Genomic DNA, 72089 nt, shown 5'->3' with positions numbered 1-72089 from the left:
TACAGGGAAGGCATGCTACATGCCACATGGGCAAATCAATTGACATCACTAAAATGGCCTTAATTGACATTAACAGTGTCATGAAGTCGTGCTTAAAAAAAAAAAAGAGAAAGCCACACAACTGAGTCCTAATTTCTAATACTCTTTTGAGTGCCTTCAATCCAATACAGTCTGTGTAGAAAATAAAGTCTTGGACTTCCTGCCAATACCTTCACACCATGTGCTGAAAAGACATATTTCAATGGGCCCCACTCAATTTTAATTTCCAACTTGAGTGCATTTCCTGTGTTATTGCATGATGTTTAGTAAGCATAATACTGAGAAGACAGACATTTAGGAGCACCTTCTTTTATTTTTATGGTGACTCCCTTCCTCGATGCCTACTTAGCTTGTGTTCCATGTACCTGGCCACGACACACATTTTCCAATCCTCACCATGACTCACAAAATAATTGTTAACTAAAATAAACACCTCTTCTCCTGTACTATAGTTTCCAACAGAAAAATGTCACTGGCCTCTTCTTCCCTGAGTACGTCACTCATATTTCAAGAGTGAGTTCAACTGTTGGTACATCGGTGGTTTAATCCAACCACTGAACCAAAAACAAACACAAGCCTTACTACCACTCCTCATGACATTGTTCTTTCATACCAATACGCTGTTGATACCCTGCTTCACTCAAGTTGTGTCTACTGATTTAAGAATTCTAGCACTATGTATCACTCAAGATGGGCTAAGTTATGCTGCAGTGATAAATGAACCCCAAATCTCACCCAGCGAAGTTCACGTCTGGAGCAGGTCAGTTGAAGGCTGTGCTGCATGTCTTCCTCACTCCCTGGGGTCCAGGCTGGTGGAACAGCCACTTCTGGAACCTGGACAAGATATCATGGCAGTAGAGGGAGAGAGAACATGGCGAGTTGTACACTGGCTTTTAAAGTTGTTTTGCCACTCTCATTTCTCTGAGTAAAATGGGTCATACAGCCATGCTTAACTTCAAAGGCAGCAGAGAGAGGCAGTGCTGTCATGCACATAGAAGGCAAAGAACTGGAAATAGGTAGTGAATGGTACTAATGACTTCCACATGCTTATTTGGCTTCCTTGCCAAGCATAAATGTGTCAAAAGCTATGAAATTGGTTTTCCAAACTTCGGGAAAATATTTTGACTTAAACCCTGTTTATGCTTTGAAGAAGACTTTGAATGTTGGCTTTGAAGTTTTAAACTCTTTAGATAAAAAAATATTCAATTTATAACTGGAAAGCAGTATCTTTGTGCTTATTCTAGAAAAAAAATTCTCAACAGGTTTGTGAAAAAGGTCATCATTCGAAAATGATACAGAATCTTTGTCCCCCATTTGACAAAATTTCTAAACAGACAAATCTTTGCAGAGTAGAATCAAGTAAGTTCCTTGGTCTAGTGAAATTCAATTTTAATTTATTGTTTTATATTTCTAAGTAATATCTACACTTGATGTGGGCTTGAGATCACAATCTGGAGATTGAAAGTTGCATGTTCTACTGAGCCAGCTAGGTGCCCCTAGTGAAATCTAATTTTAAAATTTATTGTCAGTTGGGGGTTGTTTGTGAGAGATCTACTTGCCCATCACTTGTTCTAGCACATGCAGATTCACAATCTATATTTGAATTAGGCTGGAATCCTCTTTCCTGTTTATATTTATAATTTTATTTTGAGCTGTAGTATTTATATTACTATTTTCATTACACTCTTATTTAACAAACCACTTTTGAGTCATTGCTTCTTTTTTGTGAACTGTGGATTTAAAACAGAAGAGAGGCAATAACAACAACAACAAGATTAAAAAAACAAAGGGTAATGTGTAAAGAAAATAAAACAAAGTGCTTACATGAATTAGGTAGACTTCATTGATTAGGATGGACATATTTTGTACAAGTTGACTTTAAAGTATATCTCATTTTCTACAGTCTTTAGCAGGAAATGTTTTCCCATTGGGTGTGTGAGTCGGGAAGATAATTTACAAGCAAATTAAGTTTAGAGCCTTTCTCCCCACCCCCTTTAAAAAAAAAAGATTCTATTTATTTATTCATGAGAGGCACAGAGAGAGAGGCAGAGACATAGACAGAGGGAGAAGTAGGCTCCATGTGGGGAGCTCGATGGGGGTTTGAAATCAGAACTCTGGATCACGCCCTGAGCCAAAGGCAGACACTCAACCACTGAGCCACCAGGCATCCCAAGTTTAGAGTATTTTGAGTAAGGTATTTGGATGATGGGTAACTCGTGCTCTAGAAAGCCTGTATTTAGATGACTTGTGAAAACGATATAGGCAGAATTCTGTATCCCCAAAGACAGATAAAAGTAGAAAATCCTACCTCTTTGATTTTCAGAAAGTGGTAAAATCTGAAAAATTCAAAGCTTGTGATCTCAGAGAATGTGATTCCCCCTCTCCATTCTACCTGACAATGTCCTTCCAAATACCCTCAAATGGTTTTGAGGTGTTGTTTTGTCTTTATTTTAAGAGACATATCAATTATTTAATTGATCCCCCCTCTTTTAACTTTAAAATTAATAACATGATGAATCTCAATGAATCAGTGGTCATCATCCCTCCCTGAGGAAGGACCCTGGAAGGGGGTAGAGAAGGGTCAGCTGTGTTCTCTTCAACACTCTTCCATAGGGAAGAGAAAGTGAAGTCCATCTTCTATGAACCAAAATAAGAAAAAAGTAGAGAAGAATGTCCCTCTGTCTGGCACTTATGTTTATTATCTGCTCTGGTTTGAATGTTTATGTCCCCCAAAATTCATATGTTGAAACCTAATCTACAAGGTGGTGGTATTAGGAGATGGGGACTTTGGGAGGTGGACCCCTCCTAAGTGGGATCAGTGTCTTTATAAAAGGGGCCCTAGAGAGCTCCCTTGTCCTTTCCAGCATATGAGGACACAGCAAGAAGGTGGTGGTCTATGAACCAGAAAGCAGGTTGTTACCAGACACTGAATTTGCTGGCACCTTGATCTTGGACTTCTCACCTCTAGAACTTGAGAAATAAATTTCAGTTGTTCCTTAGCTACCAGTCTATGATATTTTATATAAGACATTGTCTCAGATAATAGCAGTAGCAGCAAAGAACATGAGCATGCTGCTAGGGCTCACATAGAAGGAGCAGCAACTCTATGCAATTGAACTTGTATTGGATCCTTATGGGCCAGGTCATGTAGCAGCCACTTTATAGTGATGGGAAGAGGAAACAGGGCTGACCTCATGCTCAAGGGATCATGGAGGTAGTTCCTACGAAGGTAACCTGTGACACAGGCTAAGTGCAATTCAAGAGAGACAAAGTAAGTGGTGTGTGGAGGTAAGGGTGGAAATAGAGGAGCTCTTATGTTTTGGATCAGGAAAAGCTTGATACAGGAGGTGGGATTTAAAGATGGAGACAGATTAATAGGATAAATTGTGACAGACAGAGTGTCAAGGGGATAGAATGAATGAAGGTATAGAAAAAGAATGTGCTTTCTGGTTGGCTGGAACAGTACTCTGTGAGGGGAGTAGTGGAGGACATGCCCAGGAAGATATATTGTGGCCCTTTGGGAGAGTAATTTGAACTTTATTGACTAGTCCATGAGGAGACATTAGGGTTTGAGCTGTGCTTTGGGAAGATGCATTGCCCATAGTCGTTGGGTCTGTGGAAGAAGGAAGGGCTGGGCAATGGTAGAGTTAGTGGTGAGTGGGATAAGGTTTGGCCAAAAGTGAGTTTGGTTAAGAGATGGACTGCAAAGGAATATAATTTTCACTGATTGAAAGGAAGAAAGAAACCCAGAAACTCTAAGCCTGTTCTGGAAGGGGAATCTTTTTTGGAGGAGGGGGTGAATGGACTTGAAGCTGCTATTCTCTTCTCTCAAATTTATTTTCCCTTTGGAAATCCCTCAATAATTGCCAAGGCCCCACCACACTGTTCTGTGTAAAGATGTGATGTGGGCTGAACTGTGATCTCCCTAAAATTCATGGGTCCAAGTCCTAAATCCCAGTACCTCAGAATGTGACATATTTGGAGAAAGAGGCAATTAGGTTAAGATGTGGTCATGAGGGCAGGCCCTCACTCAATATGACTGGTGTTCTTATAAAAGGAAGAAATTTAGGTGCAGACATGCACAGAAGGAAGACCATATGAGGACATGGGAAGAGGATGGTCATCCACAAGCCCAATGAGAGGCCTCAGAAGAGGCACCTTGATTTTAGACTTTTAGTCTCCAGAACCTTGAGAAAATTAATTCCTGTTGTTCAAGCCAACCAGCTTGTGCTACTTTGTCCTGGCAGCCCTAGCAAACCAGTGCAGTGTGTAAGGGAAGTGACTTCACTTGATGTTTTAGAGCACAGCCGAGAGAAGACATTTAACATAGGCTTTTGTAAAGTTTGGGAGACAGCAAAGATGAGCCAAATCCACAAACCAAGATAAAACTAGGCAATCAAACTTGTTTGAAATGGCTGGCTTTTTAAGACTTTAGCAACCCATCCCATTCATAAAAGGATGTATCCAGGGATAGATGCCTTTGGATTCTGTTGCTGCTTCTTGCATTCATAGGAGGAGCCGCCACAGTATTGCTCTGCCATTTTGTCATGGAGCCATGTGCTGAAAGAGGGGTTAAGGCTCAGAGCACAGGTGGCCTGTGGTGGGGCATGTGGTCAAGAAAAGAGCAACAGAATCCGACATCACAGCCTCCAGGTTTGTCCACAAACCAGTCTGGACATTCTGGGGATCGATATGGCCTATGGTGTCCCCATGCACTTGCTGGGAGGGCTCTACCATGAACAAAGTGTTTTTAAGCTTTGATGAAAACTGGGTGTTCCTACTCCTCACCCCTGCCCCACCACAAACCTGCCTGAGAGGGCAGTAGTACCGGCAGCTGCTGTCCTTGCACGTACAGAGGAGGGGTGGTGATTCCCTCTGACTGGAGAGAAACATTATAGGAACATTCCCTGGCAAAGACTCAGTCCTCTAGAGTGCTCCAGGAAAATAGTTCTGAACACAGGAATTGCCAGGTCTGGATAAACATAGTTCAGCCCCTCAGATGTTTTGAGCATGACTGAATGTTCTCAGCGAACAGCCTTTCATCAGAGGTCTTCAAATAGTTCACATAAAATCCTGATCCTATTCCAAGCTGTGGCTTGGTTAAGAGTTATCAGATCCACTGTTCTGGGGACCCAGCACCATCAAGTGCTCATCTTTTTGAGATAAAATGAACTTGTGAGAAAGTGAAAGCTTTAGGCTGAGCTCGTGGAGGGGCATCATGCTCCCCAGGAGGGTCCAATTCTGGTTTTCTGGCTAATGGACTTGGGAGGTGTCTTTATACCCTGAACTTCATTTTCTTCATGCATAAATAAGGAATGTTGGTAAGAGTGTGTCTTCATAGGCATGGCTCCTATGTTTTTAATCCAATTGAAAAGCAAAAGGCAAAAGGGTTAGAAATTTAAGGTGTTTGACATAATGTACATAAATGAGTTGTAAAAGAGCTCAAAGCAATGTTTAACAGTCAACAGGTGGTGCATATAAACATGGGGTCACGATGGGGCAGGCATTCTAGAAATACATGGATGTTTGGGGATTTAAACGTTTTTCTAACTATACTCTCATTTATTCATTCATTCATTCAACAAATATTAGTAAAGTGCTTATTTTATGCCAGGGACTATAATTAGGCATAGGGATCAGAAAACAGTAAGACAAGACCCAGTCTTCCAAGGCTTATAGACTAAGGAGGAATATGGTAAGGAAATAAATGGACAAATAATGCAATAAAGTATAATTAGATTTTAGCAGCTGGATGTGGTATTCATGGTGTCAACAGCCTATAAGTAGTCACACAGATCTGTGACATGATTTTTAGAACTTGATTTTCTTTTTTAGGGAAGTTTTAGTTTTACAGAGAAATTGAGAAGAAGGTATAGAGATTTCCCATGTAGTCCTCTCTCTCTCTCTCTCTCTCTCTCTCTCTCTCTCTCTCTCTATATATATATATATATATATATATATATATATATATATATATATACCGCCTCTCACATTAACAACATCCCCCACCGGAGGGGTACATTTATTGCAATTAATGAACTTACATTGACACATCATTATTTACTCAGTGTTGAACATTCTATGAGTTTGGACAGATATGTAATGACACGGGTCCATCATTATAGTATCATACAGAGTAATTTTGCTGCCCTAAATATCTTTTTTCCCCCCTGCCTATTCATCCCCCATATCTCCCTCAAGCTCTGTTAACCACTGATCCTTTTATTGTCTCCATACTTTTGTTTTTTCCAAAATGTCATATAGTTGGCATCCTTCAGTATGCAGTATGCAGTATGCAGCCTTTCCAGACTGGCTTCTTTCACTGAGTGATATGTAGCTAAGTTTCATCCATGCCATTTTTTAAAAAAATTTAAAAAGATTTTATTGATTTATTTGAGAGAGAGAGAGAGAGAGGGAAAGCACAAACAGGCGAAAGGGCAGAGGGAGAAGCAGGCTCTTCACTGAGGAGGGAGCCTGATGCGGGGCTCAATTCCAGGACCCCAAGACCATGACCTGAGCCAAAGGCAGACACCTAACCCACTGAGCCACCCAGGTGCCCTTCATCGATGTCATTTCCTGGCTTAAAAGCTCATTTTCTTCCTGTACTGAATAACATTCCATTATCTAGATGTATCACAGCTTATTTAGACATGCTGTGATTTCAATCTTGCTGAGAGCACAGGGTAAAATGTATGGTCAGGAACAAGTTATCAAAGTAGTGAGGAGACCAGCTGATCACCCATCACCCACTTTTCAGAAAGGCTTGGTTCTCTATGGGGTGGGGGGAAGTTTCTCCAGCATGATTATCTTCAGAGTGCAATAAAATCCTATCTCAGTACTGTCATGGAAAATGATCTTGAGACAGAAACCAGCTGCTATGACAATGATGGAAACAAGAAGCAAAGATGTCTAAGGAAGCAGTAGTTATTATCCAGGAAACAGCATTTAGAAAAAACAAATAGGCTGTATTGGTGGACCCCATTGTGGGAACCCATGAGGCCCTTGGAGTGTATTCCTGTCAAGATAAAAGCCCTATTCTCTACAAAGGGTACAACAGTAGAGGGGGGGAAGTCAAAAGAAGCTTCATGAAGGAGGTGATCTTAGAGCAGATTCTTGGTAGATAAGTCATATTCTGACCAGTAATGAGGAGGATCTTTGCTTGCTTGGAAAGTACTGATAAAAAAAAAATCAAACAAAACAACTTTAATTTCTGGCCAAGAAGGAATGTCAGAGACTGGATTTACCCTCTGACTAGAAAGAATAAAAAAAAATCAACAAAAAGCCAGAAACCAGACAAAATACACAGAAACTGGACGTAGACATCAGGCAGCAAAGAACATTCATCCCCTGTATATAAAGAGACATGAATAGGAAGAAAGAAGGGAAAAAGATATGATATATTAAGACTAATTTTTAAAAAGCTGGAGTGATAAATATTGGACAGTCACTCTCAGACTTCCGGCAAAGAGATACATTTTATAATAATAAAAGGATCAATCCATCAAGACTACATAACAATTCCAAATGTCTATGCACACAGTAGAACTCCAAAGTAAATTAAGCAAAAAATTATTAAACTGCAAAAAGAAATAGCCACAGCCACCAGTAGAAGTTAAATGTTACAACACCCTTTTTCAATATTTGACAGAAAAAAAAAAAAGATAATCAGGAAGGATACAGAAGACTCGAGCCACACTATCAATGAAGGGACCTAAATAACATTTATAATGAACATTTCTCCATCCAGAAACAGCAAAATGCATAAACTTTTCAAGAGCACATGGCACATTAATCAAAATAAGCCATGTGAGGACCATAAAAAAGTCTCAATGAATTTAAAACGATTAATGTCAGACAGAGTATATCCTCTTACTACAATTGAATTATATAAAAAATTAGCTGTAAGATCCGGGAAAAGTCCTCACATATTTGTGAAAGAAGAGACAGACCTCGAAACAACCCATAGGTCCAGAAATAAATTAGAAAGGAAATTAGAAAGTATTGGGAACTGAGCGAAATAAGCAGTACTGATCTAGACAGTATTACTAGAGGATTTTTTTTTTCAATTCTAGAAGACAGAAAATGGCTTTTCCATCTTTTGATTGATACTCACTGGGTGCTGAGGGTAAGGAGACTTCTACTTTTAATATAGAGCACTAGTGGGAAAAACAGACCCTTAATGAACCACTTTCGGATTGTTCAACACAGGTAAATTCTAGTTTGTAAAGCAGTCATAGCAAGAAACATTCATAAGTTGGTGGCTTGCCCTTGAAATGTCTTTTCCCCTAGCATTGGTTGGAAGTTTCATTCCCAGCTAACCCACAAAAGCCTGTCTCAGCCACACAGGGGGTAAATCTCAACTACATTCTGTGTTAAGTAGGTTGTGTGGCCTTGTTTTGAGACACAGTCACCATCTTATACATTGTTGGCCAAGGAGCAATGTGGGGTGATGGGTAGAGAAAAGAAACCGTGTTTGTTCAAAAAATCCTTTTACCAGCTGCCAGGTGTCTGTTGAAATAGAAACAGAGAGGTGTGGGTGACAGGTCTGGCGTCTGGGAACAGCTGGGCGTCACTTCTGTCTCAGTAATGGGTGTGTTTTGGTCAGTGGGTGAACGATTTGTCCAAGGGCTTGAGGGCTTTTTCCTCCCTGGGGATGCCTGCCCAAGGCTCTTGGCTACTTCCGGCAGTGTCAGTCCTGAAGCAGGAGCTGGGGTGTCCTTACAGACCGGGAGCCTTTCCAATTCGATCCTGTTCCTTTTAACCCAGGGTAATGGGATGAGTGAAGAGGTATGAGATAATTAATGATAGTGTCCATGGGGTAATAGTTTGTGGATGTTTGGCAATGTGGTGGAGACAAGGCTGAGTGTCTCAGTTGGGTTGATTTGATTCATTTTGGCCAATGATGCTAAAGAAAAATGTCAAGCTGAGTAGTACAGAGCCATGTGCCTCTTTCCACCTCTCCTGCCTTCCCACAGTGATCTTGGATGTTACTTATTTATATGGATGTGTCATAAGAAGAAGCAGGAATCCTGGATCCTTGAATCATATCTTGGATGAGAGCCCTCACCGACCCCAACTGGACTTGGAGTGAATGGCCAATAATCTTTGTTGGGTTAAACCACTAAGATTTGGGATTTTATTTCCTATTTCAGGAGGGTCCATTCTCTCTTTGTTAATACACTATTTAAAGTTGGAGCCACTATTTGGCTGCAAGTGGTTGCTGCCACGCAGTAATGTGGGCTGGGCGTTGCCAAGTGTCCCAGTTTTTCAAGGCCAGCCCGAAATAGAGACTTTCACGTGACTCCAGGTTGGAAATGGTGGCAGTGAGTTCAGTTTGAAACCTTCATGGCCCTATGGTGTGGAGACCAGACGTCAGTGGGCTGGCTTCAGCCTATCAGTGGCTCATTTCCGATCTCCAAGGTCCCTTTTCATCTATGTAAGTATTTTACAAATTTAGTGTCCTATTACATTTGTAACTTCAGGACATTGCATTATGGACATAAATGTCTCAGAATCTTCAAGCTAAAATGTACAAGGCCGTGGCCAATGGAGGACAACCCAAAGCGAAAGTATTTCTCCTACTCAGCCCACTCTCTCCTGTCTTTCTTTCTCTGCCACTTTTCAGGAAAGAGGTGAGGCGTTCATTGCCCTACATCAGGTTCTCCAGAAGGCAGATGCAGATGGGGATTTGTGAGCAAGTGATTTACTAAGCAGATACTCCCAAGGCAGACTGGTAAAGGATGGGGACGCAGGGTAGTTGAGAGGAGCCAAGCAAAGGCACCACCATCTTCGGCAACATTGTGTGGAGGGTAGCTTTATCCTCACCCTATGAAATACTGGAGGGTAAGATGCACCTCAGGGTTGCCCCAACCCAAAGCAAGAAATCTGAGTTTTCACTCTCCCCAACCTGGCAGTCTGGTTAATGGCCACAATGGGGGTGGGAGGCCAGTATGTGAACTCCCAGGCACCTCTGGCTCTCTGTGCCTGCAGGTACAGCATTCCAGGAGCCCAAGGGCAGCCCTTCAAAGAAGAGATTGCAGGTACTGGCCATTGGAAACACAATGATGGGGGAGGTTGACCAGCAGGGGCACAGAAGTGATAAGACAGGGTTTGATGGTATTTTGGTAGAGCACCAACATTGTCCACTTTAGGCATAAAAGAGATTTAAAGGGAAAAATTTCCAAAATTGCACCATCAATCAGCAGAAAAGAGTCATTTTTGTTGCGGGCTCATGGAGACATAGGGATTGTAGTTCTATATAAGCAGATGATACCTGCATGACTCTGGGCATCTCATTTAGTTTCTCCAAGTCCCAGTTAGCTTGGGACTGTATGGCTGCTGTGAAGAACACAGAAATAGTATGTCAGGCACTTCAGGCCTGGTGCATTTTGGTGCTCACTAAATGTCCTTAGCATCTTCCCTCTGCATGCTCCTGGTACTCTTATGCAATGCTGCAAGGCCCTCCCCCAGGAAGATGCTCAAAGAGACACTCCTGAATGCACTCTAGATTTTTTTTCTGGAATTTATTTATGCTTCTGCTGGCTGCAGATTAAGAAAATGGTGACTCCGTTGAAGGGAATGAATGTTTAGAGGTGGGGCGCATCATCTCATTGGCTGGAGTGCTGTTTCTGAAGCCCCCGAGCTGACTCTGCCCAGCAGTCCCTGCACTGGCATTCAGGGTAGGGCTGGCACACAGATTGGCATCGCTGTCAAGACCATGACTCACAGATGGTCACAGAACAGTGCTCTAAGTACAGCCGCGTCTTCTGGCCAATGGGGTGCTGGATGTTGAGAGTTATTATTTTATTATTCAGTGCCTTTCCCAAGTAAGAGTTCTGTTCTTTACAAAAGTTGTCCTATTATTTGACTTTCCATAGGCCTTGCATTGGTGATTGAAGAAATGCCGTTTGGCTTGGTGTCCAAAGAGAAACTTTAATAGTTAACCTCCCGCCACAAATGAGAGTTCATGGTTCTGGGCCAGGGGCTGTGCATACTGTAGGGCCAGCCACAGCCCTCTTTGCAGAAATTCTACTAAAGCGTGGTTCCCACACCAGATCAATGCCAGCTCACAAATTGCTACAGGGTGTCTGTGAGGCCAAGACAGAAATTGAAAGTCAGAATTTAGAAACTATTGTTGCAATGTCTTTTCTTTTCTTTTTTTTAATATTTTATTTATTCATGAGAGACACAGAGAGAGGCAGAAACATAGGCAGAGGGAGAAGCAGACTCCCTGCCGGGATCCTGATATGGGACTTGATCCCAGGACCCCGGGATCACAACTTGAGCTGAAGACAGACACTCAACCACTGAGCCACCCAGGTGCCCCTTTTGTAGCAATTTTATGCTGCATGGCATCCAAGTACACCATCAGTGGGCATGTCTATCTTGCACGTCCAGTGGGGTCATGCAGCTGACTGGAATGGATCAGAAATAAAGAAAAAGCAAACTTTCTTTGCCACAGTTAGTTTGAGCAGTCCTGCTTGACTCTGCATTTCAGGACACCCCAGAAATCCACAGGACTCTTTACAGACTCATAGCATCCCCATAGAACTAAAAGATTCTCAGAAAATACCAGGGGGTTTCCAGAGAGTCCTAGTGATTCCCCCAGAGCCCAAGGAATCTGTTCAATCTCTCTGACCTTACTACTTTCCTCCCTCAGAGAATCAGCTGAGCCAAGTATTAAGGTAAGTTTTCCAGGCCTCAGAGCACCAGGAGGGAGTGCAAGTCAATTTGTTACTGCAGGAGCCGCTGCCTCTGCCCTGCTGGCATACAGTACTGTTTCTAAAGAATATATGTGGCACTTAACCCCAATTCTAGGATTGTTAATATATCAGCTAGTTTGCTTGTGTGGCATCCCTTATGGTCTGGGCCAGGCTCAGCTGCTCTCGCCTGGGGTGGCTTACATTTCTGGAGCCTTCTCTGGGATGGCTGGAATGGCCGGCCTCTCAATATCCAGCAAGATTCCCCGGGCTTGTTCAGGTGATGAGAGAATAGTCTCCAGCAGGAAGAGGGCAAGACCCAATGAGCAAGCACTCTTGGAAGCTTCTGTTTCTGCTGAGAACATCCCGTTGGCCCAAACAGGTCACACAGCCAGGTTCAGATTCAAAGAGTGGAGCAATGGACTACACTTTCGATGGAGAAAATAGGAAAGCTACATTGCAACTAGGCACATCTAGAGGGTTGGGAATCTTTTGTATTCTCATGGAGATGAAGAGGCCAAGCGACATTGCTTGCTTCTGGTCTATGGTAGCTGCTCAATAAATCCTTGTTGAGTGAATACAGTTGTGAGGAGCTTTTAGTTTCCATTCTCCTCACGTAGTTGAGGTTAAGATGGTCAAAATACACTTCGCCCAAAGTCTGGTTCTGTCTGTGGATGGCTTTGGATGCCAAGAACATTTAGTCATCCTCTGTTTACTCTCTCATCATGGAAGAGGCCAGCCAAGTCCAGTGACCTTAGTGAGAGGAACTATATGGCTTTTGTTTCCTTTATAGAAGCAATCACTGGTGTTGACTGGGAACAAATGCTTTGGTTGTATGGTTGTTAAGACCACACCAGCCACTTTCAGCCCTACCAGGTAGTCACACATAGCCCAGTGGATAAGGATCGGCTGCTGAAATTGATGGGTAAACAATGAGTCCATCAGTTGCCCAAGCAGGAGTCCACCTGATGGCATGCTGTCTGGGTGCAGGGCCCTTGTGGGCTGCCACCAGACTACGTACAGGTTTCTGAACCAGATTGTTCTTTCCATAGCTACATAGTGGAGTAGTTCACACCTTCAGGCTCATAACAGGTGTTCTCCCTCAGCTTGAGACTGAGAAGGGTCTTCCCATTGGCAGCTTACCACTGGCAATCCATGTCAACTACTTGCACCTTGGCCTCTCTGGAAAAACAAACAAACAACAACCCATTACGCTGGCTATTTGAGGAAGCTGGAATGGCGTGTGTGATGAGACCTCTGGGATGCTTCTGTCTCTCTGGAGGATTTTCTGTGTGTGTGAATCCTAGGGCCATGGCTGGTTTTCTGTGTGCTGGCTCCAGGATTCTTCTATGTCTCACATCTCTCCATGTATATGTGGGGGTTTATTTGATGGACTTTGGGACTGATCTAGGGAAAAAAGATATGACCAAGAGAGAGAGTAACAGGCAACACACTTCATTAGGTGATGCTTGGGTAGGGTTACATGAGAGGGGACGTCCCTCTCAGCATGAGCCTGGGGAATGGCTATCATCCAAAAGGAAGAGGGAGAAGGAAATCCTTAGAAGACAGGATTCCAAAAGGGGGCTTGCGTGTGTAGGCAATGTTGCTTATCAACATGGGGAAACTCTGGGTCGGAACTGTGAAGGGCTATAGCATCTTGGAGCCTCATAACCACAGGCTTCTATGTCATCAATGGCCTGCAGATGTGCAGTGAGGTTTCATGGGGTGCAAGCAGACAGGTTATAAATCTGCTTGTTTGAGTTATTTTTAAGAATAGTTTAACATGTAAAAATTTGAATTAGACACCAGCAAGCTTTTGAGCTAAAAGGTCTCAGTCTGCAGTGAGAAATACACAACTTGGGACCAACACACAGAGACCACCTTTGGGTCACTTGAATAACATCATAATTGACTTCTCTACAGTGTTCTCCCAAAGACCATGATGTGACTACCCCCTGAGTTTAAACACTGTGGTCTCTCCAAAAGGAGAAAAAGCATATGACAAGGGAGGGGCTGAGTGGCCACTCGGAGTGATGTGGCATGGTATGACCTCAGAGGCCATCCACCCAATTCCTCTCTCAGAATCACAGCGACAAGTGTCTCAGTTGGTCTCCAAGGATGTTTTCTCTTACCTGCTTGGGGAAAGTTAGCTGGCCTGGCATTCTTAGCGAAGCCTTCTGTCTTCGAATCTGTCCCCTCATTTCCGGAAATGTCTACAGTTTGAAGGAATGCCATTTCTTCTATTTGCCCCCACTGGGAAAGACGAGAACATCAGAGCTGGAAAGGTCATGTATCTCAGTGTTCCAATAAAAGTGTTTCCAAGAGTGAGTTCCATTGAACCTACATCTTGGAGAGAATCTAGGAATAAAAGTTCAATGGTCCAATAAATTTAAAAAATGCTTTATAATCTAGTCCCTGCCTAAGAGTTTCCAAGACTGAGTTGTATATGCAATGATCCAAGATCATATAGGAGCGAGGCACGAGACCATGTCAAGTAGACCACCTCCTGGGAAGTCTCTTGAAAATACCTTCCTTGGAAGGAAAAAAACTCAAGAGTCCTGAGGCCTCCCAATGGTTAAGGAGCTCATAAAGTGGTGAAATTCAGATAGTAATGACATATTTTTTAAAGATTTTATTTATTTATTCATGAGAGACAGAGACAGAGAGAGAGAGAGAGAGAGAGAGAGAGAGAAAGAGAGTGCACCAGAGACACAGGCAGAGGGAGAAGCAGGCTCCATGCAGGAAGCCCAACGTGGGACTTGATCCCAGGTCTCCAGGATCAGGCCTTGGGCTGAAGGCGGCGCTAAACCACTGAGCCATGCGGGCTGCCCAGTAATGATATTTTGATTTCATTATGGTTGCATAATATAATGGATGGAGGTGGCAAGAGAGAGAGAGAGGGAAAGAGTGAGAAGACAATGTGGCAGGTGATAGAGCATTGACAACCATGTAGGACTTTCCCCTTTGGTCAATGGACCACAACTGGTCAGTGCACTTTTACTCATCCCAACTATGTCTGATCATATTTTTGTAGTGAGTCATGAGGTTTCTCAAATTCAAAGTCACATACCTAGACTGATGGGCTGTTGGCTCATTCATGGTCCCTCAAGATCAATAAGGGTCCCGGATACTTACTTTATTTTTTTCTTTGAGTCTCCTGATGTATTTAAATAAGCATAAAATAAGGTTACCAAACTCATAGTCTATATATCATCAATGTTGTTGGTATGCCGTCAACATCGTGCTTCCTTGTAAGAGGTACAACTGAATTCAATTCTGTTGTACTACATCTGGGTCTGGATTGTGACTCCATTTGGAGACAGTACAAGAGATGAAGCAAGGCCTGGCCCATGGCTCTCCTGACCCCTCCCTGGGGTAGGCCCAGTGCCCATTTCCTCCACGTTAGCCAGAGAATCACAGATTCATCTGGTGGAGGCACAAGACTAAGATGTGTGATTATTAATCACGATTGGCTCTGTGATAAGTTCAGTTCCACGCAAATGCATTTTCCCCATTTCATGTTGAACTCGGAAGCCCAGTGTTGTGCTGCATTCTCAGACTTCGCAGGCTTTCAGATCTTGCTTTCATTGTTGTCACCGTGGAACTTGCGATATGTCTGAAAGTATACATTTGTAGGAGTCTAGTGGTTGAGAATGCAGATTGTCAGCATTTATATTTTGGTGCTACCACTGCAGCTGTGTGCCCTTGGCACTACACTAACCTCTCGGTGCCCTAGGGATCAGAGATATCCAGCCCTCCTAGGATTGTTGTAGCTATTAAATGAGAGGGTCAGTGCAGTGCCTGGTAAGCACCCAATAAATTACAGATCTATTATTTCCTAACTTTTCCCACACTAGGCATGCATTGCTGAGTTTTCCTCATTTCATGAAATAAACTTCTTTAATGTTATTTTTAGTATCTACATAATATTCCATCTTAGGACTGCACCAAAACTTCTCCAGTCAATTCCCCATTGTTTGAGACATAGGATGTTCACATTTTCCTTCACGGTAAAAAGGGTTACAAAGGCCAAATTGTTTCATGTCCATCACTATCGTGAGGCACATTTCTAGAATTTTCATTTCTGGATCAGAATTCTAAGCTAATTGCTACAGGAGACCCCGGGGTGCCACTGAAGTCCCCTGGATAGATATTCCCTTATCTTCAACAAGGAAAAGTAAACATATTTGAAGCTTTGCCCACTTCTGCCTTGAACCTCTCACAGGGAGTTTTGACCTTTGTCCGTGAACTTCCCTGGCTCGAGCTGAGATTTCACACTTGATAAGTGGTTCAGGGACTGAAACATCTGTGTTCAAGTTCGTGTGTAGTGCAACTGCTGTTCCTCCGGCTCAGAGGCACTTGTGCAACGATGCACTCTGGGGCTTGTTCACTGGGGGTGTCTTCCAGGATGGTTGGTGCAAACTTCCTTCTTCTGGTGGGAGATTAATGTCCCATGGCTTGGTGTGGCCTCGTCTACCTGAATCGAACACTCCCTTGGCTTATAGCGGACTTTCCTATGCACCTACCTCAAAAAAGACAACCTCTGACATGGAGGCTGGGCTGCCTTCCCTGGCATTGTAGTATCTGGCCTGTGGGGCCCAGAAGATTCGTCCATTCCCGCCCATTCCAGCCTCAGCCCTGTGGCAGGATGGATCACCTTCCCCAGCTCTATAGGCCTCTCCCCGGCCAGGAGCAGAAAAATGTCCCTGAGGAGTAAGAAGTCTTAGAGAAAAGTTTCAAACTTTTCCATCTCTAGCTTACATCAATTTCAGACCCTCTCCTGCTTAAATTGCTCCCAGATCCCTTCTAGAAAAGCCCGCTTTCTCACCCTCCGCTTGCATCTATGGAATCTGGCTTTCCTAAGCAACAAACATTGGGGAACAAAGAATTCTTTGTACTTTGTGTCCTTCCAAGAGCACAACATAATCGCTCTGTGCTTTCTTGCTCCCATAGGTGAAGGGAGCTAAAGATGCAATTTACCCCGAAATAAATTTGCAAATTTTAAAGACATAATTTCGGGAACCTGCCCTGTGCCAATTTAGGTGTGTGTGGGTCTTCAGGCTGCTTTCTACCTGCTTCTGTTGTTCCCAGGAAATGTCTTCTGGGGGCTTAGATTTGCCATCATTCCAAATGTGTGTTATTTATAGAGATCTGCTCAAGGAAGTCAAAGTGGCTCCTTACATTCCTTCTTTTCTCCTTTCTCTCTCTCTTCTCTCTTTTTTTCTTTGTCCTCCCTCCCTCCTTCTTTTCCTCCCGTGCTCCAGCTTTTAATACTAAGCTGCTCAGGAGAGTCAGAGGAGTCTCGATGAGGCAATAACCTCCCCTTTTGAGGACCTTTTCAGACCAGATGTGCCCAGGCCTGGCCAAGAACGCCCACACAGGCTGCTGGCTGCAGTGAGACAGGAAAGGCTTCATTTGTCATGTAAACACTCCCCAGATATTGACCCAGTGCCGGGCCAGACTGACGCTCTGACGACACCTTCATCCATGGGACAAATGCCCAATTAAGACTCACCTCTGGTTTTTTTCCCCCCCTTGGGGCTAGTCCACATAATGGAAAAATCACAGGTTTGGAAGTCAGAGGAACTGGTTTCGGGACCCAGCCATGGCACATTTTCCCTGGCTGATGGAGGAAACATGACAAATTCTCCAAGCCCAACCTTCTTCACCTAGAGAAGATGGTCAAAATCGGCCCCCCGCCATTGAATAAGATACTACAGGCGGCAGCATTTCTGCAACTCTACAGGCAGAAGAAAGTGGGGCTGCAGCCCACTTCAGAGCCTGTTTAGATCCCACACCATGAGGTCAACAGCAATGGTCTTATAAGATCAAACTGTCCAGTGTGCAGGATCCAGGGCTGCATGGGTGTGCGACACAGAGACCATGCCCTAGAAGGCGACAAGACACCTTCGAGGGGAACTCACAGGACTGGTGCAAGCAATGGAGGTTTTAGGATATTTTCTGCTTTTTTAATGGAGAAAAAGAAATGCGGATGTAGAAATAGAATGTATCAGTATCTTTGGCAGAACAAGAAAATTAGATTATACGATGTGTAGGGCAGTATGGTGAAGAAGTATAGATGTTCTGTGAAGGCTGAAATTAGGGTACAAGATAGCGTGGGGTATGGAGCATGGGCTCTGTGGCTGGGACACCTGCTTCACATCTGGCCTTTGCGATTTTTTCATGAGGTGTCCTGAGAAAGCTGCTCAGTGTCTTGTGGTGCCTCAGTTTCCCCTCATATGGAAAAAAAAGATGAAAGGGGAGCCTATTCATGAGGTTGTTGTAAAGAGAGGTGCTTGGGTGGCTCAGTTAAGAGTCTGCCTTTGGCTCAGGTCATGATCCCAGGGTCCTGGGATTGAGTCCCACATTGGGCTCCCTGCTCAGCAGGGAGCCTGCTTCTCCCTCTGCCTCTGCCTGCCACTCCCCCTGCTTGTGTTCTCTCTCTCTCAAATAAATAAATAAAATCTTTTTAAAAACGGTTGCTGTAGAGATTAATATTCCTAGAAAATGTTCAGAATGATGCCTCACACACCGAAAGTGCCAAGTAAGCATGAACTATGATTGTGATTATTACATTTATCAGTGACTTGTGGATGACTTGTAGCTCCCAAGCTGGGGTGGCACAGCACAGCACAAAAGCTCAGGCATTGGGATGAGCCCATCTGATGTGACCTAACTGTGTCTCCTCTGGAAGTCTACCTGACTCTCGTCGTCCCTACTTATGTAATGGGTAGAAATAATAGAAGTAAAATATGACTTGGTCACTATGCTAGTCATCATTATGACGAGTGACACCGGGGGATACACCGGGGGTCTAAGGATCTGCTCAACACAGATGGGCTGGGGTTTCTTTTGGCTGAGGACGGTCTCCAGAATAGGGGAGAGAAAGGGCTAGGAGGAGGCAGAGAGCCTGGCCCAGATGGGTAGAGATAAGTGTGTTGATGCCTGATGGGTGGGCCAGTGGGGGAGCACAGCAGGGACCAGCTCTGGGAGTCATCAGACAGGTCTCAGCCAAAGCCAGCAAGTTTTTAGGGCTTGGTTGCAGTTGATGGAGCAATCAAAGGAAACACGAGGCCAAGGGAGCAGGTCCTAGAACATGGAACTCTTGGGACGCCTGGGTGGCTCAGTAGTTGAGCATCTGCCTTTGGCTCAGAGCATGATCCTGGGGTCCTGGGATTAAGTCCTGCATTGGGCTCCCCAGAGGGAGCCTGCTTCTCCCTCTGCCTATGTCTCTGCCTCTCTCGGTGTGTTTCATGAATAAATAAATAAAATCTTAAAAACAAAACAAAACATGGAGCTCTTGGAAGGTTGGAGGGCTGATCAGAGATGCTTCCTACCTGTACCCTGCCCCACCCTTCTTCCTCTGAATTCTTAGCTCTTGGAGTAGAAATGGTCTCAGATATCTTCTGGCTTAGTCCAGCCCAAGGGGCAGGAACCTTGTCATGCAGCCTTCAGGTGGGATCACGGGGGTATCTAGGAAGGGGGTTGTCTGGGGAAGCCCAAAGCCATGCTCACTGGGTCCTCCTTCACTGCCTATGTCAGGAGAGGATTGAGGGAACTCCACTCTCTCTCTGCCCGCCCCCCCCCACACACACTCCAGATAATACACACACACCCCGTGTGTTACCTGGTAAGACCGAACCATAACTTGTCTAACATTGCAGGCCACACTGGGCCTTACTACCATTCGGGCTCTACCACAGAAGGCAGTGAGCAGGAAACCAGGGACCCTCTGGCAACTTACGACAACCTGGCCGGACACTGAAGCATCTCGAGGAGTGTTAAAAATTATCCACACCTGAGCCGCATCCCAGAGCACTGAGTCAGCCACTCTGCACTCAGGCCCAGGCCAGGTGGTATGCAAAGCTCTTGGTCATTTTAAGTAGCAGCCAGATCTAATGAGCCCCAAGGATGGGTCAGGCTGTTCTACTGGGCCTGAAAGATCCTGGCTGGTAGCAGAACAAGGAGAGTGCCTTTGGGACCCCCTTCTGATCACAAAGCCCAATAAAACATAAAGTGTTTGTGGCAGAGAAAGACTTCCCCAAACTCTACAGAGCACTACAGATTGGCACCCCTGACATAAGAGGTGGGGGAAGGTGCCAGAATTCCAAGAGACTCCTTCAGTAAAACCAAGTGCCCTTGTCTTGGGGTTTCTACCCAGGAGAACTTGCTGGAGATGGAGGACCCTTTCTGAGAGCTTGAAGGAGCAGAGAGTGCAAGGAGCCTGAAGAAGGCGGCACTTGAGTTCATCTACTACCCCATAGCTTTCCAACTGCTCTCCCAGCCTGTTCCGCCTGACAGGTTGGAATGTCTTCAACAGAGGCTTGTTTACTTGAATTGGATCATGGCTTGAAGGTCAACGCGATCTGTGCAATGTTTGAACTTCTCAAAATGATGATGTCGACTAAAAATGAGACTTAAGCTGTATGTAACACATATGACAGTACACACTCAGACCTTTCACATGGTGTATTTCCTCCTTGAGGAACTCCCTGGAGCGGGGAGAGGAGGGACACTGGTTGCTGGGGCCGCTCTGCTGTCCCACAGCCTGACACCGCAGTGGGATTAGGGTTGCCTTCCCTGGTTGTGGGCAAACCCAAAAGGCCTCTCCCTGTTCACCCCAGGTTTTCTATACCCTGGAACGCCTCTTGGGATCACTATGCTCTGGCAAGTACAAAAAGCTGGGTGCTGTCTCTTTAAGTAGTAGAGGCTGAGAAGCTCTCAGGCCACCATGACATATCCCAGCATTGGACCAGCCCCTGAATAAACTGGAAAGACGCCTGGTCTGGCTTCAGTTACAGGGAGCACCAACAGGGAACATCTCAGGGAGCCTGGTTGGAAGCAGTGGGGCTCACAGTCTGCCAGCTGTTGGTCTCTCTGCTGCCCTGTGGGGAGGGCCTTGCCGTGGCATCCCTTGTGTTTGACTGCAAAGAAATCCGCCTGGAGGAAGGGGTTACACCATTTGGCCCGGTGAGTTTTCTTGGCAAATCGTCCCCCTGCATAGTGAGTGTATGCTTATGTTTCTCGGAGAGGTGCCCGGTCCCCCACCCCCTGCAAACCACCACTGGAAGGGATTGCAGTGGAGACAGTGCTCTGTGTTGCAACCGACAGAGTTGGAGCTTTTTTTTTTTTTTTTTAATCCTTGATTAAGAGCTGGCTATATACTGGCTGGGGAGGTGAGAAGGACTATCTGAGAGCAACTAGAAACCCCAGCACATCCAGGTTTGAAGGGAGCAAGGGGACCCGATGCTATTTCCCTGATGGGAGACAGCTCTGCATGCACAGCTGGCAGGGGACGTAGGCTTGGGAAGCCGGTCAGGGAGAAGCTTCCACCTGTAGCAAAGCTCTGGCTGGGCCCTGGGTGTGGCCAAGCCTGGTCGACCCTTCCCTGGGCAGTGTTTCCTTTCCTATCCTGGGAATCGGGCAGGTGGGAGACATGGGCAAGGCAGTAAGGGCTGAACCAAAGGGTTTAGGTTCCCGTGTCCAAAAGTCACAGCACGGTGTGACCTGCTCATTGACTAAAATATCGGGTTCACGGGAGAGGAAGAAACAAGCTGTGCTTTACAATGTGTGTGCTTTTCTGGAGGTAGATACCTCACTAAAAAGTTACTTGGAACAGAAAGAAAGGAAGAGAAAGAAAATCCTGAGTTAAATATGCTAATATTTGTAAAGTGCTTAGAATAGTTCTGGGGACACAGTGACCACATAAACGTTGGCTAAATAAATAAAAGTCTGAATGGCATAAAGTGAGGCCATAATTCCTGGGGGCAGCCTTGACCTATAAAATGACCCAGGAAAAAAATAAAATAAAATGACCCAGGAGGAGAGGCTATACTGCCATTGCTCTGGCTGGTTGTTCTATTGGCATATGCACTTCCGACCTGTGCGATTTCTAAGCTATTTTAGCTGGGGGTGGAGTGGTGGGGGGTGTCGGCCTTGCCTTGAGGGCTAAAGGTGATACAATAATAACTGGTGACAATTTACTGGCTCCTGGTCCCTATGTTCTAGACACTGTGCTAACAGCTTCACACACTTCGGCCCCTTTACTCACTACCATAAAACAGGCATTACCAGTCCTACCTGCAGATGAAAAAAATGGAAGCTCATGGAACTTTAGCTACTTACTCAAATTCACAACCCTGAGGAACCAGGCGTGTGTCTGAGTCCAGAGCCAGAGGTCCTAAGCATTGCCCCCACCCCACCTCTCTCAGACTGTGTGTCAAGTCCTGCTAAAGTGCCTGCCACACCATGGGCATTGAATCAAACTTTTACATGTCATCTTCTTTGTAATCTGATAATAGAATTATCAGAAGAATCTTTCTGAATCTTTAAAAGACAGTTTGAAGAATCCTTCAGATAATGTACTTAAAGAGAAGAATATGCAATGGGGCTGCCCTAAGCAGCTACTTTGAGGAGTAAAATCGTATGGAACTGTTTGAATCATTTAGAGCCATAGGGTTTTATGACACTGGACACTCGCAGGAGGGGTGTGTGCGCCAAGTGCTGCATTAGTAAGCAAAGGCATTAAAAACCCACGTTAGGGCTCCCTGTTTGTGCATCAAGGCTCCCGCATCCTGGCATCTGGGTCCACCTGCACCACGCCCAGAAGGGCTAGCCTCTCTCTCGCTGGGACGCTGGGTGGACCGCGTTCAGGCGACTATGAATCAGCGGATTTCCCTGGCTGTTCTTCCCCCACCTCCAATGGCCAACTCCCCACCCGATGGCCCGGTCGCCGGCGGAGGCTGGGAGCCAGGCCAGGTCAGCTTCGTCTGGAGCTTACCGGGTTGTGGTCCGGTTCTGCCCAGGCTAGGAGCACCCAGACCCCCCGGGGGGACGCTGTTCCGTAGTCCACGGGACTCTCCCTCCTCCCGCTAATCCTCACCCAAGCAGGCCCCGCAGGTGGGTCCCCTGGAGTCCTGGGAACCCGGCTCACGGCCTAGGCGCAGGCACTGACAGCGCAGCGCGAGCGCGGGCGCGGCCCAGGGGCGCCCCCGGCTGAAACGCCAGGGCAGGCCAGGACCCGAGAGGACAGGGGCGTCCTCTGCCCTTAAGTGCCAGCTCCCCAGCTCCCCCCTACCCGGACGAGAGGAATCCAGGCTCGGCCCCCGCGTGGGCGCAGTCCGCGTGCGTGCGCCCCCCAAGCCCAGCGCCCGGCACCGGCGGAGGCGACCCCGGGAGGGCTTTTCCCTCGTGGCCGAGGGGGCGGGAGGGGAGGGAGGCCAGTTTATTGGCCAGTCCTTGGTCTCCAGGAACTCGGGGAGCCAGAGGAAGCGGAGGTGACAAAGCTCAGCTGCCGCTAGTTTGGAGTAAAAGTCGCCGCAGCGGTTTTGCAGAGATCGACTTTCTCCCGGGGCGGACCGAAGGCCGAGTAACTGTCGCCTGGCCTCCCCCCCTCCCTCCTGCGCTCTCTCCTCCCCGAGGCCCGCCCCCCTGCACACGCTGACCCAGGGACACACCCTGTTGCAGCGACGCAGACAGGGCGTTGCTCCCGTTAAAGGGGAACGCCGGGAGCCTCCCTCTGGCCCCTCGCTTCGCGCGCGCAGCCGGGCAGCGCAGGAGTCTTCGGGGACGCCAGCAGCCGAGCAAACGCACCGAGTTTGTGCCAGAGGCCACTTGGAGGATCGGGGACCGCTATCCCTTTGGGCTGTAAGTGCTTTGGTAGGCTGGGTGGAGGAGGTGGAGGAGAAACGTGGGCATCGTGGGCATCTTCCGTCGATGGTGCCAGAAAGCGCGGGGCAGGCGCGGGCTTTGGGTTGGCCAGGTCTCCCCGCTGTTTTTCCGAGCTCAGACAGACAGACGGACCGCGATCTGTCTCGAATAGTTCTTACGGGGCTTCTAGGGACACGGTGCGGCCTGCCTCATGGTCCGTAAGTCCATGGTCCATAAGTAAGGGCGCGCGGGTGGTGGTGTCGGGATATGGAGCCGGGGCTGAGCGGTTTTCTTCTCATTGGAGAGGCGCCTACTTGGGGACTCATTGGCAAAGCGGTCCCTGCGGTGGACCCCGGGGAGGGGGCGCTACGGGACTCCCGTGGACCCCAACTTCTGCTCACATACCCTAGCCCCGATTATCCTTCTCGTGTCCCTCCCCGGCTCTAGGAGCCACTGGATTTAATTTAAACCTTCTGGGAGACATCAGAAAACCTTATTTCTTCCCGTTGAATGTGTTGCTTATGCAGAGCAACGGAGGGGCCCGGTATATCGGGTACTTTTTACATTAAAACTGAGTTATTGAAACGTCGTCCCCCTGGCCCAAGGCCTTGTACTGAAACGCCCCCTCAAGAGCAGCAGGGTTTTCGGGCCACGCGTATCCGCCTAACGGGTCACCCGGGTCTTCAGTTCCCCAAGGACTGTAAAATGAGGGGCTAGGACGGCAGGAGGGGCTAGCCGAGGAGGGAAGACGTCCCGCCGGCCCTGGCGGGCTGCGGTCCCTTCGCACCCGACGTCTGGCCCCCTCCGTGCAGGCTTCTGGGCGCGCGTCCCGGCGCGCCGGGGCTGGAGCTGGACCGGGTTGCGTCTTGGCTGTGCGTGCCGGGCGGGGGGCCCAGCCCCGGGAGGGGAGCGCAGGGCCCGGCCCACGGGGGCCTCCGGGGACGCGCGCGGTGGGCGGCCAGCGGGGGACCCCGCCACTCTCCGGGCGGCGGTTCTTTCCTGCCCGCGCGCCCCCGGCTGCGCGCCTCCTCTCCCGAGCTCCCGCGTCCCTAACGGGCCGAGCGGGGGCCAGGACGGCGCCCCGGCGCTGGCCCAACCGGGTGGGAGCTCGGGAACTAACGGAGTGCGGAGCGCAGCGGGGGTGGGAAACCAGCCCCCAGCCGCGCGCTCTCCCTCGCCGGGTGCCGCCGGGTGCCGCCGGGTGCCGCCGGGTCCCCAGGCCTCGGGCAGAAATCCGGGCGCCTGCCTCCTGGCCCCCTACCCGCCCCCCACCTCGGTAGAGGAAGGGGGCACCCTGCCCTCCCCCCGCCCCCTTCCCCACGCGGGGCTGTGCCCGGAGGCAACCCCGGGTGGGTGGAGGAGTGCGTGGCCTCCGCCCGGCTGCCGGGAACGCCCCTCCTCCTGGGGTGCCTGAGACGTGCGTGCGTACCCCTTGTTTGTTCCCCAAGCGGGGGCTGTTGGGGGCGGGCGGCTGCGGCCGGGGATGCTGCGGGCGGCTGCTGCCCTCTCTCGGCCGGGCCCCGGCGGCGGCGGGCGGGCGCCAGGCCCCTGCATTCCGCCCGCGCGGGGACCCGCCCCCCGCGCTCCTCCTCCGCGGCTCGCGCGGCCTCACGCCCCGCCCGGGCTCCGTGTCCCCGCAGGCAGGACCTCCGCTGAGCACCTCTCGCCGCCAGAATGCTCCTCCTGTTGCTGGGTATCATCGTCCTCCACGTCGCCGTGCTGGTGCTGCTGTTCGTCTCCACGATCGTCAGCGTGAGTGGCGGGCGGGGCACCCCGACCCCCCAGCACCCCCTAGCCGGGGCTCGGCCTCCCGGGCGGCAGGTCCCGGGGTGCCTGCCTCGCCGTCAGCGCCCGGCCGTTATCTGCAGACAACGTCAAGTCTCAGACGTCGTCCCGGGGCGTCTTTGCGGTTTCTGGCAGTCTGCCGCCTTTCAGTTGTTTTGAGAAAACCCGAGCAGATTCATGGGGTAGGAGGGAAGCAATCGCCGCGCTAGGCTAGCTGCGCAGGCCTCCACGCGTGCCAGATAATTTCAGAACAGAGCCAGGGCTCCCCGACTTTCGTCGGATGAGATTGCTTAGCGTTTACTTCCCCCCACACGCCCCCCGCTGTAGATTCGTGGAGGAAGGAAGCAGAGTATTTATGAAGTTTTGTTTTTCTCCACGTGTCATGGGTCAGATGGGTGACTTGGTTCATAAAACACCCTGGAGGGCTGGAGATTGAAAAGTTAAAATGGGTTCTGCCAGAAAAGAGTTCACAGCCCCCTGTTCTGTTTTATGATGTGGACACAGCACCTTCCACCATCAGATAAGCCTCCACTATAGGAACAGGTCATCAGGGTCTCTTGGGTCACAGAGACTTCAAACATTAAGCACCTTAGTTTTTTTTTTTTTTTTTTAAGATTTTATTTATTTGTTCATGAGAGTAAGAAAGAGAGGCAGAGACATAGGCAGAGGGAGAAGCAGGCTCCCCGTGGGGAGCCCCATATGGGACTTGATCCCAGGACCCCAGGATCACCAGGACCCCAGGACCACTCCCTGAGTGGAAGGCAATCACTCATCCACTGAGCCAGCCAGGCATCCCAAGCACCTTAAATTTGAAACTTCCTTCCTTGGCTGTGAGGATGAGCACAGACTCAGGCTGTCTTGTGGCTCTGGCTTTAACTTTTTAATATAAGGCAAATCCCAGGCATGATTTTCCCGTGCCTTTCAAAGGATGAGAGATAATTATGTCAGAATGAGAAATATTGATGTTGGGGACTTGTGGATTGTTCTATCATTTATAAGCACCTTTACAACATCTTAAAGACTCTTATCGGATTAATAGGAATACTAATAGGTAAAGAGATGGGCTCAGAGAGGTGGGACAGACACTCAGGGGATCCAGGACAAGAGCTGGCTCCCATGCAGGTGCCCTGGGCCGAGGCCATGGCTCCTGCCGGAGTACATACTTCTGCACGTACTAGCTGACACGTGCATGCTATTTTTCTAATGACAGTGTGCTTTCTACTTGTAAACCCTGGGGCTCCCTGCAACACCATGTCTGAGCCAGCCCACCACGTCTCTCCTTTCTCCAGCATAACTGTGACCTCTGGCCAGGCCATACTGGGCAGGGCAGGGCAGGGGCAGGCTGGCTAGATGAGTGGAGGAGGCTGCTCTTACCTCCCCCTTCCTTGGTTCCTCACCGGGCTTGTCTGACTTAAGATGTCTGGTTCTTTCTAGCAATGGGTCGTGGGCAATGGACACGCCACTGACCTCTGGCAGAACTGTAGCACGTCCTCGGCAGGCAACGTTCACCACTGTCACTCATCATCAGCAAACGGTGAGACTGGCTTTTTGCTCTACATGCTTGCCCTTGTCTGTTGGTGCCATGTTTCTCAGTCCATACCTGGAAACGCTTGTTCTTGGAAGACACGGCTCCAAAGTCGTCGCTGGGGTGGGGCACAGAATGCAACAGGGGACCAGGAATCCAAGACAAGAGGAGAGGAACAGAAGTTGGGCTGGTTAAGTCAAGACCCTGGGTATTTACTGTACTTCATCTGTACTTGGGAAGATGCCCTGGAGGGCCCTCTTGTCACTTGGTGTGATGCTTCCTGTGTGCAAAGAAATGCAGACACAGATAAGCAAGCAGTCAGGGTGGCACAATGGCAAGACTTTAGGCAGACCCCAGTCGGACTTTGGATCCAACTGGCATCTTTGCTTTGGTGGCTGTCTCTATCCAGAAATGTCCTGTTTCAGTGACAGTCCCAAGGGTTGTTGGGCCAGCTTTTGATCCCACATTTTACAAGACTGCTTTTCTAAGTGGTGGGCCTCCCTGGTGCCATTTAGCATCAAACCTTTGAGTGTTTCCTTGTGGCAAGACAGGAACTTGAAGCTATTGGGAGAATGTTAACTGAGCCCGGGAGGGCCCTTCATCCAGAGGATTGTGTTCCTTCCTCTGTCCTCAGCACCATTGCTTGTGAGATACTTGAAACCAGGCTTACTTGGATCCAAGTTAAGGGGATAATTGGCAGTGAAGCACCCACTAGAGATCTCAAGTACTCAGAGAGAGCAGTCCTCAGCAGGGAGCCCTGTGTCTTTGGATGTGGAGAGGCCAAGGAAGGAGGGTGCCACTTTTGGGTGGCCAGGTGCTGTTTAGTGGCTTCTAAATGGAAGGAGCCACTATGGAAGGAGCTGTAGTGCTTGGTGTTGAGGACATAGTGGGGTTGGCTTGGCATGGTCTCCTGTTTCAAAGCATTTATTCTCAGCCTGGAGAGGGGAGTAGCTTTAGGACGTACAGAGCTTTCTTGTCATCCGGGGTTTTAAAAGACCAATAAAATACGGACTGCCTGCCTTGTTGCTAAAGGTGCTCATGATCCAGTATTTCTTTTTTATTTTTAAAGATTTTATTTATTTATTCATGAGAGACACACAGAGAGAGGCAGGGACACAGGCAGAGGGAGAAGCAGGCTCCCTGCGGGGAGTCCGATGTGGGACTTGATCCCGGGGCCCCAGGATGACAACCTGAGCCAAAGGCAGAGGCTCAACTACTGAGCCACCCAGGTGCCCCCCGATCCAGTATTTCTGTTGAAGATGCTACAACCAGTGAGAGAGAGCAGCTTCGATCCAGCACAGTAAAGCAGTGAAGGGACCCTCCATTCTGGCTTCCCACAGTGCAGTTTCTTTGCTGGGCTTTGCCTCCTGTGGGTTCCACAGGCAAGCTGTCACTGAAGCATTACAAACCGAGCCTCTCGAACCTCAGTATAAAGAGAAACTTCTAGAATAGCTATTGGGAGCTTATGTGGGGAGGAGAGGCAAGGAGTAGAAAACCGTACTTAATGTCGTCACTTTCCTGGGGCTCAAAAAAAGAAAGGCCTCCGTCCTTACCGAAGCAAGCAGTCCCAAATCTTTCCTCGGAGTGCGTGAAAGATGCTGCATTGAAAACATCCTCGAGGTGGCACCATGAGTTTGCACGGTGAGCTGGCAAATGGAATGAAGTACTCATGCCTGCCTGAGAACAAGGCGGGAGCCCTGCCTGGCCCCAAAGCCACAGCATCCGGTGTCCCCCCCCACCCCCCTTCAGGGTCTGGCTCAAGTTCCCTGAAGCCTCAGGATGGGAGGCGCCCCGCTCGCTGCTGACACCTGGTGGTCACAAGTGGTGACCGGGCCCCAGAGGGTGAGTGGCTTTCCCTGAGGCGCAGGGGCAGTGTCCACAGTTACCCTTCCCTAGAGGCGTTTGGCCACGTGGGGTTGGGGCGGAATCCTGGATTCTTAGGTCCTGAGGGGACAGAGGAGCAGCCGTCTGAGTTGTGCTCAAACCGTGTATCGGAAGGAGAGTGGTCCTCAGGTGGGGGTCTGTGACCCTTCTTGCCGCACCTGCCGTCGTTGTGTCGGGCTGTTCTTGGGCCAGCAGCCCATCTCAAAGAGGCACCAGTGTCACTTGCATCAGGAAACTTCTCATCTTTCAACTGGCTTTTTATGCGCCAAGCTCATTCCTTGGGTTCCTTGACAATGACTTTGGGGTCTTTCTTGTTGCTCGGCGACGCGGGGGTTGGGGGGACCCTGGAGCGTGGGGTCTCCCTCCTCCACATCTGCTTTATCAGATGTGTTGAGGGAATCTGGACACGCCCTTAGGTAAGCTGGGTTGGTTTGGATTTGGGCTTCTTCTAAGTTAGAAGTTTCCATGGAAGCTTCTCCAGTAGCTGTTGACCTTGCCGACATCTCCCTGGTGGGTCAGCGTGAGCTGCGATGTCAGATCTGATAGAGGGGAATCCTCTGGACCTCCTCCACCTTGCTGATCCGGTTGACCAATTTCTGTGGTGAACAGTAGACGCAAAAACATATAATTACAAAATGAGACGGTTTTTACGAATGAACTATCTTAAGTCGGGAGCCACTTACCTTGGTCTGTGAGTTTGCTCTCAGGATGTTCCAAACACACTTTTTATCGAAGGTATCCAAGTAATTCTTTACTGATAGTGATTTGCAAAGAGCACGTTACAAGTGTGTCTGGTGAACATAGGTTGGTTGATCAGGTTCACCTGTTGGTGAACAGGTTGGTTGATCTGACTTGCTGGTTTTTTCCTGAAGGGGCTTGTGTTTGTAGGTTTGTGGGGCCAGGCCTTGGCCCCCCTCCAGGGGTGATTGTGGCCTTTGTCATCTCTATGAACAGTGACCCTCGCCTCATGGTGGTCAAACAGCTGTGGTACATAGTTTGAAAGAGATGTCACATCTTTCCCTCTTGCTACCTCTTGATACTGGAAGTGGTTTCAGATTTCTTACTGGCCGCCCTCAATCCTGCCTGCCTTCTTGTTTTCTCAATTTATTTGCTGGTTCCCGAGCCTCTTTGAGGAGCCAGGGGATAAGTGCGGAGGGATGAATCACTGTGAAGGCAGTGTAGGCCAGATGCCCAAGGAGTGGGGGCAGGCAGGCAGCGCCAGAGTTCAGGGGAGGAAGTAGAAGGGAGGTCTCGTGTGGGAGGTGGAATTTGATCCATCCTCCAGAGGATGGGCAGGATTTAAATAAATACAGGCAAGGAGGAGGATATTCCCTATCAAGGCAATGACGTGACCAACAGCAAGGGGACTGCGATGCCGGGGACGTGTTGGGCCAGTTGGCTAATATTCTGGTTAGGATTAAGACTGAATGCATATAACAGAACATCTTCAAGGGGCAGTGGCTTAAATAAGATAGTTTATGGCACTCGTATGAAGTTGTCAGAGACCCAGGCACTTTCTAGCTCATTTCTTTGCCATCCCTTGGATTTGGTCCTCATCCTCATGGACAAAAGGGCTGCTGGGGCACCAGCCATCTCATCCACACTTCAGGCAATAGGGTGGAGAAGAGAGGAGAAGAAATGTGTGCCCTTCCCTTTTTATGAAATGTCTCCAAATAGACCACACACTTCTGCCTCTGTCTTGTACAGGAACTTAGTCACACGGCCACACCTCATTAACAAGGGAGGCTGAGAATGTAGTCATTTGGCTTTGTAAGAAACATGGCTTCTTAATTCCTAGAAATTTAATAGTGAGCACCTCCCAGTAAGCCTGGCTTGAAACACCACCCCACTGTTCTGGTTTAGATCTTTGTTATTTTTCTTCCAGCCGAGACTTCTCTTGTGAACTCCAGACCTGCATATCCAGCTACCTTCTAGACATTTCCACGGGGCTGTCTCATGGGCATCCCCAAACTAGTCTGTGTCTTCCACCAAACCCACCTCTCTGACAGGGTTCAGGATTTTAGTGAATGCTGCTAATGTCTGCATGCATTTTGTCCTTGCTCCTCAGCGCCATCATAGGGCACCCCCTGGCCATTGGCCATTCCCTTGTGGGTTGCCATACCTTGCAGGACTTATCAGAGCCCCGTAGGCAGCCCCTGAACTTCCCACCTTTCTCTTGTTTATTTGTGACTTGCTTTTCTTTTTTTTCTTTTTTAAGATTTTATTTATTTATTCACGAGAGACACACACACAGAGAGAGAGAGAGAGAGACAGAGAGAGAGAGAGGCAGAGACACAGGCAGAGGGAAAAGCAGGCTCCATGCAGGGAGCCTGATGTGGGACTTGATCCGGGGTCTCCAGGACCACACCCTGGGCTGAAGGCGGCACTAAACCATTGAGCCACCCAGGCTGCCCTGTGACTTGCTTTTCATACTGAATCCAGGTTGATATTTTTATTTTATTTATTTATTTATTTATTTATTTATTTATTTATTAAGATTTTATTTATTTATTCATGAGAGACACACAAAGAGAGAGAAAGAGGCAGAGACACAGGCAGAGGGAGAAGCAGGCTCCACGCAGAGAGCCCGATGTGGAACTCGATCCCGGGACTCCAGGATCATGCCGTGGGCCAAAAGCAGGTGCTAAACCTCTGAGCCACCCAGGGATCCCCAGGGTGATATTTTTAAAAACCCAAAGCCAGTCCTTGGACTCTGGGCTTGGAGCATTTTAGAGTCCCTGCCTTGGTCTCAGTCTTCAGATGGAGATCTTTACCAAATGGCATAGGAATCTACCTGAATGATCTGTTCCCATGAACCCTCATCTCCCATCTCTTCTCCCCCATCATCTTGGAACTCTAGCCTCCTCTTACTTCCTTGACCATGAACTTCCCATCCTAAGGTCCTCCCCTCCCCCTTTCTCCCTTCTCCTGTTCTTTGGTGCACAGCTACTCATGGATGCCTACCAGGACCATATACTGTTATACACGCCCAGGTTACAAGAGTGAACGAGAGCTTGCATTTCACCGGGCGATAAAAACAGCCAAAGAACATGGATAATTTGGGGCCAAGGATGGGAAGTGCAGAGAGAGTGAGACTGGGTAATGTGTAATGAGAGCTGGGGCTGGGGGTGGGAGGCTTCTTGTCAGATTGGCCCCTTGAGGATGACTGGGAGGCATCCATATGTACGTCTGGGGCAGGTTCCAGGCAGAGGGGCCACTCAATGCAGGGCCTCAGGGCAGGGGAGGGGCCTGGCAGCGAGGAGGGCTGGAGGGCAGGCCAGAGTGTGGGAAGACAGAGGCCGAGGGGCAGAAGAGTAGGCCTGTCTATAGGTCCTTCTAGAGCCTAGTAGGCAGTTGGTGCATACAGGTGCATTTCTACTTTTTCTGATCTCATTTAGACTGGCTGGCTGGATTGATTGATTGATTTAAATATTTATTTATTTATCTGAGAGAGAGAGAGAGAGCACACAGAGGGAGAAGTAGGCCCCCGCTGAACAGGGAGCCCTATGCGGGGCTAGATCCCAGGACCCTGGGATCATGACCTGAGCTGAAGGCAGAGGCTCAACCAACCCAGCCGCTCGGGCACCCAGACCTGCTATGTTTTATATGCGTCTTTCAGCTGTCCGTTTTACTCCAAGTTGGAGTGGCAGCCCGGATCATTTAGGGGGAGGAACATATGAGACATCTTTGGTAGTAGAAATGCACTGATGACTGTCTGGTGATTGCCCTGAGACGTGGGATTCTTACCACTTTCATCATTGCTTGCCCTTCCTCCGCCATCGTGCTCATCTTCTTCGTTGGGATTTTTTATTTTCATACAGAATCCCCTAGGAATCTACCTATTTCACATCTAATTTTCCATATAGCCATAATGTTATTTCCTGATAGGAAATTAGTATCAGGTAACACATAGGTTCTCTCTGCCTTGAGTAGGACAGTGGAGCCTCGAGGTACAGCAGACAGGCCCGTGGGGCAGCGTCCACACGAGCAGACATCCATCCAGAGACAGATGAGGCCAGTTCCTGGAGCCTTGGTTTTCGAACTAATAAGATCTGAGCAGCTGTAGTTGGGATCTGGGGAGTCGGGGTGGATGCACTGAACCTTCTCGCTAAGTCCTGGAAGCCCTTACACAGTGAGTGAGTTTAAAATCTACGGACCCAGAAGGTTCCACAAGACCTGTGCCTTGCATTGACCCAACTAATGTTTTTTGTTTTGAATTCTCCATAGTCTGCACGTTTTAGGTCCAAATACACACATGCATTCTCCCACTCTATGTTTTATCTGCGTGGACCTGGTGGGTAGCCGAGTGGGTCGGAGTATTGGACTCAGGCCCTGGGCTGCTTGGGACCCCAGGCGCTGGATGGGCCCAGCCCTGACCTTGCCTGCCCCTTTGCGTGGCCTGGTCTTCATTGGGTTCACAGACTCCATATTTCATAAAACCTGTCTCCTGTGCCCTGCCCCAACTGAAAAAGTCCTCCTTTGTCTCAGAAGAGAGCTCACAAACTTTTTCACACCAAGGTGTCCGCACATAAAATGTGTATGTTCTTGAATTCTCTTCCTTTTAAAAGAGAGGGCCCATGCTGAACACGAAAGCATGAAGGAAAAAACAAGGCCCTCCTCCAGTCTGTCCCCAAAACATCCAGGGCCACCTCTCATGTGTGAGGGCAGCTGCACACATGCACCCCCATTTCCCAGTGACGCCGGGCAGGTCTGCTGTGCCAGAGTGTGGGCTAGAGCCAGGATCCCAAGCCAAGAAAATGAGCAGTTGATGCTTTTTCTTTCTGTTCTAAGCAACAATGGCAACAACAAATTCATGGCAATCAGGTTGTGGGCAGCATGAGACTGACGCTTTGGATAGAAAATTAGAGAAATATAAAGCTTGCCAATCTCGGGAGCCCCTAGCTTGAGCCTCAGCGGTCAGTTGTTGTCTATGTCTTCCAAGATTCCAGATTTCTCTCTCTTTTTTTAATCCATTTGGTGGCATTGTCATTTCGGCAAGGACATCAGACCATTTCCTCCTCTGTGGCTCAGCTCTTGGTCAGGCTTTAGAGAACACAGGAGGCCCTCTGCATTTATGAGTTCATGTTTTGCAATTTAAAATCTCCGTTGCTCTCTGGGCCAACCCACAATCTCTACCCAAGTGATGGCTCTTGATTTTACAGGCCCTTGTGGGTTTGCTGAGGCCCTGGCGGGCGAGGGAGGTACAGGGGATGGGATGTGGTGTCATAATGCTAATGTTTCAACCCGCAGAGTTTCTCATCAGATGCCAACATCCAGGAGTTAATTCTGAACGCTTGTTCAAACCTGAGTCTCAACCACATGGCCCTTGAAGCTCAGTCTTTGCTTTTTCAAAGAATTTCAGTTTCCAGGGTTCCAACAGAGTCAAGAAAGCACCTCTTATATTTCAGGAGCGGGGATTGGCCATAATGTGGCCCAAGGTTGTGGGCGTTGGTTTTTCAGAGCTTGAGAGACGGATGTCTGGCATGAAGCCTCCTGAGTGTTCTCCACGGGCATACACATAGACTCTCAATGTTGGTAGGGGTCTGGGCGTGTCATTAGGTCCATCCCTCTCCTGCCACATCTCAGCTCAGACCCTTCTTCACTGTGCCCACCCCATGTTCATCCTCCTAGTGATGGGGAACTCACTGCCTTTAAAGAGGGCCTCTCATTTTCGAAGAGCTAATAGCACAGTCCTTTCATTTATATTCCTCAAATATGTTGAGTGCATCTGATATACCAGGCACTGCTCCACAAACTGACCACACAGAGCCAAACCAGAAAGACCCAGCCTTTGCTCTAGTGGGGCTCACGGTTACTTAGCGGAGACAAGGATATACAATAAATACTCAAATTAGGCAGTGGAAAAGACTCTGCAGGAAACAGGGAGATGACATGGAAAGTCACCATATTGGGGGGAGCCGGTTATGGAAGGTGTCGTCCTTCTTTCCCTGTCTTATGGATGGAGATGGGAAGGATCCATCCTGTGATGGATCACAGGAAGAATATTCCGGAAGGTAATGAAAAGAGGCCAGTGTGGCTGAGTGTGCTGGCTGGAGGAAGGGGTATAAGACGTAAGGTGAGGTTTGAGGGGTTTGGGGCCGGATTGCAAGGCTTTGGACTGAGGAGGATGATCAGGACACCGTGAAGGGTTTTAAGCAGAAGAGTGGATGATTCCATCCATGTTTTGAGAGCTCATCTGGCTGTTATGTTGAGATTATGGAATGGGAGCAGAGCACTGGGATGTACAAGTCGGCAGCTCATGGCAGAGGCCTCCGCTAGACATCCAAATATGGGAGTCACTCATCCCTACGGGAGGGTGTTGTGTCTAGAGCTGAATGGTCTTACCTAGGGAGTTGAGAGGCGGGGGGTTAGGAAGAAAGGAACAGAGTCCAGAGCTGAGGGTCGGGATACTCCAGTGATTAAACGGGGTGAGGGTCAGAGTTAGTGGAAGGGATTGGGAAAGACTGGTCAGTGATGGGAGGAGTGCCATGAGGTATTGGCACGAAGCAGTGACTGTGTTGGACCTAAGCGTGTCCCCTCTTATGTCCAGTCATTTCTGATGATGTGCCAGGCATGGCTCATCCTCAAGCCATGAAGGGTCCCTAGGCTGACTTCAAATACTCAGATTGGAGGGTCTTCCCTTGTCTGGGTGATGCCTCCTTCTCTCAGTGGCTTCTCTGGTGTCAAGTACTGCCTCTAGAAAGCAGGCATGAGCCTCCTCTTGCCCCTCGGATGCGGGATGGGGGTGGTGCTGGTTTGGCTTTGCAGGGGTCCATGAGCAGAGATGAGGGGGACCTTATGACCTTGCCCTCCTCCCTCCCCAGCTCCTGTGAATTCTAAACCTAAAGCAGAGCGGCAGGATCATTTAATTCATCAGATTTCAAACATCATTGAACCTCTCAGTACCACCATCACCACTACCTCCGTGTATTGTGGTGGAAAACCCAGTAGAATGGACACCAGGAGTCCTTGCTTTTTTGCACTGGGCCTGCCTCTAACAAACTGGGACCCTGGGGCAGGTGCCCTGGTTGCCCAGTAGAACGAGTATGGAGGTAGGGCCTGGAATTGACACCTTCCATATCATGTCGTGGGGCCTCTTCATATTCAGGATATAATTGTGACATGGCGTGGGGGACAGTCGTGAGCAGAGGTGGCCTTTGAGCTGGGCCCTAGAAATTGGGTAGAATTTCAGTAGGTGTGCAAGGGAGATTAGGGCATTGTGCTAGGGGAAGGGGGGATTATTGTGACCAGTGATGTAGGGGCTCAATTCTAGCTCTTTTTTAAAATAAAGATTTTATTTATTCATTCATGAGAGAGACACACACACAGAGGCAGAGACACAGGCAGAGGGAGAAGCAGCTTCCCTGTGGGGAGCCCTATGTGGGACTCGATCCCTGGATCCTGGGATCACAACCTGAACCGAAGGCAGTCGCTCAACCATTAAGCCACCCGGGTGTCCTTTGATTCTAGCTCTTAATCACCATGGTGCTTGACCTTTTCAAAAATACTTTTGGGATTAAGAGGAGAGGGGGCTTCGGGTTATTATTATGTGGAAAATGCCTTTCAGGCCCAAAGATCCTGAGAATAATGTGGGCGTCCCCCCTCATCCACTGTACACTCTCAGAGAGTACAGCTCAGAAACAATGCATTTCTGTCCTGGACTGCCATTTCTCTGACCCAACCCAACAGTTCCAAGTGGTCTGTTCTTGAAACAAAAAAGGTTTTCTGATGAGTCAATTTGAAAAACACACAAATTTGAAACTTAAGAAGGTTTCTTCCTTTATGGCAAGAAGTCTCTGAGCCTTTAATATTTTATTGCACCTTGGAATTAACATCCAAGGAGGGAGGTTAATGGACTTGACCATGGAACCCATCCCCTCTTGTTTTTTTTTAAGGATTTTATTTATTTATTCATGAGACACAGAGAGAGAGGCAGGGACCCAGGCAGAGGGAGAAGCAGGCTCCCTATGAGGAGCCTGATACGGGACTCAATCCAGGACTCTGGGATCACGACCTGAGCCAAAGGCAGAGGCTCAATCGCTGAGCCACTCAGGTGCCCTGTTTTTGTTTTTTTAATCAACTGGTGTGTTGATTAAAAAGTGGTCCCACGACAATTCTTTGAGAAACAAACACAGCCTAGCCTAACCTGATCCTCTAGTTACTAGAATTTTCCAACCGGAAATAAAGGAAGCCTCTGACAGCTTCATATTTTCAGGTACCTCTGTGCTGTATTATTTTCCCATAGCAGAAGACTGTTGATATTAAGCCACAGATAAAAGTTAGACTCTGAAAGGACCTCCTCCCCATGTGGCCTTCCTGGTCTCTGAGCTCTGGGCCCAGATCTGTGGGCTGAGGGCCCGCACAGAGCTTTCTCCTCTGGCTTGCATTCAGCCTGAGACCTGAACCTTCTTTCAAAGCCATCAGCTGGTCTGGATGAGGAGAAGCCAGAGCCCCACGCGCTTGGCCCTACACGTACTGCAGCTAGTGGGTGAAGCCTGGATAGAGACCTCTTGGCAACTCAGCTATTCCTGGAATGGCATTCATATGGAGAAGGAAGGACAATGGCAGGGTGTGATGGGGGGGCAGGTGGGGAGAGCCAGGCCTTGGTGGTCACGTGCTTTATTTAAAAAAATCTTTTCTTTTTTAAATTATTATTATTATTTTTTGGTCACATGATTTTTTATTTTTTAAAAAAGATTTTACTTATTTATTCATGAGAGACACAGAGAGAGAGAGAGAGAGAGGCCGAGGGAGAGGGAGAAGGCAGAGGGAGAAGCAGGCTCCCTGCAGGGAGCCCGATGTGGGACTGGATCCTGGGACTCTGAGATCACACCCTGAGCCAAAGGCTCAACCACTGAGCCACCCAGGCGTCCCTTCGTCACATGCTTTTGAAAGCAGCCTAGCATTACGCCACTGTGCAGTCTGATCTCTTGCCCTTGGGATCCATCCCCTCTGATGGCCTCTTTCTTGGAGATTTTATTCTCTCCTGGGCTCCCTTGTGTTTGCTCTGACTCTCCCGCATCTGCCCTTTCCTCTCCCTTCCAAGAAAACCCGTCCTCTTGACTGAGTCAGGAAGCTTTTCTGAATTCCCCAGAGGGGACTCCAGGCGGAGCCGGGGATGGGAGGGGCAGGTGGTTCTGTAATGAAAGGTGCGGAAGGGCCCAGAAGATCTGGTACATTTAAAAGTGCTTCATCCTTTCGGAGCCCGTAGCTCCCTGGACTGCAGGCCGGGCTAAGAATACAGCTGCGGGGGAACATGTACTTCCTTCACTGCTAAGCTGCCTCGGCCACAGGAATCTGACCTTGAGGTGAGCTTTGATCACTGAGTAACTCAAGCTTGCCCTTGTCTGCAGGGGGAGCTGGGCCGGCCTGTCACAAAGCTGTCAGCAGCTCCCGGGCCTGGAGGGGCCTTAGAACCAAGTCTGCGGAAAGTTTTAGGCCTTCTGATCCCTGTGCTCCGCACCAGGGTTGGAGATTAAAACGCTGCCACGAGCAATTCCACAAATACTTACCTAGGCATCCACTTGGGGCCTGCAGGATGACCCTGGGTGATCGTGATGGGCTCAGTGGATGATCGCAAACTTGCAATCGGAGCGAAAGTGTGTCTCTGCACCGGGGCTCGGGAGAGGAGCTCAGATCTGCCGCTTGGAGTGGTGGCCTGTTAGGTTCGCTCTGTACAGAGCAGGTTTGTCATCGATAGCTCTGTCCCTTATATCGGATATCTCTCTACCCTAATAATGATATCTGGTACATCTGCTTTGCTTTGCCATAGCAGAGGTTAGCCACTGAAGCCTGCAGGCCAAATCTGGCCCACTGCCCGATTTTGTAAATAAGGATTTATTGGGGGAGTGGGCCACACCCATTCATTTACATATTGACTAAGACCCATTTTGTGTTAAGATGCCAAAACCAAATAGTTGCCATGGACACCAGACCTGTGACTTGCAAAGCCTAAAATATTCACGGTCTGACTCTTTACAGATAATTTGCAAATACTTCCAAATACTTCTGGAGTTCTGGTTGGTGCTTCAAAGATATGGTGGCTTGTGTGAGCACTGTGGTCCCCATCAATCATTACGGGAGTGACGCAGATGGAGCAAACCGTCTGCTGGAACAGTCTGTAAATGCTTATTTACTCTGGTCCTCAACATCAGCTTTTTTTAAAAAAAATGTTTTATTTATTTATTTGAGATAGAGATCGGGAGGAAGAGAGCATGTATGGGGGTGGAAGAAGGTGGGGGGGGAGAGAGAGAGAGAGAGAGAGAGAGAGAAACAGGCTCCTCACTGATCACTGAGCAGGGAGCCCTACTCGGGGCTCAATCCTGGGACCCTGGGATCACACCCTGAGTGGAAGGCAGACACTCAACCGACCAAGCCACCGAGATGCTCCTAACATCAGCTTTTTAAATGAGGTACTTGGCATCATCCTTTGACAGAGCTTTCATATCAGCGTGTTTGATCATTGCACCAGGCCGACCAGCCAGTCAGTATGCCAGGTCAGAGAAGAGAAATTCAAGGCCAGGCACGTGGTAAGTGGCAAGTTAAGCCGATGGTCTGCAGAAGCAGGTGACAGAGCCATCCCCTGGACCACTGTAACTGGAGCGCGTGACTGCTGGTGGTCAGGCTTCGCGTATCCTCCCATGGGATGGAACACCTGCCGTGTCCTGAGCCGGGATACCTCCCTGCTCTCCTGGCTTAGTCCAGTCCAGGTGAAGGATTCTGGGTCCGGAGCAGTGGCCTCTGCAGTGCAGAAGCCGCGAGGACATCGTGGGCTTCCTTCTGATTAATAGTGACAGGCCTTTGGACTACCCAGGCAGCCTCCTGAGGCTGGAGCGGAGGCTGCTCCCTTCTGGCTCAGCGTTGCTGTTCTTCCCCCACCCCTGCTTCCCATGTGCAGCTTCTGATTTGATAGCATTTGAGGGAAGGAGAAGTGTCTTTCCTCTCTGCAAATGGAAGATCAATCCTGTCCAGATTCCAACTCTTCTTCGAATTTTAGCATCCTTGCCTGTTATGGACCTGCGATGTCTAGTGTACCTTGGGGTCTTTTAAATTAGTTTTAATTATTCAAATATTACATGAAAGCATTCTCCTTATTAAAAATAAATCAAATGATAGAGATCTCAACCAAAAACCAAACTCTCCTCCATTCCAGCTCCAGTTCGTGGAGACAGTGTGAATATCACTCTGGCACGTCTTTGGCTCTTTTTCCAATGAACATACACACACACACACATACACACACATTGATTATGTGTGTATGCATATTCACACCTCCTTATGTAGTTTTTGGGTGTGTGTTTACACAGTGACATCATGTTGTGTGTACACCTTAATCTTTTCATCATCTTGGACATCTTTCAAAGGTTGTTCCTTTTCGAAGTCATGATTTTTTTAACTGTTGCAAAATACTCCACTGTAGGCATTTACCCTAACTTGTTTCCACTCATAAGAGTGATGGTACTATGAACATCCTTATTCATTTCTCTTTGAGTATATGTTTAAGTATTTATCCAGAATATAGTAATTACATTGTGGACTCATATTATGGGCATTTAACGATTAAAATGTATTCTTCCAAATTGCCAGTCACAGGATTATCATATTATCATTCCTCTGAACAGTGTCCAGAGGTTATCTATTGTACGTGTACTCTCTTGATGTTATCAACCCTTTTGCTTTTTGCCAATTTGATAGATAAACATTGGCATCACATTCCTTGTGCATTTCATTGCATTTTCCTAGATACTAAAAGGTTGAGCACCATTAAATATGTTTTTTTTAAAGGTTTTATCTATTTATTCATGAGAGACAGAGAGAGAGAGAGAAAGAGGCAGAGACACAGGCAGAGGGAGAAGCAGGCTCCCTGTGGGGAGCCCAATCAGGACTCGATCCCAGGACCTCAGGATCACAACCTGAGTTGAAGGCACACGCTCGACCACTGAGCCACCCAGGCTCCACTCAGATACGTTTTTAAAGTGTTGGTCAAGTTCCAGTTGGGATATTATTTAGGATAGCATCGAATTAGTACATTACTTTGGGGTAAGTGGCGTCTTTAAGATTTTGAGTGTTTCTATCTGGAAACATAGTACGTTTCTGTGTCTTTGACACTTCTTCTATGTGCTTTAATAAAATTTATCTGCCTTATTGAGCACCACTCCCACCAAAGAAAGTGATTCTCTAATTGATTGTATTTCTGTCGTTTTAAAATTTTATTAAAATTTGCTCTTATTAGTAAATGAGTCCATTAATTTTGGATTCATTTAATTATTCCTTTTCTAACTTATTAAGTTGAAAGTTTAGTTCATTCTTTGTCAATACTTATATTTCTTAGTAAATGCTCTAAGGGTGTACATTTTCCACTGAGTACTGCTTGGACCACCACCTGTAGATTTGGCATTTACTACTCTCAATACCAATCCTTGCTGAAGAACGTTTTAGTTCTCATCTTGATTTCCTTGTCCCAATACTATTTTTTAAATTTCCAATTTTATTTTGGCCAGTTTGTTTTTCATTTCTACTTTCTGTTCTCCTCCAGTTGTGCCTTTATCACTTCTGTTTCCTTTGAGATTTATTGAGCTTTTCTTGTTGCCTAATGTGTAGTGTGTAAGGCTGTTCCTTGAGTTTGAAAATAATTTATGATCTTTTTAATATGGACACAAAATTTCTTTTATCAATAATCTCTCTGCTACAGTAATTTTTTTTAGTTACTTTATTTGTCTATTCTGAAAGAGGTATGCTGAAGTCTCTCACTATAATTGTGATTTTGTCTATTTCTTCTCATATTCTAAGTGTCCTTTGCTTTATACCTTTTCTGGGCCATGTTATTATATGCATAAAGGTTTATGACTCTTATTTCCTCATGGTGAACTGGATCTTTCCATACTATGAAGTATCCCTGTTTGGCCTCTTTCGTCTTTTTCAATTTAAATTCTGTTTTGTTTGATGCCATTATTACTAAACTTACTTTCTTTTTGTTAATATTTGCCTGTCACCTCTTTTTAAAACCTTTTGATTTTTCAGCTGTTGTTTGTTTTAGGTGTATCTCTTGTATCAGACTATTGATAGGAATTATGTAATTCAAGGTGAAGTTCTACATCTTCTAACAAGGGATGTGAATCCATTTATGTATATTGTGATTGATGATGTTATTATACTTCCTATGTTTATCTATGTGTTTTATTTATTGTACCTGTGGCAAAAAAACCTTCAGCATTGTATTCCCAGAGCCAACCAGGGGGCTGGCCTCAAAACGGCAGATGTTCAGCAAATGCTCATTGGATGAAAACTTCCTTGAGCCCTTTATTCTGATCTGATTTGACAGATTACGGGAAAATAACTCCATTGTAATGGGGTTGGGACTAAAGTCCAAAGTATTGGCAAAAGAAGTTTCAAGAAGCTTTTAGTTACATTTTTAAGTCTAAGGGATTTTTCCTATTCATGTAGATTTAACATCAAAGATTTTGAGTTTTCGAAAAAAAGAAAAAAAAAAAACAAAGATTTTGAGTTTTCTCTAAATGTGAGGTCTGTTATTAGTGGTAGTGGGGTGTAAAGAGTAAGTAAAGTTTTTAGAATTGGAGGAGGTAATCCAGGCTGTCATCTGTATCAGCCATGCTGGTGTGGGTGTACCACCCCAGCCTGGGTGGGTGTACACCCAACATTTCCCAGCAAAACTCCATCACTGTTTCAGTTCTGGATTTAGATCTTACATATATTGATATTTCCAGCCTCATCTACCAGAGTACCGGATAATTGACTTACTTTTGAAAAAATAGTATTATGGCAACATTAACTTTATTGCAGACTGCTCCCCTGGAGGAATTACTAGGCTGGAGAAAGACAAACAGATTTAATGGAGAGGTATATAAAAAAATGAAGTTAGGATGGCTCACAACGTAGGACATCATTTTCTTACCTTAATTGACAAAGAAATTGAAAACATAAAAGGAGCATATGTTCCATCACAGTGAAAAGGATACTAGACTGGAATCAAGGGCCCCCCAGATTTGGCTGTGCCAGTTGGGCTCATCCAAACATCTTCGGAAGTCCCTTTCAGTACAAAGGAGCTGGATTAGTTGATCTCTGACATTTCTTCCAACTGTAAAATGCTTCCAGTCTGTGTCTGGAAAAATCTTCCATGAAACTCTGGTGACAGTTAACCCAACCGGTACCCTTAAAATTCTGTCGTGATCTCCGTGCAACTCATACCAGGTTCATCTTACTTGGTGATTGATTATAAGCCATGCAGATTTCATAGCTTTGAGTACCGTGTTGAGCATTGATGTGTTTCTCTAAGCTTTTACATGGTAGCCAGTTACTGGGCTGAGAGGATAAAGCCCTGTGGCTTCTCCAGTTGCTTCACCTTGTTTAGAGCAGCACTCACCCCAGTGATTCTTTGGCACTCGGAAGAAAGGACGCGGGTGACAGATGGACAGAGCTAAACACAGCTCCTCTAGCTAGACACCAAAGGTTCCCTCCGTAGTGCTGAACCCAGGCTGTCCTCTTCTCCCTTCCTCCCTGAAATGACATTATTTTGCAGTAGAAGGTGAACTACAGAATTCTCTTTTCTGCCTGAATATCAGTTGGAAGCTTGGAGATTTGATCTAACCTGGGAGTTCAATGAATCTACAGAAGTAGAACCCAGTGTCCCACCTGGTGATTTGACTGAGCACAGACTGCTCTGTGCTGAGGCTAAGGACTAGGGTTAAGATACCAAGATACAGCTTGGCCGAGCAAATGGATTTTCATAGCCTCCTCTTCTCCATCTGCGTTTTCTTCCAATTTACTACAAAATTGGTGTTGGCCTCAATACTGTTTGCTCTTCCCAGCCATCCTCACGATTCCTACCTCCTTGATGGATGTTGATATTTTGAAGAGTGGTTTTAAGTTATTCTTGGAATATAGGGGTTCCACTTAGCAAGCCCTTTAAAACCTCTTGGGGGCAAGAAGAGAGCAGATAGTGGGTGGGGTTAGGACCCTCTAACATGTGTACACTGGGAAAAAGCCTGGGAAAGAGTTCGACATATTTTAACTTGAGTTTAACTCCTATGAGTGGAACTAGAGCTATTTCCCTACAGCCTTTCCTTAAAAATGGCCATAATTAAGTATGTATTATAAAAGTGAATTGTCTGAGTTCTGTTCATACAAGATGGCTTCTGCCCCCTGGGAGGACTGTGGCTTTCAGGGGTCATGGTGCGCCAGGCGCCATGCTCCTCGTGGCACAGCACCTCCCCTGGTCCTGGCCAGCTCTTCCTAACCTGATGTCTCTCCCCTCCCAGAATGGCTGCAGTCTGTCCAGGCCACCATGATCCTGTCCATCATCTTTAGTGTTCTGTCGCTGTTCCTGTTCTTTTGCCAACTCTTCACCCTCACCAAGGGGGGTCGGTTTTACATCACTGGAGTCTTCCAAATCCTTGCTGGTAAGTTGGAAATCAAGTTCATGGGGGAGACTGTGCCTGTCCATGTCCATGGCTGGGGAATGATCAGTTAGTAAAGGAACACGGCCCCAGAATGACTGATATTTGAGTGTACCTTGGATGGTTTTTATAAAATACAGGTGGGTGACTATGTGCGTTGAGTGCATACCTACACCTTAGGATTTGGGAACTCTCCACTGTTCCACAGAATGAGATCCATAGGGAATAGGACTTAGGGAGTCTGGAAGGAAGGTCCCTAACCAAGCCAGACCTATCACCAGGAACGAAGCTACAATTGGGACACATATAAGAGGTAAATGCAAAGAGTATCAGTAGAGCAAAGGCCAGTCTTGAGGGTGTATCTCTGTAGATTACATTCTGCCCTGAGGAGCCATCCCTGCTTCGGCATGGAAAGTGGCTCCGATGTGCTGCTGAGCCTGCTCTCAGGTATGTATCTCCTCCCTCTGAGCAGTGACGAAGCCATGGCAAATTCTTACTCTCCTTTATTCCCCCTCCAGGGTTCCACTGTGATTTGACTTACTGTTGTCATCCTCATGTGTCTTCATTTTGACACTCCTGGGTAACATGCCATTATTTCCAAATATGGGGCCGTGACAGCACATGGGAGGTTTCCTTTGTTTCCTCCTAAAATTACCTTCAAGTTCCCCCACTGTACAGGTTATCCATATGTACAATATGCAGAGTCCTAGAAGCTTCTATTATAGAAGGTGACATCTTCCAACTTTGTCTCTAGATTCTGACAGACATCTTCCTTCATTGACTCTCATCTTTCTGTCTGTTGACTACTAGTTGACTCAGTCAGTAGACAATGGAGAGAAATAAGAGGCAGATATGGTGGATCTTATAGTCCATGTTAATAAGTCACAAACTCCATATGTACCAGAGTACATCTACGTACTATGAGATGTTCTAGTGTCTGGCTATCTGAGTAGGCAAAAGGGCTATTCTATTGTCTTTTATTTTCCTTGGTTGTTGGAATGTCCATGGTGCTGAATCACCACTCTGTGCTCAGGAGGCCAGAGGGTTGAAAACAGCCCACATGTCCTTGGTGGGTGGATGGATGTGCAGATAGAATGGTTTACACATGGCTATATAAGGCACAGCCTGAGGTTGAATGTTGACCTTTTCTAGAAGCCAGAGAGTTACCTTTTCCTGGAAAAAGGAATTAGCCTGGACAGCTACTTATCATTAAATACTAAATACATTTCAATATACACCGTTTGAGGATTTTAAAACCAAATAGGGCTTTGCTCCTTGCATAGGTGTTATTATACTGAGCCAAGCTCCTGGAGTGTTGCCAATTTTGTTAGATCACTAATTATGGAATAAGGTATCATTCCTAGGTATGTTAGAAGCCGAGCTATCATTAGTCACTCCATCTCCAGAAGTAGCACACAAAACTAGAATGTGTTCTGGGATTTCTTTTTTGGCTCACTATTTATGGTTTGATATCAAGTCAAATGATGTTCATATCTGTTGCATCAATGGATGCATGCCAGACTTAGGAACCAGATATTTCACAAAATGTTTATATCTGACCTATATAAGTGTTATTTTATTAATAAATAAACTGAGACCAGGAGAGGATAATGAGTACCCAAGAGCACCCAGCTCATGCAAGAACAAGTGAATGCTTCTACTTCCTCTCATTCCACATGGACTCAATATACACTTAGGAACATCCTTATAGTTAGAGATACAGAATCCACCAAAGTTGCTACAGAACACAAAATCCAAGGCAGAAACTTGGCTTTTCCAAAGTGAATATGCTAATCTGTCCTGTTTTGAATCTCCTCTGAACTCAACTCATGCCTGCTAGAATTCTGCTATTAAAAAACCTCTCTATATCTAAAAGCACATGATTTGTTCCTCACTTCTCCCCTTCAAATATCACTTCTTATCTCTCATGGGACCCAATTTTCAGTTTATCTGTTCGTCAACCCAGTAGCCCATGTTGGAAGAGGAAGTTGTCATGAATTAGGAACGTCAAGCCACAGTAGCCATCATAATTTTTAAGCCCAGAGAATGTTCTGTTCCTAACTGTTTGCTCCAGTTAACGTGAGCTGAAAGCAAGTCCACTGGCAACCACAGGCTCTCCAGAATGTTGGGTTTGAACTTGCCATGTAGGGCCTTGCCACTCAAGTTGAGGACTAAAGGAGGAAGGGGCTTCCTTTAGAGACTCCCGTGCTTCTTCAAAGCACCAAAGTATTTTGAGTGGAAGCCACTGGAAGATCTTCTGAGTCTCCCAGGTGGCTGTTTGGGGCTGCACTGTCTCTGCCTGGCTTCTCTTTGGAGGTCTCAGCTTCAGTCTTCACAGATCATGCACAGAAGCATGTGGGAAAGGCAGGACTGAGGTGTGGGGGGGCTCTCAGGCCGACTGTAGCTTTAGGAGCAGTCTCTGCTTGCTCTAGATTACACCTCTGCGTGTGGTTATCGGTCTGCCTGCTTCGCTGCCTCATCCCCTTCTGCTTTTCATAATAAGCCACAAGCCTCACATTTAAGAGCTGTCTTCCCTTGATTACATACTTCTTAGGTTGGCTGCTTCCTGGAGATGTGTCAAGAGGCTTCATCTAGTTCATCGCTTTTCAATCTTAGCTGTACATCAGAATCACTGTTGAGGGGTGCCTGGGTGGCTCAGTCAGTTGAGTGTCTGGCTCTTGGTTTCGGCTCAGGTCATGACCTTAAGACTGTGGGATCAAGCCCTGCATCCAGCTGTGCGCTTGGCAAGGAGTCTGCTTGAGATTCTCTTTCTCCCTCTCCCTCTGCCCCTCCTCCTGCTTATATACTCCTTCTCTCTCTCAACTAAATCTTTTTCAAAAAGAAAAAAAAAAGAATCACCTTTTTAAAAAGAAGATGCTTTAAAAAAAATACCAGTGCTCAGCCTTCATCCCTGAAGAGCTCTTGGGTGGGGCAGCTCCTTGGGTGACTCTCATGTTCATCCAGGGTTGGGAATGACTCATGTAAACCATCAAACCATCTCTAATTCCACTATAAGGTCTTCAAAGAATTTCTCTGTTGACAGCTCATCCCATTCATGAGCCGTAGATTCTTCTAAACCTCTTTCTTAGAGAAGAGTCATTGTATCTTCTATATGGATTTGGGGGTCTTTTTAAAAAAAATTTCTTTCATGAGAGACACAGAGAGAGAGGCAGAGACATAGGCAGAGGGAGAAGCAGGCTCCCTGCAGAACTCAATCCCAGGAACCTGAGATCACAACCTGAGCCAAAGGCAGACGCTCAATCACAGAGCCACCCAGTTGCCCCCTGGAGTCTTTTTTATTTTTAGAACCGGTACCCATCTGTTCTCAGACAATGGTTACCCTGGCCCTAGCTCCACTGGGCTGGGTTCCACTCGATGGGAAAGCATCAAGAAATTCATAGAGATACAGACCTGAAAGACAGAGCCACATGTTTTGATCTGTATTTCACTGCTTAACACCCAGCACCAAGCTCCGGGCATACCACGTAGAAGGCCCTGAATAACCCACTTGTTGGATGACTGGATAATTGTATTCCCTTGGCAGAATCAAACGCGGGTCACATGTGTAGTTAGTATTTATTGTGATTAGAAGAAAAGACGGAAAAAAAGAGACTCCTGAGTGAGTTTTTCTGTTTGTTCTGTTTCTTCTATCAAATAGATACAGACATTGGGGCTTTAGCATGAAAGACTTTGGGGGATGAATAAAAGCACAGCGCCCTCCCTATTCTGCGGGGCTCAAAGGCAGTGGCGGCCAGTTACCACATTTACAGACCCCCCCCCCCCTCCTGTTAGGGGTGAACTGTTCCAAATGTTGCCCTGGCCATGCCCAGGTCAGAATCCAGGAATGCTGTGGGTGGCTTTCGAGGCAGCAGGGGTCACTTGGACACTGAAGACGGAAATGGGGCCAGCAGTGCAGAGATGGTTCTGTGTAGGTCAGATAGAGAGCGCAACACTTTTCAGTGGAATGGACCTTCCGGCCTCTTCCTGCCCCACCTTGTGACCCTCCAAGGTGCTCACTCATCCATCCAAGGCCATGAGGCACCTCGTACCCACCATTTACTTTCTAGCCAACTTCACCCTGGCTTGTGCTCCAGGTTCTTGAATGAACAGCTTCTGCAGAGATCGCTGATGTAACTGCTCAAGTCACTTGCTGGGCCCCTGCATGCCTTTCAGTTCTGTTGACCTCTCACTGCTCCCAACTGTTTATTCTGTGGCTTCCAAGACCACTGTTTGCCCAGTTAGCTCACTTAGCCCACCGGCGGGGGGGGGGCCCAAGCCAGGGTCCCCCTCTCCCCCTCACCCCAGATCCAGTCTAGCCCTGAGTCCCATCCCACTGTGTAGCATCCTGGGTAGATATTGTGTCTGTTTCTGTTCTCTTCTTGCACTCACTAACACCACCGCAGGTGTGCAAAAGCCAACTCAGGTGCCTTCCTGCCCCCTGTCTCATCCCTGCCCCTAAATCCGTTTCGCCTGCTGCTGCTGTAGTGATCTTCCTAAAACACACACCAGATCATGTTCCCCCTCTGCCAACGATGTGCTTCCCACCACAACTTCCTCAGCGTGTGGCTCAGGGCTCTGTCGCCAGGCCTGGGGGGCTCCCCTGCCTCCCCTTATGCTGCCCCCTGCTCTGTTCTGGGAGATTTTTGTCCTGGTGGTTCTTCCTGCTGGTGGTTCCCACCCAGCCCTCTCTGTCTTCCTTGCCTCCCCCATGTTCTTCCTTTACTGGCACCCCCTTCTCACCCTTTCTTCACCTGGCTGACTCTCTTGCACCCTGTATACTCAGGTCATGCACCAGCTCCCCCACCAGGCTTCCCTGGGATCCCCAGTTAGGACTCTGGGCCTGTCCATGCTCTCAGGGCATCATCTAGTGCCTTTCTCTCTCACTCTCTTGAAATCATGTCAGACGACACTGGAAGGTTCTACTGGCGTGGCTGCTTCTGAATGACACTCCCCTCTGAATCTAGGGGCCATGTCCTGTCCATCTTGGTGCCGCCCTCAGTAGCTAGGACAGTGCTGCACACACTAGGGACTCATTACATGTGTTCTGAACCAGACAGAATGGAGATAAGGAAGTGTCGAGAATTCCCTCCGTTTCTGCCTTTGCCTTTGGCCCCTTTTTGGTTCCCTTCTAAAGGTTCTGGGGTCTGATCGCTCACCTGTGTTTGACTATTGCTGTTAAGGGAGACTTGAGGCCTCCCCTTAAAGGGGGCTTTGGTGGTTGCAGATGCAGCTCAATGTTGTCTGGACAGGGTCAGCGGCCACCACTACAGGTGACTGCCCTCTGGGACTCAGGCCCCTACCAGGGCATCCCCATCACTGCCAGGGAACAGATTCTGGTCCTTCCAGAAGAAACCTTACTGGACCTTACTGGACCTTACTCACCTTCCCCATGGGGGCCTTCATCGCCACGCCCCCACCTGCTAGTGGCTGAGGAAGCCCACTTATGGGGACAGGTGTGTGACATTGGAGGGACTACCGTGTGGCCTCAACTACCCTATTTTCCAGGACACCTCTCGTGCTGTACATGCAGACAGCCTGGTAATAACGTATTCCCTAAAACATCAGTCTCCCGACGACCATAATTACAAGGCGTGTGTCCCACTCTCGGGCTTTGTCAGGATCTGAGCTCAGTGCTTGTCGCAGCGAAGCTTAAATTCATTTACTGCTGAGATTCTCTTGCAGCGAGTATCATATAAACTAGGCCACCTGGTCAGTCACCACACTTCTGAATCCTGCCTCCCTCTGTCCCTCTGGGTCACAGATAGTTTGCTCTTTGCCAGTGAGACCTGGGCACAGCTGGTCGACGCAACTCTCGTTCCAGATGGCCCATTTGGAAGCCTTGCCAGCATGACAAGCATCACCTGGTCTTTTAGCATGCTTTTCCCTTGGTTACATTTCTCTTTCCATAGCCCTGCTCTCATGAGGTTAGCCCAAGAGATAGTCTCAATCTTTCCTAAAGACACAAATTTGCGCTCTGCAGAGGTGAGCCTGGAGCTGTGGGGGGAAAAGAATTGGGGATCACAGCCTGAGGCCCAACGAAGCCTGTCCCCGGCAGATCCAAATGGCTGTCTTTCTCCAATGACAATTTGCCAGCTGTGGTTTCCCTTCTAACACAGGCGTCTTCGCTGCCTCCTGCATTTTCTGTAGGTGGCAGGTCCTGGATCCTATCCCGCCATAGTCCCAGGACTATTGTGTGGCTTTCTCAACGGGGGCCAACCCGGTGGGAGTTCACTCCTCTGACTTGGAGAAGGCCAGTCTTATCGGGGTGGTGAATGTAACGTATTCCCACTTAGGCACTTTGTTCAAACAAAGTTGCAGTGTCCCGTGGAATAGCAGCCCAAATAGCAGCGAGGTTAGATGTAGGTGGTCTCGGGCGTTGGGAGCTTTGGAACCACAGGCATCCCACATAACATGCTGGCTTTATAATAGAGTCACTCAGAGCCTCTCACAGACCCTGTTTTCAAGGAGGGAACAGAGTGAACAGAGCAGGCTTTGTGCAGCTCCGGGCGGGGTGCTGACATCACCGGGCCCCGTCCTGTTGGGGATGCCAACTGTCACTGTGGGCATGGACCATCACTCTTGAACTTGTCTGCTTCAAGAGCCCCTAGGTGGAGGTTTTTCTTGTCCTTTTAATGCCAAACAGCTGCAGAGGTGGGCCTGATTTTATCTGTGTATCCGATGACCTTCTCCTCCTCTTTGGGCTTCAGACCAACCTTTGGGCACCAGAAACTATTGGAAGGGATCAAGTGCAATGATAGTTTACTCTCTCTGCTTCCCACCCATATCCTGTCCTTCCTCCTCACCTTTTTTCCTTTCTCCATATTCCTTTGTCTCAATCATTTACGTGGCAGTCCTGCTGAGCAGCCCTGGGTTCTGCCCCGAGCCCAGTGCTCTGGCCCTGGCACCACTCAGATAATGGCAGTCATTTCACCTTACTGGTTCAGATGACGCCACCACCCATTTGTAGAGCGACTCACGGGTTTCCAGGGGCTCCCCCACCCAAATCTCCTTGGAAAGAGCTAGGTGGGTTTATCTTGCAACCCACATCATTGCTGGCCACCTCCTCCTGTCAACTAGGAATTGGTGACAGTTGGAGGCACAGAAATGGGGCCGAAAAGATGACAAGGCACCTTGGAGATGCCAGTCTGGGGCACGTAGGTCAGAAGCAGAGAGCAGATTGCTTCCCATGTTCCTATATCTTTGAGACCCCTCCTCTCAATTCTGCATCTGGCAGCAGATTCTTTCCAGAACCGGATATGCTTTTCTTGTACAGTGTTGTCTGCCAAAGATTGGGCGATATGGTCTGTGTGTGTGTGTGTGTGTGTGTGTGAGAGAGAGAGAGAGAGAGAGAGAGAGTCCAGGGCAGACAGGGGCCGGGGCAGGTACCAAGGGTCCTGTTGAGTCTGCACTGGGGGTGGTAGACAGTGACCCCTCACTGTGACCTCTCCCTCATGCTACTTGTCCCTCTCTTTCGGCAGGTCTGTGCGTGATGAGCGCAGCGTCCATCTACACGGTGAGGCACCCAGAATGGCATTTCAACTCTGACTACGCCTATGGCTTCACCTACATCCTGGCCTGGGTGGCCTTCCCGCTGGCCCTTCTCAGCGGTGTCATATACGTGATCTTGCGGAAACGTGAATGAGGCGCCCAGACAGTTGGTCTGAGGCACTGAGCATACATAGGGAAAGGGAGGAAGGAAACCAGAAACCTGAAAAAAAAAAAAAAAAAGAGCTAGCCAAAAAACCCAAACTCAAACCAAACCAAACAGAAAGCAGTCGAAGGGGGGTGGGGGGGTTAGTGTTGATTGAAGATGTATATAATATCTACGGTTTATAAAACCTATTTATAACACTTTTTACATATATGTACATAGTATTGTTTGCTTTTTATGTTGACCATCAGCCTTGTGTTGAATCTTAAAGACGTAGCTAAGGAACTTGACATCTTAACCATATAATCAAGCTCAGTAGTTTTGTTCTGTGTTTTGTTCTTTTTGTTTTGCCCGGACATACAATAACTCCATCTTGCCCCTTCCCTTTTATCTGAAAGAAGATACCTCCCTTCCGCTCCACCTCATTCAGAAAACCGAAGTGTGGGTAGAAACCCCTGAATGGCCAAAACCCTTTAAACTGTGGGGGACCCAGTGCATTGTGCACAGAGACGGGCACTGCCCAGGCCTCCGTGCGAAGCCTCCCACTCACATGGATAAAACCCCCAAACTGGAGCCCTCGGCAAAAACAATGGCTTGTGGCTTTGGAATACTTGCCCTTGACGGTGGGTGTCTCAGTCACACGTCTAGATGAGAAATCGGTGACAACGAACCTATGAAATGGTGCTATGTATTTACCATTCCTTATTATCACTAATCATCTAAACTACTCACTGGAAATTCAATTAACGATTTTATGACATAAAGTAGAATGGAGACCTGAATAATTCTGTGTAATATAAATGGTTTATAACTGCTTTTGTACCTAGCTAGGCTGCAGTTATTACAATAATAAATGAATAATAAACACAGCCTTCATTGCTCCTACATTCTTCTTACGGTCAGAGCATGAGGACAAGCCTCTGGACCCCCCGGGACAGCGCATTCCCAGGGCTCAGCTGGGTCTAGACTGTTCTCTGCCTCCAAGGACTGTCTGGCAATGACTTGTATTGGCCACCAACTGTAGATGTATATACGGTGCCCTTCTGATGCTAAGACTCCAGACCTTTTTTTTTTCGGCTTTGCTTTTTCTGATTTTATACCAACTGTGTGGACTAAGATGCATTAAAATAAACATCAGAGTAACTCACTGATATCTCCTGGGATTTTGTGGGGACCTCGGTGGGGGTGGGACATGCGTTTCAGAGTGGAGAGAGGAGCTGCAGCAGAGAACAAGGTTGAGCTCATGGTCGAGGTTGCACTTTGGTTGGCTTTCTTTACAGACTACAGGGAGCATGTCATGCCTCCCATAAGCCTATGCAAGATGTCTGCTAATTGGGGAGGCCTGGGAGTTGCAGCTGAAACAAACTGTAAATGGGCTGGAAGGGACTTGAGTGTTCGTTTAGCTCAGCCCTCTCTTTCATGGTCTTTTCTGTGATGAGCCACGTGGGGACCATGGAGGCATGTCATGCATTTGCCTAACCTATGGAGAATGTTGGTGTGAGCAGCACAGTCCCCTGACCTGTAAAAGGAGGGGACATATGTTTTGGCGGAAAGTCTACATGATGATGACTTAAGGCCAGACTTTCAGGTTACTAGGTATCAGCTAAGTGCCTGATGTGGTCCTGAGGGAGGGCACGGGCCAACTGTGTCATCTAGCTCTAGTTTTCTGGGCTGTGTCTCACCCCTAGATGTTTTTACCCATTGACATTATATTGCACGTGTGTAAAACATTGAGCTCACGATGCACTCAACGTTGATCCAATTCTCATTGAGTACCTACATTGAACTGGGCATCAGGGATCGAGAAAGGATCATATACACTTTTTAAAAAAGATTTATTTATTTTTGAAATACCATGCGTGGAGAGAGGGGCAGGGGGAGAGGAAGAACGAATCTCAAGCAGACTGTGTGCTGAGCATGGAGCTTGGCACTGGGCTCGCTCCCAGGACCCTGAGATCAGGACCTGAGCCAAAATCAAGAGTCGGATGCTTAACTGACTGAGCTACCCAGGTGCCCCTGGAATCATATACCTCTTAATCACAAAGGGTAATATTTTAGTGAGAGGCATAGGCAAACAATTATATTGTAATGAAGAACATATAGATTAGGCTTCTTGGGTTTGAACCTGCTCTCTGCCCCTTACCAACTGCAGAAGGCTATTCAAACTCTAAGATTCCATTTCCTCATCTGTAAAATGAACATGCCAGTGCCAAATTTATGGGATTGTAGAGATTAAAAAGAGATGGAATATATAAAGTGCTTAGTATAGTGAGCAGTAGGTAGAAAGCCTTCTGTAAACCAGTGGTTATCAGAGATGCAATGTTTGAGGTGTATCACAAGGAGACGTTGATTGTTCTGGGAAATTTGCAATTCCAGGCCCAACATTAGAATCTCCCATGCAGGGGCCACTCCAGAGATTTGGATTCCTTCTGTCTGTGTTAGGCCTCACCCTGCCTTGATGGATTTAAGGGACCCTGGAGGTGATTACAGTGCATAGCCAGGATGACCAGCCAGGAGCTAGTAAAGTGCTTTTCAGGACTTCAGTATGCTGAAGAATCACCTGGGAATCCTATGAAATGCAGATCTGGTTCAGTAGGTCCAGGGTGGGGACTGAGGTTTTTCATTTCCAATTCGTGCCTAAGTGATGCTGATGCTCCTGGTCCATGGACCACACTTTGAGGAGCAAGCACCAGAATAAAGCCACCTTCAGGCACCTCGTGCTCTTGTGTCTTTGAACATCTATGATGGGAAGGCCTCCCCCTTTCCAGGTTTTCAATGATGATAAGCTAACTCTGCTTGTGACTTGGAGAGATGGGGTCAGGTGGCACAGATTGCTACAGGAGCATGTGAGACAAGTAATTGGAAAAACTAAGGACTTCAGGAGCTTGTACCTTGAAAAGTATACTTTCATTTCATAAACCTTCCTTTATAATATTTACCTAAAAATTAAAAATGTATACATGTAAGAATAAAGAAAATCAAAAGTGGCCCAAATCTCCCCACCTAAGTAATACTTTGGCATAAAAAAAGTAATATATATCTAGTATTGTAACATCCTAAAGACATCTAGGGGGAAAATAATGTGTGAAAGCCTCTTTCTGCCCTCCCCAGTCTCTTGCCAAAGATAACCTATAAAACATAGCTTATGATGTCTTCCATGAAAAAAGACAATGCCCATATATAGAAATCCATAAGTATTTAAAAACTGTACACCAAAGTGGGGGTGCTTGGGTGGCTCAGTTGGTTAGGTGTCTAACTCTTGATTTCAGCTCAGGTCTTGCGCTCAGGATCATGAGTTTGAGCCTGACATTGGGCTCCACACTGGGCATGGAGCCTACTTAAAAAAAATAATGTATACCAAAGGGATCAAACTACTTATGCTGTTCTGTATCATGCTGTTCTTTTCATATCAGCATATACTTCATTATTTTCAATGAGCTCAGTTTAATTCTTTCAAAATTCTGCATTAGTATTTTATTGTGTAGCTATACCAACCTTACTGAGCCTTGGCTCAGAGATTTTTGCCCGGGTAGAATAGTTTCTACTCTCCTTCTAAGGAATAGACTTCATCTGTACCAAAGAGTGAAGAAGTTCAAGCCTCAAGGTGCTCTCAAGAATAATGGAAGTGCTGGGGGAAGACTGTGAGAGGAGATTCAAGACACACTCTAAACTGTAGACTAGTTGGTTTGCAGGAGAGAACAAGAGAACCCTACAGATCGAAGGAACCCTCTGGAATCAGAACAAAAAAATCAAACCTTGACTTCAGAAACTATTCCTTTAAAGGAGTAAGGATTGACTGGATTAGTTTGTAGATCAATTTATTTTATTCATTTTGAGATTTTATTTATTTATTCATGAGAGACACACAGAGAGAGGCTGAGACATAGGCAGAGGGAGAAGTAGGTTCCCAGTGGGGAGCCCAATGTGGGACTTGATTGATCCCAGAACTCCAGGATCATGACCTGAGGCAAAGGCACACGCTCAACCACTGAGCCACCCAGGCATCCCTGTAGATCAGTTCATGACCCAGGACATTGTTGAAAACAGTGGAGAAGCCAGCAGTAAATCAATGGGGTCTAACAGTGGGATGTGGTCTGGAAAATAGAGAAAGAGAAGCTTCCTGAATCTCTTGACATCCCAGGGTGACAGTGAGCATTCCAAAGTTGGGCTTCCCTGAAAAACAACATCAGAGGCTAAACACTGGGGAGGAAAGAGATCTCACTAAAATAATCTAATCAGTTATTGAATACAAGCATACTTCATTTTATTGTGCTTCTCTTTGCAGATCTTGAATTTTTTTACAAATTGAAGGTCTGTGACACTCTGCGTTGAGCAAGTCTATCAGGACCATTTTCCCAACAGTATTGGGTCATTTTGTGTCATTATATCATATTTTGATAATTTTAGCAATATTTCAAACTTTTTCATTATCACATTTGTTATGGTGATCTGTGACCAGTGATTATGATTTGCTAAAAGCTCAGATGGTAGCATTTTTTAGCAGGAAAGTATTTTAAAGTGTATCCACTAGGTTTCATATGTATAACATCATTGCACACTTAGTAGACTACAGTAGTGTAAACACAATTTTTATATGCACAGGGAAACAAAAAAAACCCCACTTGACTTGCTTTATTATGATATTTGCTTGATTGTGGTGGTCTGAAATAGGACCTATCATATGAGGTATGCTTGTAATTAAACAAACGAATAACAGTAGCAGAGTAGGGAGAGCCATATCCAGAGTTGCTATAATATATAATATATTATCTAAAATATCCAGTTTCCAACAAAAAATTATGAGGCATGTGAAGAAACAGGAAATATGACCCATACACCAGAAAAAAAGCAGAAAAACTGTCCATGAGAGAGATTAGATGTCAGATTTATCAGAAAAAGACTTTAAAGTAGTCATCAAAACATGTTCACACAATGAAAGGAAATCATGATTAAAGAAGTAATTGAAGGTATGATAACAATTTGCATCAGATAAAGAATATCAATAAAGAGATGGAAATTATGAAAAAGGAACAAGTGGAATTATGTTGTTGAAAAGTACAATAATGCAAAAATCATGACATCTCAATCAATAGACTTAGAAAAATCATTTGACAAAATCCAATGCTCTTTCATGATAAAAAGAATCCAACAAAATAGGAATAAGAGGATATCCACAATCTAATAAAGAACATCTATAAAAAACCCATGCCTCACATCCTATTTATTGGAAAAATATTGAATACCTCCCCTTTAATATCAGGAACAAGACAAGGATGTCTGACTGTGATTACAACCTCTATTTAACATTACCTTGGAGGTTCAGCTAGGACAATTAAGAAAATTAGGTTAAAAAAATCAAGATTAAAATGGAAGACTAAAATTATCTCTATTTACAAATAAATGATCATATATACAGAAATCCTAAGTAATCCAATAAAAGCTCTTAGAATAAATGAATTTAGCAGAAGGAGGACAAAATGTCAATGTACAAAAATCTATTGTATTTCTATATTTGCAATGAACAATTCAAAAATGAAATTAAGAATGCAATTCCACTTAGAATAGCATTTAAAAAGATAATAAAGTACTTAGGAATAAATTTAACAAAAAAGGTACAAAACTTATAGTGAGAATTATAGAACAGTGATGAAGACATTAAAGACAATCTAAATAATTGGAAAAATATCCATGTTTATGGATCAGATAATTTAACATTGGTAAGATGGAATGCTCCTGAATTGTTCACATTTTCAAGGCAATTTCCATCAGAATCCCAGCTGACTTCTTTATAGAAATTCACAAGCTGTTCTCTTTTTTTAAAGATTTTATTTATTTATTTATTTATTTATTTATTTATTTATTTATTTATTTATGAGAGACACAGAGAGAGAGGCAGAGATGTAGGCAGAGGGAGAAGCAGATTCCCTGCAGGGAGCCTGATGCAGGACTCCATCCCAGGACCCCGAGATCATGCCCTGAGCCAAAGGCAGATGCTCAACCACTGAGCCACCCAGGCACCTCTCACAAGCTGTTTCTAGAATTCAAATAGAATGACAGAAAATCCAAAATAACCCAAACAATCTTGCGAAAGAGCATAGTAGGAGGAACTCCTAGTTCCTGATTTCAAAACTTGCTACACAAAGCAAGGGAAGTCAAGACAGTGCAGTACTAGCCCAACAATAGATATATAGGTCAGTGGAATAGACTTGAAAATCTAGAAGTAAACCCACATATCTGTGATGGTATATCATAAACCCACATATACTTGATCACATTCTATGATCAACTGATCAGCTAATGAGGAAAAGAATAGTCTCTTCAACAAACAGGGCTGGAACAACTAAACATCCACATGCAAAAAAAATTAAGTTGGACCTTTATTTAACAGCATATATAAAAATTAGCTCAAAAAGGATGAATGACCTAAATTTAAAAGCTAAAACTATAAAACTCTTGAGGAAAACTTGGGAGTAATCTTCATGACCTTGGGTTTGGCAAAGATTCTTAGAAATGATGCCAAAATCACCAGCCAAAAAATAAAAATTCAATAAAATGGACATCATCAAAATTAAAAGCTATTGTGTTTCAAAGGACACCATCAAGAGAGTGAAAAGATAAACCACTAAATAGAAGATAATATTTGCAAACCCTGTATCTGATATGGGACCTGTATCCAGAATATATTTATAGAGAAGCCTTATACTAAATAATAAAAAAGACAACCCAATTAAAACATGAGTGAAGGACTTGAATAGACATTTGTCCAAGGAATAAATATAAATGGCACGTAAACACTACTACTCCTTCCTCACCAAATGCTCAGCATTCTAAGTCATTGAGGAAATGAAAATTAAAGCCACAATGGGATACTAGTTTATACCTACTGGTTTAGCTAGAATCAAACAGTCTGATAATTACACGTGTTGTTGAGGATATAGAGAAATTGTAGCCTCATACACTGATGGTGGCAATGTATATGGCACAACTGGTTTAGGAAACACTCTATGAATTCCTCAAAGTATTAAACTCACTCTGTGAGTTCCTCAAAGGATTAAAAGGATGTAGTGTGTTTATTAAACCGTATGATGTAGTGATTTCTGTTCTAGGAATATAGCTGAGAGACATGAATATGCAAAATGCAGAAACTCGTACATAGGTATTTATAGCAGTATTATTCATAACAGCCAAAAGGTAGAAACACCCCAAATGTCTATCCACTGATGAACAGATAAACAAAATGTCATTTATCCACTTTTCAGAACACTATTTGTCCACAAAGAGGTAGGATGTCCTGCTATATGCTACAACATGGGCGAACCTTGGAGAATTTGTTGCATGAAAGAAGTCAGTCACGAAAGACTACATATTACACAAAGCAATTTCTTTGAAAGTCCACAGTGGGTAACTAGACAGAGATAGGAAGCAGATCAGTGGCTATTTAAGGCTGGGGAAAGGGGGTTGGGCGTGTAGGCTGGTCATAGCTCACAGGTACCATGGATCCTTGTTGAAGTGATAGACGTGTCCTAAAATTGACTGTCTTGATGGTTGCGTATCTTTTCACAGAAGTGAATATACTAAAAAAAACAAAGAATTGAAAAAAAAAACAACGAATTGTACACTTTATTTATTTATTTTATTGTAAAGATTGTATTTATTTGTTCATGAGAGACACACAGAGAGAGGCAGAGACATAGGCAGAGGGAGAATCCGGCTCCTTACAGAGACCCTGATGTGGGATTCAATTCCAGGACCCCGGGATCATGAACTGAGCCAAAGGCAAACACTCTACCACTGAGCCACCCAGGTGACCCAAGAACTATACACTTTAAATGAGAAAAATTAGAGAGGGAGACAAGCCATGAGAGACCCTTAACTCTGGGAAACAAACAAAAGGTTGCAGAAGGGGAGGTGGATAGGGGAAATAGGGTAGCTGGGTGACGGGCACTGAGGAGGCCACTTGATGGGATGAGCACTGGCTGTTATACTATATGTTGGCAAATTACATTTAAATTAAAAATAAAAAATAAAAGATAAAAGGCATGCTATTCATATCATAAAAAATAAATGGGTTGATTGTATGCTGTGATAATTACATCTCAATAAAGGTGTTAATTAAAAGGAAAAGTGATTGCCATCTGTTCCAGCTGTTCCTAGTTCTCTCATCGAGCCTGTTCTTTCTGTTTGAAAAGGAATACACCTTTGATTCTCCTGGTTTGGGTTATTTATTTATTTATTTATTTATTTATTTATTTATTGGACAAGATTCTTATTCCTTCTGAGCAATCAAAAGCAAGACAGTATGTTGAAGACGAACAGTTAACATCTTTCTTCACTAAAATAATCTCGGGGTTTCCCAGGGGATTGAGCCCTTCTGAGAAATATCTCAATCTTAGGAATTTATACAAATGGAGTTTTGATTAGAAACCACCCTCTTAGCCACTGCTTTCTGCTGAGAGCTCAGGGTTGGGGAGGGTACCATTCACGGAACCGCAAATGCAGGGAGGGGAATCGCAACTCAGGGCGGCGGGTGTGCTTGTTCCAATTTCTTTTTTCTCCAGGATCATGTAACTTCATGTCTTAGTAAACTCGAAACTCTAGTTTTGTCTGTAATCCTCCCAAGTGCTAGAAACCGTCTTTCTGCCCCTAGCATCTGCTTTCAGACAGCTTTTCAATCCTCTTGATCTGCTGCTTATTAATTGGCAAATGGGGAAATTTGGGATTTGTGGTGGGCTCACCTCACTGGGTTTCCTTTTCTCTGATCTGTTGGCTCACGTCCTGGTGGCCTTGGTGTCAAAATGACACTTTCAAACAGATATTGAGAAGATTTTATCCAGATTTTTTTTTAGTTGTTCCCAGCCAGAGGAATTTATCTGCTATAAGCTGCTGTACAAGAAGGCCCTTTTATTTTGAAAACAAAAATTCTTTATTTACCTTGAAAGAGTTTATGTGAAATTTATAAATTTTAGCTGGGAGAAAATCCACATCTTCCCATGCAGGTTGTAGGGGCCAAGGCCAGGCTGCCCCCAAAATGGGCCACTTTGTCATATCGATTATTTTATTTTTTAAAAATATAAATTATGTGTGTGTGAGAGAGAGAGTGCATGCGCAGAAGCAGGAGGGTCAGAGGGAGAGGGAGAGAGGATCTCAAGCAGACTCCATGCTGAACCCAGACCCCAACATGGGGCTTGACCTCAGGACCCTGAGATTACAACCTGAGCCAAAAATCAAGAGTCAGCTGCTTAATAGACTGTGCCACCCAGGCTCCCCTGTCATATTGATTGATTGATTAATTAATTAATTAAAATATTTTATTTATTTATTCATGAGAGCCACAGAGAGAGAGAGAGAGGCAGAGACAGAGGCAGAGGGAGAAGCTGGTGCCCTGCGGGAAGCTCGATGCAGAACCTGATCCCAGGACCCTGGGATCACAACCAGACCCGAAGGCAGACACTCAACCACTGAGCCACCCAGGCATCCCCATATTGATTAATTTAAATAGAAATTACCTAAAAGACAGTCCATGTAGGAAGGACACTTGACTATCCTCCATCCCCCTGAAAACAGGAAATAAATCTCCCGTGTAAAAAAACACCCTCCATATATTAAGAAGTAAAAAGACATCCTTATCACCAGATAGGGAGTTTAAAGCTGAGAAGGCTGTAAAAACAAACCTTGTTACCTTTTTGCTAATCTACTAACTCAGCCCAAATTCTGCTTTAAAATTCCTTACTAGTTAAAACTCCCAAACACCTGTTTTTCCTTATCTTATACATTTCTCACAAATTTACTGTCTCTGCCTAAAAGATATAAAAACTGCCTGCTTTCATTATTTCTTTGGGTCTCAATTTCATTATTGCACCTCCGTGCATGCATAATAAAACTTTGAGCTTTTTCTTCTGTTGTTAACATGACTCATCTAAATTTAATTCTTAGTTCGGCTGGAGGACCTTGGTTAGAGGGAGAATTTTCTCTCCCTGACAATGTACAGACAATGAATAAATGCTAATCGCTCAGTTCTTAGTTTATGCTTTAGGAACATATTTTGCTTTTTTTTAATACTGATCCTACATTCTTTTAAAAAATATTTTATTTATTCATGAGAGACACAGAGAGAGAGGCAGAGACAGGTACAGGAAGAAGCAGGCCCACGCAGGGAGCCTGAGGTGGCACTCGATCCCAGTCTCCAGGATCACACCCCAGGCTGAAGGCGGCGCTAAACCGCTGGGCCACCAGGACTGCCCCCTAATCCTACACTTTTATATGAATTCTATTTTTAGATATTTACATGTTTTTCTGACTTTTATGCATGGTTTTCATTCCACTGTATTTTATTGTTGGTTATTGTGGGCATGTTGGAAGCCTATTGACTTTGCCTAACCAGTTTCATACTTGATTCCTTTGCTGAATTGTCTTATTATTTTCAATATTTCTCGGATTATCTTGACTTTTCACATAGATAATCAATGCATGGGCAAAAATAGAAAAATGAGATAATGTGCCCCTTTTTCTCTTCCCATATTTATAATTCTTAATTTTTTTGACCACCTTATTGATCATCTAACACTTTCAGAACATGCCAAATAAGACCTATGATAGTAGTTGTTATCTTATTTTTTTTTGAATTTAATGAGAATGCTTGTGCTTATCATTATTTAAAAATAATTTCTCTCAATAAGTATGCATTTCTTGACTCTCAATAGGAATTTTGACCAAGAATTTATATTAAATGTTACCAAATTTTTTCAGTTTTAATCAAGAATCCTGTTTTTTGTTTTCTACCTTTAGTTACTATGATAAATACTATGTTTTCTATCTTTAGTTACTTTAGTTTTCTTAATATTGACTTATCCATTTTGTTAATGGAATAAAAACTACCTTTTATGGGTTATTATTCTTTTGAGAAATTGTTTTGACAAATTTTAATGGAATTTTATTGAGGCTTTTTTGGTAGTTATTAAACTTATAAATTAAATTGATTTTTAAGTTTCTTATGTGCTTTTTAAAATAAGTTTTAATCTTAGGGTTATGTAAGGGCTGTCACAGGAATGAAGACTTATTATGCTTCCTTATGGGTCTTCTGGAATATAGATATTAATGGTTTTTTGGAAGATGGGATAGTATTCAGCAGCAGAAATTATCATTATTTTTTAAAGATTTATTTATTTATTCATGAGAGACACACAGAGAAGCAGAGACACAGGCAGAGGGAGAAGCAGGCTCCCTGTGAGCCTGATGTGGGACTCAATCCCAGGACCCCGGGATCACAACCTGAGCCAAAGGCAGACACTCAACCACTGAGCCACCCAGGTGTTCCCCAGCAGCAGAAATTCTGTGGCTCTTGTATAGTGATCCTACCAGCTACACTAGCACTCTTGGTATCTTCCTCAAATTTCTGTTTCCCAATTTGTTTCCTATTTAAGTGTTTGAACTATTAATTTATTTTGATGATTTCAATATTTTCTAGGAAATTATATATTTTCCTTCAGATTTCTGATTTGCTTTTGAAAATGATACAGGCTTTCCTAATATGAAGTTTAAACCCTCCATGTCTAACTTTCTTGTTCTTAATTTTGGTTTCCTTCTCTTGTTTTCTTTAAAAGTATTATTTTTTTTTATCAATTTTACATATTTTTTCTAATTCATGAACTCTTATTTTCCTTGCTTTTCCCTTCCTGCTTTCATTCAGTTTCTTTTTCTTTTCTTCTTCTTTTTTCTTGCCAGTTCTTTCTTTGATCTCTAATAATTTCTTGCTTTATTAACATTGATACTGTAACATTTGTTGTATAAAGAAATATTATGATATAGGTCTATCTGAATTATATCCTTTAGAATATGGCCATGGCCTTATTTGTCCTAATCAATTTTTTTTTTTGCATTGGATTTTATTTTGTAGGAAAAAAGCACTGCCATCCCATTTTTTTTTTGTTTATTTTATACCTTTGCACATGGCTTTACTTGATTTTTAACATTCAGAATCTTCTTTTAAAAATTTATTTATTTATTTATTTATTTATTTATTTGAGAGAGAAAGAGAGAGTACAAGTGGGGAGAGGGGCCAAGGGAGACTGAAAGAGAATGCCAAGCATTCCTAAGTAATTTTATACCATGCCTTCCCCACTCTTGAATACTTAAATGAGCTTCATTTTATAGTTTGTTGTACTTTCAAGAAAACCTGGGCACAGTGTTTTCTGAATCTGAATAACAGAATGCCCTTCTGCTGGCTGAATGCATCAATTGGTTGGATATAAAATATTTTTAAATCAAGAGCTGATGGCTTAACTGAGTGAGCCACTCAGGCATCCCACATTTAGCATCTTGTAATAGCACCTCTGCCTCTATCCCTGCTCTCTCTCTTTCTCTTTCTCTCAAAAAAAAAATTAAAATAAAATCCTCCTTTTTTTTTGTCTACTAAACTGGAAAAGAGAAGTTAGTATAGAATTATAAGTAGGAAAAAAAAAGAATTATAAGTAGGTATAGCCTCTCGGGGAGGCAGTTTGTCAATATACATCAAAATTATTACATATGAAATTATCCTTTGCCCTAGCAATTCTACATTTTGGGTTTTACTCTGACAGGATAGCCAAAGCTGTGTGCAACTATTTAGCTTCAAAGATATTAATTTCAGACTTGTTTATAATAAAGAACTTGGAAAAATAAGAAACTATTTAAATAAATTATGATACATCCATAAAATGGAGTATCAGACAGCTATTACAAGTGAAATGTTGTAATAGAAGAATATAAAAATGGACATAAAAGCAGAATACATTATAAAATGAAAAAAGTTGGCTACAAAACAGTATTTTAATATAATTCTATTTATTTCAACTTTACTTATTTTTATTTATTATCTACTATACTATAATAGATGTAGGGGAACAAGGCTATATTTTTTGTGAGGAAGAAGATTTCTCTTACAAAACTGGGTTTTTTTCGTTCTTGTTTTTGCTTTTTTTTTTTTTTTGTAGATTTTATTTATTTACTTGACAAAGAGACCGAGAGAGCACAAGCAGGCTCTCTCCTGAGTAGGGAGTCCCATGTGGGGATCCATCCCAGGACCCCAGGATAACAACCCGAGCCAAAGGCAGATGCTTAACCGACTGAGCCACCCAGGTGCCCCCATTTTGCAGTTTTCATGCCATGTACACTTCTGTGCAAATGACTGCTGGGAATTGTAAGATAATTCACAATTGATCGACCTAATGATACGACACAATCAGTAGTACCTTTTAGACTCGGTCATTCATAATCTCATATGTAGATTCCAAAATTTAACTCTCATGTTTAGAATTTCAAATGGATATTGTTTGGAATTTGTATTGGTCCTTTTTAGAAAAATTCCAAATGGTGCTAAGGAGAAGGCAATATAAGATTTTTAAATACCCGAAGTTTATGGCTACATCAGAGATTTAGCATATAAAATCTTCAGTGTGCTGATTCGTATTGGGCAGGCATGTAGGTTTAAGAGTTGGAGAGGTAAAGCAGAGAGGTGTGGCGCACCCACGCCACTAGTCAAGACCTAAATCTCTGAGAAATATTCAGCAAGTCCACATCTCAGATGGACTGCAGCCAAAAAACATTTCCTTTATTGCCCATCAGGATGTCGAGTAAAAAATCATACCCTTCACTCTTTTTGCTCCTTTGGGTTCCATTAGGTATTTCCCAGGATAATTGTAGAGCTCTGCCAAATTAAGAATAGCAACAACAATGAAAAATATTCTTTAAGAGCCTTTTCCTAGGATTTATAGCATCTTTCTATATTCCTCTCGTTCATCCTAAAGCAAATGAATATTCTTTTACTTTACTAAGTCAGTGTCTGGGCTTCAAACGAATTTGAAAGGGTATCATTACCTAGGTAGACAGGGAATGCCAATCTTGAAAGTTTAAATTATGGGTGCTTTACTTGTTCCACCACCAAGTAGGCATTTCAAGGAGTCAATCACAATTTATGGGTTTCAAAGCAGATTTCCAGTAGAGGGAGCCCTTGCTTGGCTAATACAATGGAGGGACCTTTTTCTTCCCACTTGTTCTTACCTTGTTGAAGCTCATATCCTAAAAATTTTGAATAGGATCCATTTTCATATTTTTTCCACCCCCCAAAAAAAACACAAGCTTTTTTTTGTTTTTTGTTTTTTTTGGTTGAAATGAACCACATTACTGTTTCTGTGCCTAGACCCTAGGGCAGGAATCCCCCAACGTTCAGGACTCTGGATTTAGTGGCTGGTGATTGACCATAAATAATGGAGTATTCGAGACTTGTCCATTTGTTCTGGGGTTTTTGGTCTTATCGCACTTATTTTGCAGTCAAATGAGGCATACTTATTATTATTATTATTATTATTAAAGATTTATTTATTTGTTTACTTACTTTAAAAAGAGAGAGAGAGAGACTGGGGCTCATCCTTTCTCTTTGGGGATAGAGCATTCTGAGCACTGTTTGGGGAATGAAATCCAATTGGCTCCTTGGTGATTTCTCTGAGTTAGTTGGGGAAAAGAATGCCTACTCATCATAGATTCAATCCTGTGGTTGTCTCCATGATGCCAAACAATGGTGTTTACTTGTTCTTTTAATTCTCGAAGTGACCAGTTTTAGGGATTGTTTGGAGTTGCCACTAAAAGCCACGTAGACTCAGAGGCAGCCCAAATGAAGTGGAGGTTAAGATCCTGGAGATCTTACACTCTACATTCAGACCCTAGGTCATTCACTCACTCATTGTGTAACTAGGACACATTGTCTAACCTTTCCAAAATAATAACAGTATTTAGCTCACAGAGTTGAGTCCAAGTGACACAATGGTGGCAAATAACAAGCATCTAATGTATGCTAGGTATTACTGTTATTGTTGATTTTATTAGATGTGGGGTTTTTTTTGGTGTCCAAAATTCCTTCATTTAAGACCTCTAATTCCTCCCCAAATTCCTACCAGCTCTGCTTTACCCTTAGCAGTTTACTGGCAACTGTAGGACAACATAGTTGGACAATTGTTATATTTAATACATATACAATTTTTGCACATTTCATAGATTGGGCATATTTTTATCATGTAGTATCAGTGGGAATTAAGGATTACTGTGCCATTTTCTCCTCTTCCCAAAACTCTTGAGGGGCTTGTGTTTCTAGGGGGCAGGAATGGACATGGTCATGAGAATGAACACAAAATCTCCTTTTAGTTGTTGAAGAAAATGTCTTAGAAAATGAAGCCTACAAAGACAGTCCCCATGACCAAGCCAACACAGCAGCTCCAATGATTGTTCTCACTTTAAGGCACCAGAAACTTTTTTTTTTTTAATTAGGGAAAAACAAGAGGGAAAAAGCCCTTGTCATTGTGCATATAACAATGTAATCTTATGAGTACATCTGACACAAACTAAAGAAATTAGCAAAACTCTCAACATCAAGGTTCAGATTTTAATCCATGCACTCGGAGTTTTAATGGATTGTCTTACATTGGCCCCTATTCACTGGATTTCTCCAGGGAATCACTCATACTTCTGATTCTGCAAGAAAAAAGTCTGTTGTTGTAAAAGTTTATTTTTAAAAATTGACTTTGCTCTTTTTCTCCCATAACCATTTATATAGTCTGCCCTTTAGATGGGAGGAGGTTCTAGACATCCATAGTGAAGACAATAAAACAGGGTTTGCAAGAGGAAGCATTTTTGAAGTTATGAGATTTTTAAAAGGTTTTATTTATTATTTGAGAGCAAAAGAGCAAGTAAGAGAGAGAGAGCATGAGTAGGGGAGGGACAGAGGGGCAAGCAGACTCTGTGCTGAGTGCAGAGCCTGACTTGGGGCCCAATCCCAAGACCCTAGGATCATGGCCTGAGCCAAAGACAGATGCTTAACTGACTGAGCCATCCAAGTGCCCTGAGATATTTTTTTGTAGATATTTTTGCACCCCTCTTAGAATGAGAGGTGGGAAGGCTGGGGGAACCTGAGGTTGCAAAAATAAATGACTGTTTTCAGGGAACTTGGAGGCTTAGAGGGATGAGGGAGAATGGTTCTAAAGAACTAGGACCAATTGAACACATCCAGCTGTTCTCACCATACCACTGGCATCTCTTTCTAAAAATGAAGTGTTAAGTCATGGAGAGGAGAAAAGAGAAGACTATCTCCTTTTCTGCTGCTTTGTAAGGAAGCTCCAGTCATTTGTTGTAGGTGGGTTGCAAGTATTTGAAGGATTAAGTTGACCTTTAGTTTTTGCATAAATACCAACCACAGAGAAACTTTAGACTATTCTTGAGTGGTGTAGACCTGCACTCTCCTTACAGTAGCTGTCAGCCCCTAGGGGCTATTGAGCACTTGAAATGTGGCTAGTGTGACAAGGAAGTGAATTTTCAATTTAGTTATGATTAATTTATATTGACTTTAACCACAGTGTTTATATATATGTATATATAATATGTATATTTATTATATGTTGAAATGAGAATATTTTAGATATATTGGGTTAAACATAATTTTTGAAATTAATTTCATCTATCTCATTGTACACTTTAGAAAGTATTTAAAAATATCTTTGTCGAATGTACCCATGGTTCATTTCTTTTCATTGTGGGCGAGTATTCCATTGTATGGCTAACACATTTTGTTCATCCATTCAGTTGTTAGGGGACATTACTGTTGTTTCCATTTTGGGACTATTACAAATTAAGTTGCTATGGACATTTGTGTACAAGTCTTTGAATGAACATATGTTTCCTTTTCTCTTGGACAAATACATAAGAATAAAATGACTGACTCCTTTGGCCAGTGTAAGTTCAATTTGTTAAGAAACTGCCAGACTGTGTGCAAAGTGATTTTATGTCTCCACCAGCAATGCATGAGAGTTCAAGTTCCTCCACATTCTTGCCATCATTTGGTTGATCTTCAGTGTTAGCCATTCTGTGAGACTGCAGAAAATATATAATGCTCTCTGTCCCTGGCTCCTGGCAGAGGGATCCTAAATCCTTTGTGACGTCCTAAGTGATAAGAACACTGGGTGCTGATTTCCTGTCTGTGAAATGATGTGCTATCCCGGGAGACCACAGGAGACACTCTGTGAGCAGCTGTGACTTCAGATTTTCTAGGACACTTTACTCCCAATACAGCAGCATATGAGACAATATAGTATCTTGAAAACTCAAAATTAAAGAGTTTTATATTATCTTTCTTTTTTTAAAACTCAAGTTGAATTAACATACAGTGTTATATTAGTTCAGGTGTATAAGGATTCAACAATTCTATACATTTCTCAGTGGAAATCTGATCAGAGAAGGTAAGTTGACTTAAATATAGGGTTGTCAGATTTAGCAAACAAATTACAAAAAGCCCAGTTAAATTTAAATGTCAGAAAAGGGACGCCCGGGTGGCTCAGTGGTTGAGCATCTGCCTTCTGCTCAGGGTGTGATCCTGGAGTCCCTGGATCCAGTCCCCGGATTGAGTCGCCGGATCAAGTCCCGGGATTGAGTCCCACATCAGATTCCCTGCATGGAGCCTGCTTCTCCCCCTGCCTGTGTCTCTGCCTCTCTCTCTTTGTGTCTCTCATGAATGAATAAATAAAATCTTAAAAAAAAATCAGATCAATAATGAATAAGTTTTAGTAAGTGTATGTCCCATGCAATAGTTGGATATACTTAACACTGAAGGAAAAAAATGTTATTCATCTGAAAATAAAAGTTTAACTGGGTGTCCTGCATTTCTTTTTCTGGCAATCCTACTTAAGTCTAACTAGTGAGTGTCACATCGAAACCCAAGATATGCTAATTGCAAAGTTTTCTACTATACTATGCTGACCCAAATACAATAATTAAATCTAGATATTATTTTATTATTGTATCAAAAATTGTGTTTTCTTGTGTTATAGCATATATTATTACGCTCTTTTTATTTTTTATTTTTTAAGCTCTTTTTAAATAAAGCACTTGCATACAAAAAAAAAAAAAAAAAACAACAAACGCTAGAAGAATGTCTTGTTCTACTATTGGTCTTTGACCTCTGTCCCTGGCACAGAGCTCCTGAAACCCTTGCAACTTCCTGGGCGATTGGAGCATCTTTTGTTCTAATGAGGCAACTCTGGGTGGACTCCCAGATAGTTCTTGGATGAGAGCTGGTCACCAGGAAGATCAAGCTATGTCAGAAGCTTGGAGTTTCTGTCCCACCCCTAGTCTCTTGAGAAGAGAGAAGGGCTGCAAATGGAATGAGTGATTGATCATACCTATATGAGGAAGGCTCTACAAAATCCCCAAAGTGTAAGGTTTGGAGAACTTCTGGGTGCTGGGAGAGTGGCAGGTGCTGGGAGAGCGGACCCCCAAAGAGGGCATGGGAACTCAGGCCCCTTCCCACATACTTTGCCCTTTGCGACTCTTCCAACCGGATGTTCATCCATATCCTATATCATATTCTTTTATAATAAAGGAGTAAATGTAAGTAAACTCTTTTCCTGAGTTCTGTGAGATGCTCTAACAAGTGAAGCGAACTTGAGGTGGGGGTAGTTGGAACTTTCTATCTATAGTTGGTGAGTCAGAAGCACAAGTGATTGTGATTGGAGTCTGCTGTGTGTGCGTGTGCGTGCGTGCGTGTGTGTGTGTGTGTGTGTGTGTGTGTGTGTTGAGGGGCATTCTTGTGGGATTGAGCCCTTAACCTGTGGGATCTGATGCTATCTCGGGGTAGACAGTGCCAGAATTGAGCTAATCGTGGAACACCCAGCCGGTGTCACAGAGAATTGCTTGGTGTGGAACAAACTTCACATTTGGTGACCAGAAGTGTCAGAATCATAGTGTTCTGTGTAAGTAGTAAGGAGACTCACAGGGAGGAAACACACAGTGAGGAAGAGCTAGGTGTTTCTCCATACAGGAGGGGGAAAATGAGTGTTGTGGGTTTTTTTGTTTTGTTTTGTTTTGTTTTTACACGTTCTAGTATTTATGTGGTAGTACCTCATATGAGGGTTGTCAAACATTTCTTTCTTTTTTTCTTTTTGTCAAACATTTCTTGATGTGCTTGATTTCAATCAGTGTATCTTTGTTTTGGAGTTTCAAGATTTTAATATAAAAATTCCAGGTGGTTAACCTATAGCGTAGTATTAGTTTCAGGAGTAGAATTTAGTGACTCATTATTTACATACAACACCCTGTGATCATCACAACAAGTGTCCTCTTTAATACCCATCACCCATTTCATCCCTCCGCCCACCAACCTCCCCTGCCAGTTGACTCTCTATTCTCCATAGTTAAGAGTCTGGTTTATGGTTTTCCTCTCCCCTTTTTTCCTCCCTACGTTTATCTGTTTTGTTTCTTAGATTTAACATATGAGTGCTATCCTATGGTATTTGTCTTCCTCTGACTGACTTATTCTGCTGAGCATGATACACTCCAGCTCCATCCACGTTGTTGCAAATGGCAAGATTTCATTCTTCTTCATGGCTGAGTAATGTTCCATTGTGTACATACATCACAACTTCTTTATCCATTCATTAGTCAATGGACATTTGGGCTCTTTCCACAATTCGGCTACTGTTGATAGGGCTACTATAAACATCAGGGTGCATATGACCCTTCAAAACAGTATTTTTGCATTCTTTGGGTAAAACCTAGTATTGCAATTGCTGGGTTGTAGAATAGTTCTGTTTTTAACCTTCTGAGGAAACTGCATACTGTTTGCTGCACCAGTTTGCATTCCCACTAATGGTGTAAGAGGGTTCCCCTTCCTCTGTATCCTTGTCAATATCTGTATAGAATTTTAAATATTTGCTCCTAGTCTGTGGTTTGCCTTTCCATTCTCCTAATAGTGTATTTTATTTATTTATTTATTTATTTATTTATTTTATTTTTTATTTATTTATGATAGTCACAGAGAGATAGAGAGAGGCAGAGATAAAGGCAGAGGGAGAAGCAGGCTCCATGCACCGGGAGCCCGACGTGGGATTCGATCCCGGGTCTCCAGGATCGCGCCCTGGGCCAAAGGCAGGCGCCAAACCGCTGCGCCACCCAGGGATCCCTAATAGTGTATTTTAAAGAGAAGAAGCTTAATTTTGGTAAAGCCCAGTTGATCAGTTTTTTAATTTTCTGGATTATGATTTTGGATACTTTTGCAAAACCCAAAGTCATAATCATTTTCTATATTTTCCTCAAATGTTTCATAGTTTTGGGTTTTACATCTAGTTCCATAATTCATTTTGAGTTAATTTTGTTATATAGTGTGACATGTGGATCCAAATTTGTTTCTTCCTTTCTTTCTTCCTACCTCCTTTCTTTTTGCATGTGAGTATCCAGGTGTCCCAGCATCATTTATTGAAAAGAATCTTTTCTTCATTAAATTTCCCTGGTGTCAAAAATCAGTTGTCCATATATGCAAAGGTTTGTTTCTGGATGCTTTATTCTACTTCTTTGGTCTATTTCTCTATCTTGATGCTAAAACAGTCTAGATTACTCTGGTTTTACAATAAGTCTTGAAATCAGCTTAACACCAA

General features: G+C 45.0%; 1 protein-coding gene across 2 annotated transcripts; it reads left to right on the top strand.

Moving 5' to 3' along the window:
• The first annotated feature begins 20530 nt into the window (after window positions 1-20530).
• Window positions 20531-52792, top strand: PMP22 (peripheral myelin protein 22). 2 transcript variants are annotated; one of them, XM_041771259.1, is made up of 6 exons: window positions 20531-20708; window positions 23205-23384; window positions 25028-25139; window positions 26607-26706; window positions 43857-43997; window positions 51473-52792. In XM_041771259.1, the coding sequence occupies exons 3-6, from the start codon at window positions 25062-25064 to the stop codon at window positions 51634-51636; spliced, it is 483 nt and encodes a 160-aa protein (XP_041627193.1). In that variant the 5' UTR covers window positions 20531-20708; window positions 23205-23384; window positions 25028-25061; the 3' UTR covers window positions 51637-52792. The 2 variants fall into 2 exon arrangements, with proteins under 2 accessions (XP_041627193.1, XP_041627192.1); XM_041771258.1 differs by lacking the exon at window positions 23205-23384 and having other exon boundaries at window positions 20532-20708.
• The last annotated feature ends 19297 nt before the right edge of the window (window positions 52793-72089 follow it).

Source organism: Vulpes lagopus, chromosome 10, assembly GCF_018345385.1.
Source record: "Vulpes lagopus strain Blue_001 chromosome 10, ASM1834538v1, whole genome shotgun sequence".
Taxonomy (NCBI): Eukaryota; Metazoa; Chordata; class Mammalia; order Carnivora; family Canidae; genus Vulpes; species Vulpes lagopus.
This window is presented reverse-complemented; position numbering and strand designations above follow the sequence as displayed.

Excerpts from the sequence above, each read along its gene's own strand:
- PMP22 (XM_041771259.1), top strand. The coding sequence starts at position 25,062 with ATGCTCCTCCTGTTGCTGGGTATCATCGTCCTCCACGTCGCCGTGCTG. Across the intron at positions 26,707-43,856 it reads TCACTCATCATCAGCAAACG|AATGGCTGCAGTCTGTCCAG; the intron begins GTGAGACTGGCT and ends CTCCCCTCCCAG. Across the intron at positions 43,998-51,472 it reads AGTCTTCCAAATCCTTGCTG|GTCTGTGCGTGATGAGCGCA; the intron begins GTAAGTTGGAAA and ends CTCTTTCGGCAG.